The sequence below is a fragment of the Dromiciops gliroides genome, chromosome 6 (assembly GCF_019393635.1).
Source record: "Dromiciops gliroides isolate mDroGli1 chromosome 6, mDroGli1.pri, whole genome shotgun sequence".
Taxonomy (NCBI): Eukaryota; Metazoa; Chordata; class Mammalia; order Microbiotheria; family Microbiotheriidae; genus Dromiciops; species Dromiciops gliroides.
In genome coordinates this window covers 18,785,470-18,857,558 of record NC_057866.1, presented here as the reverse complement: position 1 = coordinate 18,857,558, position 72,089 = coordinate 18,785,470, and the positions used below count along the sequence as shown (strand labels likewise).

General features: G+C 34.8%; 6 protein-coding genes across 6 annotated transcripts in view; 5 read left to right on the top strand and 1 right to left on the bottom strand.

The window, feature by feature from the left end:
* Positions 1-161, top strand: part of LOC122731321 (olfactory receptor 8K3-like) — a 948-nt gene extending 787 nt beyond the window's left edge. The window contains exon 1 of the mRNA XM_043971351.1: positions 1-161. This exon is cut by the window's left edge and continues 787 nt beyond it. Coding sequence (XP_043827286.1) covers positions 1-161 — 161 coding nt within the window.
* Positions 162-15,113: 14,952 nt separating this feature from the next.
* Positions 15,114-16,055, top strand: LOC122731355 (olfactory receptor 8K1-like). Its single transcript, XM_043971391.1, has one exon. The coding sequence runs from the start codon at positions 15,114-15,116 to the stop codon at positions 16,053-16,055; it is 942 nt and encodes a 313-aa protein (XP_043827326.1).
* Positions 16,056-27,455: 11,400 nt separating this feature from the next.
* Positions 27,456-28,397, top strand: LOC122731356 (olfactory receptor 8K3-like). The gene has a single exon (XM_043971392.1). The coding sequence runs from the start codon at positions 27,462-27,464 to the stop codon at positions 28,395-28,397; it is 936 nt and encodes a 311-aa protein (XP_043827327.1). The 5' UTR covers positions 27,456-27,461.
* A 12,312-nt stretch (positions 28,398-40,709) lies between these two features.
* On the top strand, positions 40,710-41,657 carry LOC122731376 (olfactory receptor 8K1-like). The gene has a single exon (XM_043971429.1). It carries the CDS (start codon positions 40,710-40,712, stop codon positions 41,655-41,657), a length of 948 nt encoding a protein of 315 aa, XP_043827364.1.
* Positions 41,658-54,724: 13,067 nt separating this feature from the next.
* On the top strand, positions 54,725-55,684 carry LOC122731170 (olfactory receptor 8K1-like). Its single transcript, XM_043971095.1, has one exon. The coding sequence runs from the start codon at positions 54,725-54,727 to the stop codon at positions 55,682-55,684; it is 960 nt and encodes a 319-aa protein (XP_043827030.1).
* A 6,775-nt stretch (positions 55,685-62,459) lies between these two features.
* LOC122731868 (olfactory receptor 1102-like) lies at positions 62,460-71,614 on the bottom strand. Its single transcript, XM_043972125.1, has 3 exons — positions 71,597-71,614; positions 64,589-64,604; positions 62,460-63,409 (listed from the first exon to the last, which is right to left on the bottom strand). The coding sequence occupies exons 1-3, from the start codon at positions 71,612-71,614 to the stop codon at positions 62,460-62,462; spliced, it is 984 nt and encodes a 327-aa protein (XP_043828060.1).
* Between the last annotated feature and the right edge of the window lie 475 nt (positions 71,615-72,089).

Genomic DNA, 72,089 nt, shown 5'->3' with positions numbered 1-72,089 from the left:
TCATGTACCTGCAGCCCCATTCTAGTCATTCTTTTGATACAGACAAGATGGCCTCTGTGTTTTATACCCTAGTCATCCCCATGCTCAACCCACTGATTTATAGTTTGAGGAACAAAGAGGTGAAAGGTTCACTGAAAAGAGTCTTTCAAAAATTGATGTAATCTTTCTCTTTGAAGTCCACGGGAGAGTTTAATTCCACTGTATTATTAAAAAACAAGAAATGTCTGCTTAATTTCTTATTCAACTTCTTCCTAATTCTCCTCTCTTTTTTGAATAAAAATATATCTCCTAATATTCAATAAAAGGATGGATTTGTTTGTTTTAATTGTCAGCCTTCAGGGAATCATAGTTTTGTGCATCTATGGATTGAAAGGAGCTAAGAGAGGAGTTAGTAAATACTACCTCTGTAAAATACTATATATTTTTTGTGTTCTGGTCTCTTTGGGTTTTTTGTTTTGTTTTGTTTTTGAGAGGCAATGAGGGTTAAGTGACTTGCCAAGGGTCACACAGCTATTAAGTGCCAAGTGCCTGAAGCTGGATTTGGACTCAGGTCCTGCTAAATCCAGGGCCAATGTTTTGTTCACTACACCACCTAGCTGCCCCCAAAATACTATATGTATTTTACTCCAAAAATGAGCATCCTACCTTTGGTTGAGATTTTCTTGTGTCATAGAATAAATCAATTTACAAGCAGTTAGAAAATTCTTGTGTCATTTCCTTTGATATGCATTGGCCAGACTCAGATTAACTAAAAAATACTTCTTGCTATCAAGGTACTGACATTTTACTGAGGGAAACAATATATTCTAGGTAGAATCTCTCTACCTGCCCCAATTACCATTATACTCACAAATATCTAAAATTCTTAAGAAGTTTATCCTTACCATGACTTCATTTTCCCCTTGCTCATTTCCATCCCTTGTTTCTGGTCTCCTTTGTAACCAAGAAGATTGAGTCTATTCCCTCTTCTTTTTGGCAGTCATTCCAATATATTAGGAAAGCTTCCATCACTTCTCCTACCTCCAGACCCAATTCTTCCATTTTTTTGCTAGAATGGAAAGAACGATGGGTTATAAAGAGTGTCCCAAAAGTTTCAGTGAAGTTATAAGTTTCTAAAAGTTAAAATTTTTGGTGCACTCTCTACTGTGAAGGAACCTTAATTGAAATACCAGGTCTGGTACCAGGTTAGATCCTATGATATTCTGGCCAATAAGTTTATCCTCTCTGATTCTTGCTTATCTATAAAATATTAAGCTTTAATGAGATTAAATTTCCATGAACCTATTCTTTGTGGTAACAAAAGTGTCTTAAAGCATTCCTCGCAAGTTAATTGCTTTTATTTCTTCATTATTGAAGCTACATCTGTCTTTTCCTCCCTGCAGCTTAACAATTTCCATCCCAAAGTCTTGAAAGCTGACCACAATGTTCCACATGTTTTCTGGACACGGCAAAATGCAATCAGACTGCTAAATGCTATGCTTGGATACCATTATTTTCTTAATGGAGTTCACATTTGCTTTCTTAGTTGATATAGAGTATGATTGACTCATATTAGAATTTTTGTTGTTCATTATTTTCAATCATATCTGACGATTCATGACTCCATTTGGGATTTTCTTGACACAGATATTGGATTAATTTGTCATTTCCTTCTCCAGCTCATTCTGCATATAAGAAAAATCAGGCCAACAAGATAATCTTACCCATGGTCACACAGCTTGTAAGTGTGTGAGAACAGATTTGAACTCAGGAAAATGAGTCTTTCTGACTCCATATGTGGCCCTCTATCTATTTCAAAATCTAGCCGCTCTATCTTAGATTATTTTAGAGATCATTTAAGTCTAATACCTTCAACTGAAAGTAGAATCCACTAAAAATTCCAGATATTTTTCAGAGTAAGGATTTCTTGCTTGCGTGAACAGACTCCACAATATGAAATAGTTTTAGAAAAAATATACATATTATTGGAGGAGGGTCAGAGGAAAGTTTGCCCTTTTCCTATCTATATAGATTTAGACAAGTTTGACTTCCCATGAACTACTCTTAAGGGAATTCAAAAGACAAACTTGGGTAGACCCTGGGTATTGTAGCAAAAAACAAGAATACTTTCAGTGCATCTAGGTCTGTAGGGATTCAAAGTGTCTTAAGGCCAACTCCAGCATTTCTAGAGAGTTACTGAGGTTAGGTGACATTCTTGGTATGGACAACCTCTAATCACATAAGGTTAAATTAGAAACAGTATGGGGGCAACTAGGTGGCACAATGGATAGAGCACCAGCCCTGGATTCAGGAGGACCTGAGTTCAAATCCACCCTCAGACACTTTACACTTACTAGCTATGTGATGCTAGGCAAGCCAACCCCAATTGCCTCATCAAAAAAAAATTAGAAACAGTATGATGATTTTTTCCGTGAATAATGTAATAATTTTTGTACTGAGTAAAAGCCCACATTTTTCCTAGTGTTCATTTAAAGGGCTTTATTTGTTTATTTGTTGCTTTTTTAACCACTTGGTCCAAATTGAATTTCTTTATGGTGTTAATTTCATTTTAATGTATCCTAAACTTGAGACCCGCTAAGAGAAAGTTCTTGGCTTCTTTAGAGAAAGGGACCCAGAGGCATAACCTCCCCAGGGTTCTTACTGGCTGAATAAGTAAGAAAATACCTGGTTGATAGCTCCTGGAATTTTCTTTTCCTTCTTCCAACCTCACCCCAAAGAAGTTGCTCCATCTTAGTCATCATCATAGTAGCCACTACAGTTGTCCTCAATGAGAAAGGAATTGAGGAATAATTTTGGGTTTCATTGAGAAATAACTGTACATACCAACTTAAATGAGAGTATATGAATCCACTACGTATGAAAACATGTAATTTCCCATTGACTTGGCGTTAAATGTGTTAAAAATAAAGTACTGACAATTGTCTTTTTCTAAACTTGTCCTTTTGTGCAGGATGAGTGCTGCACCCAAATCTTCCAAAAGATGATTCCCCATGGTTTGATTGGAAAACAGAATTACATAATTAATAAGTATTCATGACTACAGTATTTGAAAACATGAATACAGTCCAGCAACACATCCCTTACATTTTCACCAGGACTTTCACAAATACCTTAAGAATGATATAACAGTGAATCTGATATCTCTGTGCATATACCACAATGTTCATCCCAGAGAAGGAATGTAGCAGTAATTGTAAGGGAAATGTTCTATAAAATCCTCAATTATTTTCCAGTTTTATTTTCATATCTATTTTTTAAAAATAGCTCACACACTTCCTTCATAGTAATCTGTTTCAGTTGCTTTCAGGACCTAGGAGTGAAAATAGCTGCAGAGAATACCCTCTCCCAGTGGTATCCTTACAGTGGTAAAGTGGTCTAAAGGGAAGTTTTGTTTTGTTTATCTTAATTTGCTTTGTCTCAGTTCTCTAATGTTTCTTCTTACATAGGCTATTTCGGTACAGTGATCAAAATGTACTCTCATACTATAAGGAAGCTGCTAATGAATAAATTTTATTTCTGGGTCAGTAGTTGTGACTACAAAACATACAGAAGTTAATTCCTGGTCACATCTCTGTGGGAGATGCTACTTGGGATGATGGCAACAAGGGATGGTCTAGAAAAATGACTGGGTCCTAGAGACCACTGCCACTGCCAGGGTTCTTCTGTTTTTATAAACATTGTTGAAAAATGGTTATCTATGGGTGCTCATTGTGACAAGGTGTGTTGGTCCATTGTCAACCATGTTTGACCCACTCAGTCATGGCTTTAGGTATTAGGCCTGAGGTAGAACTATTTCTTTATATACCAGAACAGAAAATTCAATTATACAAAAATAAACACACATGTATGCATATGAATATATACACATATATGAACATTCACATAAACACACATATACACATGTAGACATATGCATGTGTATTTATGTGAATATATATGTATAATACATATACACACATATACACATACATACACACAAAAAATCTTATGGGAGCCATATTCCTAACCAACAGTCAGTCTAGATCTTCCTGTCTAGTATGGGAGTGAATGTGTTTTCTGAACTTCTGACACAGACTTGCCATTGAAGTTGTGACTTTAGGCAAAAGACCTCAAACTGACTTGTTCACATTGTATTAACAGAAAAACTCTACTTTTCCCAGGGGAGGTATGCTAGAGGCAGTCCTGCTATACTCACGATTTGGGAATCTTATAGAATTAATCTTCCATACCTATCCCAATGTTGTAGGTATGGTTAAGTTCAGAGGTGTACTTTCAGATTAAAATAACTCCATAATATCAAACACCAGGAAAATGTGAGGTGCATATAGATTGAGGATGTATTCTGAATTTATTGTTATATAATAACTTCATAATGAGAAAGGTGACTTCAAAACTACTGCTAGTTTAATTGAATAATAATCATATCTAGGGATTCAATTTCTCCCTAGAAGTATAATAATCCCCCTTTTTGTGGGGAATACCCAGTCTCTTCATATTGGATATAGCATCTGGTCAAAATGGCACTGATAACCAATGAACATGAACAAGAGGGAGTTTAAAAATAATGGTTAATATGAGTACATGTTCTATTTTGATAAGAGACCCAAGTTGTTATTTAAAATATTGGTACTAAATCATAGGAAAGGAATAATTATCCTGATGTAAGAGATATAGCAGACAAGATACTGTGCCAGGAAGCCCTTCTTACTGTGGGTTTTTTTCAAGATCATTGTTATGATGGAGGGTTAAGTAGAAAAATATGAACGGTGAAGTAATGAAATCTGAGATTTACCTGAGATCCTAGGCAGAAAAAAGCTAGAGATAGAGAGAGAGAGATTTAGGGAGATTAAGTGACTTGCCCTGGGTCAAACTGAAAGCAAGGGTCTGAGGTCAAATTTGAACCTAAGTTTCTTGACTCCAAACCCAGGTTTAGCTGCACTCTAGAAATGAGGTACATAATACAAATTCCATTTGAGTCTAACAAAAATCCTGGTGTATAGGTACTATTATCAGTCCTATTTTAAAAGAAAATAAAAGAAGCAGAAAGAGGTTGCTACTTGCAATGGGTCTCACAGCTTCCTTATATGGATAGACTTGAAAACAGTCCTTCCTGATAGAATTCTAACTGCTCTTTTCTCTGCAACACTTAATTCCTTCTAATAGATCTTGGTCATATTCTAAGGGCATCTAAGTGGTGCAGAAGAAAGAATGGCACACCTGAAATCAGGAAGACATCTTCCTGAGTGCAAAATTGGCCTCAGACACGTATTATCTGAGTGACCCCAAGGAAGTCATTTCATACAGTTTCCCTGTTTCTCATCTGTAAAATGAGCTAGAGAAGAAAATGATAAAACACTTCAGCATCTCTACTGAGAAAATCTGATAGAAACCACTGAACAAAATATTCTAAAGGCAATCGAGCCTATTTACAATCTCCTGATTATGTTTGTGCCTAACAATGAGGCTAATAGTACCATCTTTCCCAGATGTTTCCAAAATTTCAGGCTTTTCATATTGCCCATTCATCTTTAAATTTTCTTCTAAGCACTAGATGTTCTTCAATTTCCTGACCTTTATCAATGACTGGATAAAATAAACTTTTCTGATTCATTACAGAATTTTCATAATAGCCTCTGCAATATCCTTAAGCTTGATACAACCAGGTGAATATCAACCACAATCAGGAGTCTGACAATAATCGGTATCTATTAAATATTTCACAGAATTTGTTAAACTTTTACATATTTTTACACATGGTAGACATGAAATATCAGCAATTTCTTTGAGATGCAGTTTGAAATTCATGAGACTTCTCCAGTACTTCAGGGACATGGCCTCATTAGAACTGAGAAGCCAATAAAGTCTCCCTCCAATAACCGACAGTAGTTAAAACATGAGTAAGCCTCAGAAGATTTTTTTTTTTTTGGTGAGGCAATTGGGGTCAAGTGACTTGCCCAGGGTCACAGAGCTAGTAAGTGTTAAGTGTCTGAGGCTGGATTTGAACTCAGGTACTCCTGAATCCAGGGCCTTGCTCCATCCACTGTGCCACCTAGCTGCCCCTAAGCCTCAGAAGATTAAACCTTGCAGGTAAGCAGGTAACATGGGCAGCTAGGTGGCACAGTGGATGGAGCAAGGCCCTGGATTCAGGAGGACCTGAGTTCAAATCCAGCCTCAGACACTTAACACTTAATAGCTGTGTGACCCTGGGCAAGTCACTTGACCCCAATTGCCTCACCAAAAAAAAAAAAAAAAGTAATTCCAACTTGATTTATTCTTTTAGAGCACCGGCCCTGGAGTCAGGAGGACCTGAGTTCAAATCCAGCCTCAGACATTTAATACTAGCTGCGTGACTCTGGGAAAGTCACTTAACCCCAATTGCCTCACCAAAAAAAAAAAAAAGAAAAGAAAAGAAAAGAAAAGAAAAAAAGCAAGTAACACTACTTTTTGTTTGTGATATCAGTACAGCAAATATCAAAAAATTTGATGGGGTCCAAACAGTTCCTTCCCCAAATTCAATCAGTATGCCCACTTCAATGGTTATTGGAGAAATTTAGGGGCCATGTTGTAAATGCATTTAAATTAAAAGTGCCTGAAATGATTATAAAAAAAAGTCACCACATAACATGGTATAGTTCTGAACAATGGCAAAGTGGATTTTCTGCAATGAGAGAAATAAAATAGATTTTGTCAAGGAACACTGATCGCCAATAGTAAGAATTGTGTGCAACTGGACATCACCTAAAGAATGATTTTAATATTCATTCAAATTTGTAAAAATATGCCTGAGAATTAGAGACTTTAAAACTGGAATTGCAGGCCTAGATCATCTTCATAATCCAGGGAGCAATGTAGTCTATCTCCAGTAATATGTCAGAGTGGGGATGCCATAGAGAATTTGAATAGCCATGTTGTTTATAGGTTAAAGGAAGAGATATTGGACAGTTAATGACAATACTTAAGGCCCCTCTCGTGAAGAAAATTCTATTTCTAAACACTGGACATCAATTATTTGGCAACCTGTAAATGTAAAGTGTAGCATAGGGGCAGCTAGGTGGTGCAGTGGATAAGGCACTAGCCTTGGACTTAGGAGGACCTGAGTTCAAACCCAGCCTCAGACACTTACTAGCTGTGTGACACTGGGCAAGTCACTTAACCCCCATTGCCCTGCAAAAAACAAAAAACAAAAAAACAAACAAACAAAAAAAACCCCAAAATTAAAAGAGTAGCATATACTGCCATGATTTTATAAAACTAGAACAGGGCTACTCATAAATGTGCTGGATATGATTCCTAAGTCATGGTCTTCTTGGTTTCAAGGCCAACTCAATCCCTGTTACACAGCAGTATTTTGATTAGGGATTTGGGGTTTTCTTCACAAAGATACTAACACAGTTTGCCATCCCCTTCTCCAGCTCATTCTATAGATGACAAAACTGAGGCAAATAGGAATATCTTGCCCAAGGTCACAAAGCTTTTACGTAAGTGATACAAGATTTGAATTCAGGAGGTTACTCTTCCAGACTCTAAACGAGTCACTCTGTTCAATGTACCACCTGCCTGCCCCATCTTAGATGACCTTAGAGTTCTCCTATACTGATGCCCATATTGGAAGTTAGAATCCACTAAGAATGTCCAGGTGTTTTTCAGAATAATTCCTTATTTTTAGTGTGAGTAGACTCCAAAATCTTAAATTGACATAGAAAGAAATGTACTTTGTATCATTTGGTAGAGGAGAGTCAGTAGTACAGTGTGACCCTCTCCTATCTAGGCTCTGGAAGGTTTATATTATATAACATTTCAATAAGTTTGGCTTCCCATGAACCACACATGCCATAATACAAAGGAATCCAAAACACAGGTTTGAATAGACCCATTAAAAGTAATAGGTGTTGAAGGTAGCTAGGTGGTGCAGTGGATAAAACACTAGCCCTGGATTCATGAGGACCTGAGTTCAAATCCGGCCTCAGACATTTGACACTTACTAGCCGTGTGACCCTGGGCAAGTCACTTAACCCTTATTACCCTGAAAAAAAGTAGTAGGTGTTATAACAAAAAAAAATCAGTAATATTTTCTGTGGATCTAAGGACTAGGGGAATCCAAAAGACCTTGTAGATAACTCCAGTATTTCTAGAGAGTTACTAGGTGAGGTGACATTCTTGGTTTGGACAACCTCTAATAGCATAGTTAAATTTAAACTTAATATAATAAATATTTTTCCTACATTTGAAAAGCCCACATATTCCCTAGTGTTCAGTTTTTTTTTCTTTTAACCAATTAAAATACAATCTTTAAATGGGTCACAATCGAATTCCTTTATGTTATTAAGCTCATTTTAATGTACCACAGTGTTAAGACCTGCCAGGATAAAGTTCATGACTTGCATAGGAAAAGGATTTAGAGACAGGTCCTCCCCAGAAGCTTTACTGCCTGGGTAGGTAAGAAAATACCTGGTTATATAGAGAGCTTCTTCTGGAATTCCCTTTTCCTTCTTCCAGCCTACACCCAAGGAAGAAGACACACTGCTTCCTGTTTGTCATCAACCCAGTCTCTCCTGCAGTTGTACTCAATGAGAACAGACTTGAGGAAGAATTTTAATGAAGTCCACTGGGGTAGGAATTGTACATACTAACCTAAATATGACTATGTGGAGTCATAAGGTGGGAAGGCACTAATTAATTTCCTGGTCATTTGGTACAGTGTGTGAAAAAAATAAATTACTGGCAATTGTCTCTGTCTAAACCCTTTCCTTTTGTTCAGGATGAGTGTTGCACTCAAATCATGCCAAACATGATTTTTCTTGGTTTGATCAGAAAACAGAATCCGATCACTAAAAAGAGTTTCATTGGGAATATGGACTTTCTACAAAAACTGAATGATTTTCCAGCTGACAAAATTTGTTCCTTAATGTAACCTATCTCACTTGTCCTCAGACTCTATGAGTTAAAAGAAGTGAAGGGAATACCCTCTCCCAATGGTATCCTTAGAGTGGTAATGTCGTCCAAAGGGAAGTTCTGCTTGTTTTCTTAATTTGCTTTGTCTGAATTCTCTAAAGTTTTCTCTTAAATTGGTTATTTGAGTGTAGTGAGAAAACTGTGATTTCATTTTACACAAATTTGGGACTGTAGAAGAATTTCAATGAGAAAAATTATGTGGATAATTGCTGACATTCAAATAGAGTCCATAAACATGACCTCATTGAAACTTCACAGCAACCCCTTGAAATAAGTAGAATATATGGTTTAACACTATTTTATGGATCAGGAAATTGAAACTCAGAGAATTTAAGTACTTTTCTGAGATTATCTAGGCCATAAGTGTTGGATATAAGATTGGGACCAAGTCTTCCTGATTATAAATCCAACACTGTATTTTAATCCACTCTCCAGAACTACTTCTCTCATAAAGTCATTAACTTCTATTTGCTCAATCCTATTTTTTTTTTTTGCAGGGCAATGGGGGTTAAGTGATTTGCCCAGGATCACACAGCTAGTAAGTGTCAAGTGTCTGAGGCCGGATTTGAACTCAGGTCCTCCTGCATCCAGGGCTAGTGCTTTATCCACTGTACCACCTAGCTGCCCCCGCTCCATCCTAATTTTTAAGCAATGATTTTCTTCAAAGAGCTTTTGTACCTCCTTTTCCATTTGGCCAATTTGACTTTTCAAGGCAGTGACTTTTTTTCCTGACCCTCCTGCATCTCTCCCATTTCTCTTTCCATGTTTTCCTCTACCTTTTTTACTTTATCTGCAAAGTCCTTTTTGAGTGCCTCTGTGGCCTGAGGTCAATTCTTCTTTTTCTTGGAAGCTTTGGAGCTAGGAGTCCTGATGTTGCCATCCTCTTCTGAGGGTGCACCTCAATCTTCCTTGTCTCTAAAGAAACTTTCTATGGTCCAATCTTTCTCTGGCTGCTCATCTTGCCCATCATTTTCTTGACTTTTGACTTCTTCTTAAAGTGGGGTACTGCTTGCAGGCTGCACTGTCTCAAGGTTCAGGGGGTCCCAGATGGTACAATTTAAGGAGGGGCAGGTTCTTCACTAGCCTGACCTGTTCTCTGGTCCATAGAAAACACCAGGTCAAATTGCTAATTAACGAGGCAGCAAAACTGTGTGCAGTAGTTGTTATTTCCCAATGAGTCTGTGCCTCTCTCCCACCTTGGCCAATGCCACTCAAGCCTGCTTCCTCATTCCCAGCAGGGGTGAAACACCTAAGTTCTGACTTAGCTCCAGCAAAGACCCATATAATCTACCCCAGGCCAATTGCTCAGCCCTCTCACCAGACTGGGGAAACAAATAGAAGTGGAAGACAATTGAAGAATATATGTAGGGAGTATTTGGCCCATACCTAGTCTCTGCAAAATATTTTCCAGTTTTTTCAACAAATTTTACCAAATGCTGCATTATCCCAATATCTTAAGTCTACACTTCTCAAATAAAATATTATTATGTATTTTTTGCTGTAAATTTTGTTTCTATTAAATTCCATTGATCTACTTTTTTGTTTCTTAGCCAGTGACAGTTTTGATAATAACTACTTTATAATATGGTTTAAGGGGCAGCTAGGTGGCACAATGGATAAAGCACTGGACCTGGATTGAGGAGGACCTGAGTTCAAATCCGGTCTCAGACACTTGACACTTACTAGCTGCGCGAACCTGAGGAATTCACTTAAACCTCATTGCCCCAACAACAACAAAAAATAATAAGAATAACAAGAACAACAACAACAATACGGTTTAAGATCTGATATTGCTAAACCTCCTTCCATCACAATTTTCCCCATTATTTCTGTTATATTCTTGACTTTTTGATTTTCCAAATAAATTTTGTCATTATTTTTTCCAATTCAGATATGCATGTGTACATAGATAGATGGTTAGATATGTATATATAGATATGTTTATATGTGTATATATGCATATATACAAGCATATATATTCACATACACATTTGTGTGTATATATATGTATATCTGTGTATATACATATATGTATATGTAAGTGTGTTTTGTGCATAAACACACGTATTTCTGTGGGGGGTTGCTTCTTGGGATGATGTAAACAAGGAGTTGTCTAAAAACGACTGGGGATTAGGGATTACTGGTGCTGCTAGGGTTCTTCTGGTTTCATAAAAAATGTCAGACACTGGTTATCTATGGGTGCTCATAGTGATGAGAAGTGTTGGCCCATTCCTGAGAATGATTAATCCCCTCAATGATGGTATCAAGGATTAGACATGAAGTAGAGATGGTTGTCTGTGTACCAGATCAGAAAATAAGGTTATATACAATATGTATTATATATACACATGTACACATACATATATATATATATATATACACACAAATACATAGTTTGATTTTTTGATCAGTGTATAAATACACACACACATAAATGCATGCACACACATACATGCTGACCCAAACTATCTTCCCAATTATCAGCTAGCCTGGACCTGTCCGTGCAGTACCGGGCTTAATGTGTTTCCTGACATTTTGACTCAGTCTTGCCTTTAAAGTTGTGAGCTCATACATAAGGCTTCTAACCGAGTTGATGGCATGGTATTAATAGAAAAACTCTAGCATGTCCAGGGCATGTATATTATGAGACTTCTACTATTTCATTTTCTATGCCTAAACCAAGCTATATACTGGAAGCATTCCTACTATATTCATTATTTGGCAATTGCATATAATACATTTTTCCTACCTATGCAAGACTAATAGTTGATAAGGCTTTTACCATATGTATGGTTGCCAATGAAGCAATCAATAAATATTCATGAAACAAAGACTCTGGGACAAACACTATGATGAGTACTAGGCATAGAAAGATAAGAATAGACAAATTAATTAATGCACAAATGAATGAATGAAGTTAATATATGCCTGAACCAGGACTTGAGTTTAGATTTCCATGACTCTAAAGCCATCTTTTATTCCATGATGCAGGACTCATTACATATCATCTTTTATTCCCACTCACGGGTGACAAAGAGAGAGAGGATGCATTTTCTCCAAGGATAATAGAAAGTACTAAGATAGGGATTTAACAACAATAGATACACTCAACATACCCCATAAATGTGTGAGGATGATGCTAATGATGATATTACTAGACTGAATATCTATAAATTCAAAATATTTGCACTAGATATTAATACATCTCTTTCATGTGTACAATGAAAATACTTTGCTGACTCACCCTCAAAAAGCATTGAGAACTCTCTTGAATGGAGAAGACTGCCTCTTGAATCATGAGTCCCATGTTTCAAAACCGTGCAATAGCACTTATAGAAGGGTGATTCTTTTGCAAAATGGCTGTTTTAGAAAAAGCTTCTAGTCATTAGGAAGGAAAAGAAACAAGGATTCTTATCCTCTGTTCTAACAACATTACATACAATATTTAATTTGAACTTCAAAATAAGCCTACCCAGAATATTATTATTATCTCAATTTAAAAGTTTAAAAAGTTGAGGCAGTGGGGGCCACTAGATGGTGCACTGGATAGAGCACCGGCCCCGGAGTCAGGAGTACCTGAGTTCAAGTCTGGCCTCAGACACTTAACACTTACTAGCTGTGTGACCCTGGGCAAGTCACTTAACCCCAATTGCCTCACTAAACACACACACACACACACACACACACACACACACATGTTGAGGTAGAGAGATATAAATGACTTGTCCATGGTTCCACTGATATTAAGTGTCTGATGACCTATTTCAACATAGGTTTCCTGACTCTAGATGCAGGGATAGATCTGCTCTTCTACTTAGGTGCCTGATAAAAATTCCATTTGATTCTCATGAAAATCCTGGCAAGTAGTTGGTATTGTTAGTCCTATTTTAAAAAAGAAAGAAAAAGAGGAAGAAAGACATTGTTTCTTGCAATGGGTCACATAGCTATTCCATGTAGGTAGATTTGCAAACAGTCTGACTATCCTGACTATATGCATAGTTGTCTATCCACTGTGCCACTTAGCTCTTCGTAAAAGATCTCTGTGATATTCTAAGGGCAGCAATATATGAGTCACCTTGAGTAGAATGACATGGAATCAGGAAGATTCATTAAAGTGACCCCAGGCAAGTCACTTAACCTTGTTTCCCTCAGTTGCTAATCTATAAAAAAAGTGGGAGAAAGAAATGGCAAACCATTTGTTTCTTTGCCAAGAAAACCCCAAATGGAGTCACAAAATTTTTTCACAGAAACAACTGAACAAAATACTCTAAAGGCAATGTTACCTGCTCACATCCTCCTGATTATTTCTCAGACCCACTGAGGTTAATGTACCATTTTTCCCAGATAGGCTTCCAAAATGACAGGCTCTTCATCTTGACCAGTCAACTTATATATTCATTTTTACAGGCATTTGATGTTTGAATGGATAAAATATTTTTTTCTTTTTTATAACAATTGCAAACTTTAATATTCAAGAAAAAATAAAGTCCATCATACACAATTAAAGATAGGAAAGGTAATGCACACATGAAGCTTCCAATTCAGCAATTTTAGCTCCAAACACCCATGTATTTTTTCCTCAGACATTTGGCTTTCGAATGAAGATTACATATCAATACGGGACATTTTATAGTTGCCAAATAACTACATTTGAAGTTTTATGCTGTGATAAGATAAATTTTCCTGACTGGTTACAGACCTCTCCTAGAAGAGAGAATATCCTTAAGTGTAATACAAGCAGAACAATATCAACCATAATCAGGAGCTTGACAATAATTGGCATTTAAAAATATTACATGGAATTGGGTAAAATTGTATATATTGTTACACATTGCAGACAGGAAGTATCAGATATTTCTTTGAGATGATAATTATGAAATTAATTACATTTCTCCTGTACTTGAGGGACATGGTCTCATTGGGACTGGGAAATACATAAATTCTCCCCCAAGCAGCTGGCAGTAGTAAAAATATGAGCAAGCCACAGAAAAGTCTACCTTTCAGGTGAGCAGGTAAAATTATTCTTTGTGTGAGACCTAAGTATGGGAAGTATCAAGAGATCTGATAGGGTCCAAGAAGTTTACTTCCAAAATTCTGTCAATATGGTCACTGTCAGGGAGAATAATGAAGTTTTGGGGTCATATTGTATATTCACTCAAATTAAAACTATGTGAATGATACTAGGAAAGCCACCAAATGACAAGGCATAGTTCTGAGCAATACCACATTTCCTTTTCTGCAACCAGAGAAATCAAATAAATTTTGGCAAATAACATTAATCATAATAATATATGAGAGTCTAATTTGCCTTGAGGACTATGCTGTGCAACTGAAAATCATCAGAATTACTTTAATTAAAAAAAAAACATTGAAAATTTTAAGGGTCTGATTTCTCAGAAGGAAGGCATTAAAACATCAAAAATCCAGATCAAGATCACCTTCAAAACGTAGGCAGCAAAACCTTCTATCTCAATTAAGGCAACTGAGCGTTGAAGCCATAGACAGTTTGGGTATCCTTGTTGTTTTCCTTTAGGTCATTCTGTTAATGTCTAGGGGAGATGGCGATAGGAAGAGATATGGAACTTTTAAACTCAAAGATTTAGATCACACTTATGAAGGAAATTCCATTTCTTAGCAATGGACATGATTTTTTCTGTAACATATAATTGCAAAGAATAGACTAGACTACCACAAAATTACAAGACTAGCACAGGGTCACAGATAATTGGGCTGAATATGGTTCTTAAACCAAGGTCTTATTGGGTCTTGAAGCTTAGAAACCTTAATCCCTGTTATAACACAATGCTTTCATTAGGGATTCTCATATATTCTATACACCTATGATATCCTATTGTGTCCCTTCTACATGCTGACTATATAAAATACTTTAAAAGTTATTATTAATATTATATTGTCTCATATCTTTACTTTATAGAACTTAATAATTAACTTAATTTGTGTAATAAAACTATAATAACTTTCCTCTTAGGGACAGAATGTTGATAAGATATAATATGATATAATGATATGAATGTCCTGTAATTTGTGGGAAAGTTCTTACTCCTCTTACCTAAGTGATATCTACCCACTGATTGCCTAATCTATTGAAAACAGTACTCAAAAAAGGCCCCTTCCCTTTCTTCTCAGATTATATTCTTTGGATGGAAGAAATGATGAAGTTGAATGAAACCACAGGGAGCCAGGTGACTGAATTCATTCTCATGGGCATCACAAACTGTCCTGAGCTGCAGGGACCCCTCTTTGTTCTGTTTTTCCTCAACTACATGGGTACAGTTATGGGGAACTTGGGCCTGATCTTCCTAACCATTATTGATTTTCACCTCCATACACCCATGTATTTTTTCCTCAGGCATTTGGCATTTGTAGATCTTGGTTATTCTACAGACATTGGTCCCAAAATGTTGCTCAGTTTCATTGTTGAGAAAAGCACTATTTCATTCCATGGATGTGCGACACAGCTAGGTTTCTTTGGGATATTTATCAACAGTGAATTTTTTATCCTATCTGCCATGGCCTATGACCGCTATGTGGCTATCTGTAAGCCCCTCCTCTACATGGTTATCATGTCAGACAAGGTATGCTGGATCTTAGTGGCTTTCTCATACCTCTATAGCATCATCATATGCCTACTGGTCACAATTAAGATTTTTAATTTGTCTTTCTGTAAATCAAATAGAATAACACATTTCTACTGTGACTCTCTCCCTTTATTGTCAATTATATGTTCAGACACTAGTGAGATTGAATTAATTATTATGACCCTTTCTGCATTTAATTTGGTATCTTCCCTCTTGATTATTCTTGTCTCCTACATGTTCATTGTTGTGACCATTCTCAGGATGAATTCTTCAGAGGGCAGACACAAAGCCTTCTCCACCTGTGGCTCTCACCTCACAGGGGTGGTTATATTCTATGGGACATTTCTCTTCATGTACCTGCAGCCACATTCTAGCCACTCCTTCGATACAGACAAGATGGCCTCTGTGTTTTATACCCTGGTCATTCCTATGCTCAACCCATTGATCTATAGTTTAAGGAACAAAGAAGTGAAAGGTGTATTGAAAAGAGTCTTTAAAAAATGATGTAAGCTTTCTCTGTAATGTGCAAGGAAGTATTTTATTTCATTTTATTGTTAGAGGCTAGTAAAATTCTGCTCAATTTCTTTTTCAGCTTCTTCTAGATTTCTTTTTTTAAATAAAATCTCTCCAAATATTCAATTAGAGAATGATTTTGGGGGAATTTCCAGTGAATCATAGCCTTGTCCATCTGTGTATTTAAGGGATATGAGAGGACTTAGAAAATACTACCTCTATAAAAATATTTTATTTCTTCCCAAGATGTGCATCACACAGTTGATTGGAGTTTTCTTGTGGGTGTAAGGAATTAATTGTGATTTGGAGTTTCTATGACCACATCTTTGCTTCATTATGGTCAGACTGAAAAGATGTAATCTTGAAAAGCCAAATGGTTTTGGTGTCAGGAAGTGATGTTTGTTCATGGGACTTGTCAATCAAAGTGGCCAGCCAATGAACTTGGGGCTGTGTGTGGATGGCCCTGTTTTCCAGTTTCATGGGAGGCTTCAGGAGGAAGTCCAGGAGGAGAGCACATACTCTGGCACATGGGAGAGAGAGGGCAAAACACTGGTGTGGGACCCTTGGACCGAGCCAGGGGAGACTGCACAGTTGATTCTCCTTAGAATTGCAGATTCTGGGTGGTGGTGAGTTTGTGTTATTGAAGCAAGGCTAGCTCTTTGGGGCTAGTTGAGCTGGAGGCAAGTTTAAGGTATGAATCAGTTTTTGTTTGAACTGGTCTTGTTTTGGGTGCCTGGGGCCTTTTTACCCTAGCGATTTAGATTCTAAATATCTGGGAAGGGGGGGTCATATCTTTCCCTTCACCTATTCTCTTTCTCATTGTCCCTGATTCTATTAACCGCACCTGTGTTGTAGATTTGTTCACATTAATAAAACCTGTTTTGTTTGTTGAAAAGAGGCTGCTAATCTCCTTTCTTACCCCAATATTACAGCAAGCCACTCAATTAACTCTCCCCATACTAAATTTGTCCCTTACTTGAGAGAGTATAAATATATTAAAAAGCATTTGGAAAATTTTGTTTCCAGGTACTCTGCTAGGCATTGGGCAGATGGACCTATGATAATTTGGGCAATAAGTTTATCTTCTTTGGCTCTAACTTATCTGTAAAATTTTCAGATTTGACGAGATAAAATTTAAGGTCTAATTCATTTCAAAATCTATGATGTCATAACCTTTTTCTTTGTTAGTAACAAAACACTGTCTTTCATCACCCTTCACAAGTCATGGGCTTCTGCCTCTTCAATACTGAAGCTATCTCCCACTGTTCTTCTTGTAGTTTGTCAATGTCCATCCTGAACACTATGATCCAAGATTTAACACAATGTTCCATATGTAGTCTGGACAATGCATAATGCAAAGAGACCAATATTTTATGGTTGGATGTCATGACTTTCTTACTGGAGTTCACATTCATTTCTCTAGGTGATATATAATATAGTAGACTCATCTTGGAATTTTTATTATTGTTGTTCAAATTTTGTTTTTGTTTTACATTTGTGTCCCACTTTCCATGAACCCTTTTGTGATTTCCTTGGCAAAGATCCTGGTGTGATTTTCCATTTCATTCTCTAGCTCATTCTACAGAGGAGGAAACTGAGGCAAACAGGGTTAAGTGACTTGCCAAGTGTCATGTAGCTCTCAAGTCTCTGAGACCAGATTTTAATTCAGGAAAATTAATCTTCCTGACTCTTGGTCTGGCACACTGGTAGTACAGTGGCACTACCTAACTGTCCCAGATCAGATGACCATAAAAGTGATCTAATTCCAATGCTTTAATTTGAAGTTAGAATCCACTAACAACTGTTTTTTTTGTTTTTGTTTTTTGTTTGTTTGTTTGTTTTAAGGAATCCCTTTTTTTTACAAGGCATTGAGGGTTAAATGACTTGCCCAGGGTCACACAGCTAGTAAGTATCAAGTATCTAGGGTCGGATTTGAACTCAGATCCTTCTGAATCCAGGGCCAGTGCTCTATCCACTGTGCCACCTAGATGCTGCAAGGAATGCCTATTTGTTTGCAAAAAAAGACCCTAAAATCTGAAATTGTTTCACAAATAAACTTGTTTGGTCCTTTGATGGAAGAAACTCAGCAGGAAAGGATTGTGGTTCACTCTTCTCTAGGTTCTAGAAAGTTTAGATGACATAACATTTAGACAAGAGTTCCTGTGTGTTAACCACATTTAAATCATGATGCAATGAAAGCCAAAACATTAAACTTGAGTTGCCAATCCAAACAAGATATAAGAATGCTTTGGGTGGATCTAGGACTAGGGGAACCCAAAATGTCATAAAGAGGACTCCAGCATTTCTAGAGAGTGACTGGGTCAAATGACATTCTTGATTTGGATGACTTTTAATTACAGAAGGATGGATTTTAAAAGAATGATCATTTTATTTTTCTGAAAAATATAATAAATCATTTCCCCACAACCACATTTTCTTGGTATTCACTAGTTAATTTTTGTTGTTTGTTATTTTCATTTTCATGCATAATATGCATAAAAACTGCTTGGAGATTATGCTTGGCTTGTATGGGAAAAAAAAGACATAGAGTTCTTGAATGTTTAATTGCCTGATTATGTGAAAAATTAAAAGGACCTGGAATTTTCTCTTCATTCTTCTTCTAACCTCCACTCAAGGAAAAATACATGTTGCTCACTCTTTGTCATCATCACAGCCTCTTTCACAGTTTTCTTCAATGAGAAAGATGGGGAATACTTTAAAACAGGTTCTCTGTGGAATGAAGTTCACCTACTGTGAAGCACATCAAGTTGAGAGGTGGTAAGGCACTGTGTAATTTCCCAGTGATTTGGTGTGAAATGTGTTAAATAATAAATTGCTGAAAATTATCTATGTTTAAGCCTTGTGATTTTGTGCAGGATAAGTGCTGCCCTCAGATCTTACAACATATGATTTGCTCTTTTCTAAGTAGAAAACAGAATTCAATCATTAATTAATTTAATTTACTATATTTAATTACTATAATATTTGAAGACATATGTTGTATAAAAACCTCAATGATTTTCCAGCTTTCTTTTCATATCTGTTTTTAAAAATTTACTGACGAACTTGTTCCTCAATAATAACTTATCTCAGTTGTCCACAGGCCCTAAGGTAAAAACAGCTGGAGACAATACCCTCTTTGCAGTGGTAAAGTGGTTTAAGGGGAAGTTCTGTTTTATTTATATTAATTTGCTTTGATCTCAATTCTCTAATGTTTCCTCTTAAATAAATTGTCATTACACATTTTGAGACAATTAGAAGAATTTCAATGAGAAAAATTTTGTTGATAATTGCTGACATTCAGATAAAATTCAAAATTCATCTCATTGAAGCCTCACGGCAAACCTCTAAGATATATTTTATATATATTTATATTCATATTCATATTCATATTCATATTCATATTTATTAGTGTGTGTATATATAGTGTGTATATATGTAGTGTATATAGTGTGTGTATATATATAGTATGTTTATATATAGTGTGTATATAGTGTGTATATATATATATAGTGTGTATATACACACACAATATACATATATATCCATGTATATACATATGTATGTGTATATGGCCCTATATGTATACACATATGTACACATATAGAAATATCGACATATATTTCTATGTGTGTAACTATAGATATCTAGATATAGCTATTGATCTATATATCTACTATTTTACACATCAGGAAACCTAGGCACTAAGAGATTAAGTAATTTTCGGAGATTATTTAATCCATAAGTGATGGATAGAAGATTGGAACCAAGTCTTCCTCATGACAACCCCAGCCCTTTATAGTTTATACCCTGTACTAGATTATTTTTCAACTCAGGAAAATTCATTTAATTGATATCATCAATGTCATTATCCCTATGTGCATTATCAGTAAAAATCCTCATTATCTTCACCGTCATTCTCATCAGCAAATACACATTTCCCTAACAATTACTACTATGTTCACCACCTAGAAAAAGCACTGTGGTACATGCACAGACATAACAGACTCCGCATGATATCATTTTAAATGTAATTGTCAAAATCATAGTGAAAATGTAAGGGAAGTACACATGCTGCACCTGAGCAGTATTGCAAGTTAGAATCAGCAAAGACAAATAAAAGGTGAACATTTATTTTAATTTTATAAAAATACTCTCTGATGAAGTCCTCATTTCTCAAATATTTAGAAAACTGAAACATGTTTATAGAAATGCAAATAATTCCCCATTAGATAAATGGGCAAATGATATGAGCAGGCAGTTTTCAGACAAAGATATCAAAGCTATCTATAGTCATATGAAAAAATGCTCTAAATTACTATTGATCAGATAAATGGAAATTACACCAACTCTGAGATACAAGCTCACACTTATCAGAATGGCTAATATAAGAATAAAGGAAAATATTGAATTTGAAGGGGATGTTGGAAAATTGGAACACTAATTCACTATTTGTGGAGTTGTGACCTAATCCAACAATTGTGAACAATAGAACTATGCCCAAAGGGCTATGAAACTGTGTATACACTTTGATCTGGTAATAGCTCTCCTATGTTTATCTTACAAAGACATACAAAAAAAGGGAAAAACACCTATTTGTACAAAAATATTTATAGTAGCTTTTGGTGGTGGCTAAGAACTGGAAATCACAGAAATGTCCAACAATTAGGAATGGCTAAACAAGTGGTGGTATATGATTGTAATGGAATATTACTGTGTTTAAAAAATGACAAGCAGGGTGATTTCAGAAAAACCTAGAAAGACTTACATGAACTGATAAATAGTGAAGTGAACTGAATGAAATATTCTCAACAATACAATGATCCAAGATAATCCAACAGGACTAATGATGAAGCATACTATCCACATCCAGAGAAATAAATTATATTGATTGAATACAGACTGAAGTATAATATTTTTCACTTTCTTTCTTTCTTTTTTCCTTTTATTCATCTTCTTATACAAATTGAAAACTACAGAAATATTTTATATAATTGAATATGCATAACCTATATCTGATTGCTCATCACCTCAGAAAGGGGGAAGGAAGGAAGGGAGAGAGAATTTGAAATTCAAAATTTTAAATAAAGATGTTTAAAAATTATATTAACATATATGTATCCATACACACATGTACCTACATATACATATACATATACATATACATATACATATACATATACATATACACATACACATACACATACACATACACATACACATACACATACACATACACATACACATACACATACACATACACATACACATACATATACATATCTGCATGCATATGGTTGATCAGGGACTAAAATGCTGGATATGAATCATAGGAAAAAAGCAATTATGCTAGCTGTACGAGTGCAGTACACAAGGTACATACTGTGCAGTGTGCCCTTCTTGGAGTGGGTTTGCTAAAGATCATTGTGATGTTATGCCAATGTGTGATAACTAGAAAAATATGAATGGGGGAATAATGTCATATGAGATTCACCTGAGATCCTAGATAGAAAAAGGCCAGAGACACAGAAAATTTCACTGAGAACATGAGAAGTCAGTATCTATCATGGGATGAGGTACATCACAGATATGGTAATGAGTCACCTCTGCCCAGAGTATAACTTGACCAAGATTGCATGTTATATAGAGCCCACACATAGGTCTGTCACAGAACCCAGTGTTAGACACATCAAGGAAAGAATTATATCTGTGTGTTTGAAGAGAACTCACCCCATCTAAAATAAAAGTTCAATTGGAAATGCATAATTGAAAATTAAGACATTTACAATACCCTTTTAAATAATAAAATGGACAAAAGTGCATACACAGCAATTAATCAAACCTTAATCAACTAATAGATGTTTAGATAGGAAAGAAAGAAAGAAAGAAAGAAAGAAAGAAAGAAAGAAAGAAAGAAAGAAAGAAAGAAAGAAAGAAAGAAAGAAAGAAAGAAAGAAAGAAAGAAAGAAACAAAGAAAGAAAGGAAGGAAGGAAGGAAGAAAGAAAGAAAGGAAGAAAGAAAGAAACAAAGAAACAAAGAAACAAAGAAACAAAGAAACAAAGAAACAAAGAAAGAAAGAAAGAAAGGAATCTATCCAAGGGCACTCCAAGTTGGAAATCAGTGGTGTACTGAGGTCAGCTCTGCTTTAGAAGAGAATAGCATATTTGAGGAATTAAGTTTTCTTAGATTAGTCACAGTTGGAATCTTGGACTTACTCCATTGTCTGACTTGATTATCTCCTCTACTGACTGTATCTGTATATGGTGTTGGGTAACAAAGTGAAATATAGGCAGGAGTATAAGTAGGAGGAAAAGGAGGTAGCACATTGTTGATCACTAAATGTTCTAGAGTGTTTAAAGCATCATAATTCTTATTAAAGATTACAAAAGTAGGGGGCAGCTAGGTGGCACAGTGGATAAATCACTGGCACTGGATTCAGGAGGACCTGAATTCAAATCTGACCACAAACACTTGACACTTAGTAGCTGTTTGACCCTGGGCAAGTCACTTAATCCTCATTGCCCTTCCAAAAAAAAAAAGTAGAAAAGTATGTCACTAGGAAATTCAACATAGGAAACAATCATTAAATATTGAATTTGATAGTTCAGTGTTCAATAAAACTAATGATATAATTTTTTTGGTGACTAACTTTTTTAACAAAAAAACACATGTTGGAACCACAGAAAAGTTGTTTGGCAAAAATTAGAGATAAACAAATGTATTATAGAGGGCAGTTTTGTGCCACAGTATATAGAAAACCTTCCCTAGAATCAAGGAGACCTGAATTAAAACCAAGCCTTAGATATCTACTCTGTTACCCTGAAAAAGTCATTTAATCTTTTAAAAAATTCCTTATGTGTAGAATGGTGATAATTATAATGCTTGCCTCCAAGTAGTGTTATGAAAATCAAAAGAGATCATATTGTAAACCACATAGAAGATGCCAGGAACACAGTGAGCTCTATTTAAATGTTATTTATTATTGTTGTTATTATTACAATTATTACTATTATTTTATTACACAACAAATAAAAATTAATGGCAAAAATATTAAAGGGAAGATCATCAAATAATAGAAGAGAATAAGATTAGAGTTTTACCATAGGAATGTTTGACAACAAAACCATCAACGGAGGAAAGTGTTTTCCTTATAAAGGAAAGACTCTGTGATCTATACTGGGATAGGCATTGGCCATACAAAACCAATAATGAACAAATTAATAAATAAAATTCATATCTGCCTTAGCCAGGACAAGAGTTTAGATTTTCATGATTCTAAGGCTTACCTGTAACCCATGTATACTCACTGTGTGTGTATGTATGTATGTATGTGTATGTATGAAGAGAGGATATATATATATGCATGTATGTATATACATATTATATCTGTATGAAGAGAGGATACTTTTTTCAAGGATACTACAAGGTCCACAAGAATGGATACATTGGACATACCCAGTAAATATGTGTGGATGATAATTATATTACTAGACTGATTATTAATTTTTAAAAGTTGCCATTAGCCATTAAAATATCTCTTTCATGGGCAGCTAGGTGGCACAGTGGATGGAGCATGGGCCCTTGATTCAGGAGGACCTGACTTCAAATCATGCCTCAGATAGCTGTGTGACCCTGGACAAGTCACTTAACCCCAATTTCCTCACAAAAAAAAAAAAGATCTCTTTCATGTACATAATGCAAACATTTACTGACTCACCAAGAAAAAAATAGAGCATCTCCAAATGGAGTGTCCTGTCTTTACAGTTATGCATTCAGTTCTTTTTATGCTATTGTGTTCTGTGTTTCAAGCCCATGCAAAAGGACTTATAGCCCATGTAAAAGGGACTTTTTTAAAACTTGTTTTGTTGTTGTTGTTTTGGTGGGGCAATTGGGATTAAGTGACTTGCCTAGGGTCACACAGTTAGTGTTAAGTGTCTGAGGCTGGATTTGAACTCAAGTCCTCATGAGTTCAGGGCCAGTGCTCTATCCACTATGTCACCTAGCTGCCCTGTAAGAGGGACTTTTTAAAATAAACATTTTTATTTAAAGTTTTGAATTCTAATTCTATCCCTCTTTCTCTCCCTCACCTTCCTCCTCCTCGAGGTGGTAAGCATTCAGATATAGGTTATATATATGCAATTTCTGTAAAACATTAGCATATCCATCATTTTATATAAGACAACTTGAATATAAGAAAACATGAATAAATTAAGTTAAAATAGCATACTTAAGTTTGTGTGTAATCAATATAAATTCTTTCTTTGGAGGTAGATTTTGTGCTTCAACATCAGTCCTTTGGGATGGTCCTGGATCATTGTATTACTGAGGATAATTGTCATTTACAATTCTTCATCAAACAATATTGTTGTCATTGTGTTAAAAATCCTCCTGGTTCTGCACACTTTACTATGTATGTATCAGTTCATTTAAGCCTTCCCAGTCCTGCTTGTCTTTTCTTATTGCACAATAACATTCCATTAAAATCACATACCACAGCTTTTTTAGCCATTCCCCAAATGATGGGCATTCCTTTGATTTCCAAATCTCCACTACCACAAAACAAGTTGCTATAAATATTTTTTGAACAAATAGGCCTTTTTCTCTTTTAAAGGAAGTAAAAGGGCCTTCTTTGAAAAAAAAAAACAACACTTTGGAGTCATTAAGAAGGGAAAGAAAAGAAAAACAAACAAACAAAAAAAGGCAGCTAGATGGCACAGTGGTAAAGCACTGGCCCTGGATTCAGGAGTACCTGAGTTCAAATCCTGCCTCAGACACTTGACACTTACTAGCTGTGTGACCCTGGGCAAGTCACTTAACTCTCATTGCCCTGCAAAAAAAAAATATCCATTAAATGCCTGTTGTATGCTAGTCTCTGTTGTAACCACACACATATATTTAATTTGAGCTTTGTAATAATCCTAACAGAAAATATTATTATGATCTCCATTTTAAAATTTAAGATGTTGAGGTAGGGAAAAATTAAGTAACTTCCCAAGGGTCACATTGATAGTAAGTGTCTGATGCCACATTTGAAGCCAGGTTTTCTGACTCTAACCCTAGGTTTAAATCCAGTCTTCCACTTAAATGCCTGAAAAAAATTCCATTTGGTTTTCACAAAGATCCTGCCATATTGATACTATTATTAATCCTGTTTTAAAAGAAAGAAAAAGAGGCATAAAGAGCTTACTTGCAATGAGTGATATAGCTAGTCTATAAGGATAGAATTGAAGACAGTTCTTTCTGACTGCATACTTAGCACTCTATCCTCTGTACTACTTAGCTCCTTCTAAAAGATCTCTGGAATATTCTAAGGGCAAATAGGTGCTATAGGGAATAGAATTCCAAACTTGAAATAGGAAAATATTTTCCTGAGTGCAAATCTGGCCCCAAATCTTACCATTAATGTTATGCTGCACAAGTCACTTAAATCTATTTTCCTAATTTTTTTTAACTGAAAATGTGCTGGAAACAGAAATGACAAATCATTTCAGTATTTCTACCAAGAAAATGCCAAATGAAGAAACAAAGAGAATAAGATGATAGAAACCACCAAAATACTCTAAAGAAAATCTAGCCTCTTCACAAACTCCTGATTATTTATGGGCCCAACACTGAGACTAATGTAACGTTTTCTCAAATATGCTTTACAAAAAGACAGGCTCTTCATCTTGCCCATTCAACTTTAAGTTATCTTCTAGGCACTAGATTTTCTTCATGTTCCTGAATTTGATGTATTACTGGGTAAAATAAATTGTTCTAATTGGATATAGACTTTTTTTTTTTTTTTACAGGGCAATGGGGTTAAGTGACTTGCCCAGGGTCACACAGCTAGTAAGTGTCAAGGTTCTGAGGCCAGATTTGAACTCAGGAACTCCTGAATCCAGGGCCAGTGCTTTATCCACTGCGCCACCTAGCCACCCCTGGATATAGACTTTTGCTAAAAGCTTGTGCAATGTTTTTAAGGTTGATACAAAAGAGCAGCATCAAATACTATCAGGAACCTGGCAATAGTTGGTATTTAATAGTTGTTTCATGGAATTAGGTAAAATTATATATAGTGTTACAGGTCAAAGACACCAAATATCATCAATTTCTTTGACATGGTACCATAAAATTCATTAATATTTTCTGGTACTTCAGGGACATGGCCTCTTTGGGATGGAGAAATCCATAAAGTTTCCCACCAGCAGCTGGCAGTAGTGAAAACATGAGCAAGCAGGAGAAGAGTCTCCCTTCCAGGTGAGTAGAAAACATCATTTGTTTTTAGGATCTAAGTGCAGCAATGTTATGGACTGCAATCAGTTTAGTTCCAAAATTCAAATAGTATGCCCATTATGAGGGCAAATAGAGAAATTTGGGGGCTTTGGTGTAAATAAACTCAAATTAAAACTACATGAAATGATTCTGAGAAAGACAGCAGAGCACAAGGTAGGGTTCTGAACAATGACCCATTTGCTTTTTTGAAACCACAAAAATTAAAAAGATTTTGTCAAAGAACAATGATAACTAATAATATATAAGAGCCCAATTGTCCTTGAGAACTCCACTGCACAACTGAACATCATCTAAGGACAACTTTAACAACAACAACAACAACAACAAAATTTAAGAATCTGATTTCTCAGAAGGGCGTCATTAAAATATCAAAAATCCAAACCTAGATCACCTTCATAATCCAGGCAGCAAAAACTTCTATCTTGTTTAAAGCAACAGAGAGGTTTTGCCATAGGGAGTGTGGTTGGGCATGTTGTCTTCCTATAGGTCCTACTCTTAATGTTACAGGAGATGGAGAAAGGAAGAAATATTGGATCTTTAACTTCAAAGATATTGACCAATCTCATGAAGGAAATTCCATTTCTGAACACAGGACATGAATTTTTGGCAACATGGAACCACGGAAAGTATCCTGGACTACCATGATGTTATGAGAGAAGCACAGGGTCACACATAAGTTTGTTGGATATCATTCTTAAACAAAGATCTTCTTGGCTTCAAGGTGAACTCAATCCCTGTTATGCCACAGTGATTAGGATATGTGACAGGACAATATTATCAATAGCTCTTAAAATATTTCATATTCCTTCTACAGGCTGAATAGTTAAAATATTTTAAGAGCTATTGATAATATTGTCCTGTCACATATCCTAGCATTTAATAACTTCACAATTAACCACAATTTCATATAATAAAATTGCAGTCACTTTATTCTTGGTGACAGGATTTTGTTAAGATATTGTGAGAGATGATAATATAAATACATTATAATTTGGTGTAAAAGTTGTTACTCATCTTCTCTAAGATCTTTCTGCCCACTAACTTTCTAAATGATTATGCAAATAATTCTGAAATAATTATTTCCTTCATTCTCAGATTATGTTTCTTGGGTGGAAGAAATAATGAAGATGAATGAATCCAAAGGGAGCCAGGTGACTGAATTCATTCTCATGGGCATCACAAACCGTCCTGAGCTGCAGGAACCCCTCTTCGTTGTGTTTCTCTTCAACTACATGGGCACAACTATGGGGAATTTGGGCCTGATCATCCTAACTATTATTGATTCCCACCTGCAAACCCCTATGTATTTTTTCCTCAGGCATCTAGCATTTGTTGATCTTGGTTATTCTACAGCTGTTGGCCCCAAAATGCTGATGAGTTTCATAGTTGAGAAAAATGTCATTTCCTTCAATGGATGTGCAACACAACTATTTTTCTTTGGGATATTTATTGCCTGTGAACTTTTTATCCTTTCTGCCATGGCCTATGACCGCTATGTGGCTATCTGTAAACCCCTCCTCTACACGGTTATCATGTCAGACACAGTATGTTGGATCTTGGTGGCTCTTCCCTACCTCTGTAGCATCATTGTTTCCCTATTGGTCACAATAAAGCTTTTTAAATCATCCTTCTGTAAATCACATACACTAAGACATTTCTACTGTGATAGTCTCCCTCTAATGTCCATTATATGTTCCGACACAAGTGAGGTTGAATTAATTATTATGACCTTTGCTGCTTTTAGCTTGGTTTCTTCCCTTTTGATTATCCTTATCTCCTACATCTTCATTCTTGTGGCCATTCTCAGGATGAACTCTGTAGAAGGTAGATATAAAGCCTTCTCTACCTGTGGCTCTCACCTCACAGGGGTGGTTGTATTCTATGGGACACTTCTCTTCATGTACTTGCAGCCCCATTCTAGCCACTCCTTTGATACAGACAAAATGGCCTCAGTGTTTTATACACTGGTCATCCCCATGCTCAACCCTTTGATCTATAGCCTGAGGAACCAAGAGGTGAAAGGTGCATTGAAAAGAGTCTTTCAAAAAGTGATATAAGCATTCTCTTTAATGTTCAAGGTAGTGTTTGATTCTGCTGTATTATTAGAAACTAGTAAAATGTCTTCTTGATTTCTTAGTCAACTTCTTTCCAATTCTTTTTATATAAAAATCTCTCTCCAATATGCAATCAGAGAAAGATTTGTTTGCTGGATTGTTTTTAACTGTCAACTTCAAATAAATCATAGCTTTGTGCATTTATGAGTTGAATGGAGCTAATAAAGAACTTAGCAAATATTACATCTCAAAAATATTTTATTTACCCCCCAAATTAGCATTATACCTTTGGTTTTATTTTTCTTTTGTGAAATCCTCAATCAATCTACATGCATTTAGAAAATGCAGGAACCATGACCTATGCTAGGCATTAGGCAGACTCAGATGAATAAAAAATATAGTTCTTGCCATCCAGGTACTTGCATTTAATTAACATGGACAACTTTTCTGTGAGTCTCACTACCTAACATATTTGCCATTATACTTTCAAATATCTCTAATTTTTGAAAAGTTTATCCTTAACATAATTTCAGTTTAGTATTACTAATTTCCACTTGTTGATTTAGTCTCCTTTGTAAAGAAGAACAAGTCTATTCCCTATTCTTTGTGGCAATTGTTCCAATACATGAGGGAATTTTCCATCCTTTCTCAGACCTCCAGACCCAATTCTTCCATTCTCATGCTGGAATGGAAAAAACAATGGTTTATAGAGAGTATTTCAAAAGTTTCAGTGAAGTTTTAAGTGCCTAAAGATTAAAGTGAACTAAAACTTTTGGGACAAGCTCTACTGTGAGAGAACCTAGTTTCAAATATTATGTCTGTTACCAGTATCCTGTAATATTATGAGCAATAAATTTATCATCTCTGCCTGTGGAGATTTGATACGATAAATTTTAAAACCATTTAATTTCAAAATCTATGATTCCATGAATTTATTCTTTGTGGTAATAAAATAGTGTCTTAAAGTATTCCTCACAAGTCATGCTTCTGTTTTGTCAGTAGTGAGGCTGCCTCCTACTGTTCTCCCTAATATTTTATCAATGACCATTCTGACCTCTATCACTGAAAATTGAACACAATGACCATGTGTTGTCTGGACAAGGCAAAATAAAACCAGACTATCATTTCCTATGCTTAGATGCCCTATCTTTTAAAATGGAATTCACATGAGTTTTCTTATTTGATACTTAACATGTGTTACTTATACTGGAATTTTTGTTGTTGTTAAGTATTTTTTTCAGTTGTGTCTGATTCTTTTTGACCCCATTTGGGGTTTTCTTGGCAAAGATATTGGAACACTTTGCCATTTCCTTCTCCAGCTCATTCTATAGATGAGGAAACTGAGGCAAACAGGACTGTCTTGCCCAGTGTCATTTAGTTTGTAAATGTGTGAGACCAGAATTGAACTCAGGAAGATGTCTCCCTGATTCCAGATTTGACACACTATCCATTTCATCACCCATCTCTTCTAGCTTAAATAATCTTAGAGGTCTCCTAAACCCAATATATTCATTTGAAGTTGAAATCCACTAAAAACTCCAGGTATTTTTCAGAGTAATGCCTAGGGTTTGTTTTTGTTTGTTTGTGTTTGTTTGTTTGTTTGTGTTTGTTTGTTTGCTTTGTTTTGTTTTGGTTTTTTATGAATAGTCTCTGAAATCTGATGTAAGATTAAAAAGAAATTTTATTTCCTCCTTTTCTACAGAAGAGTGTTGAGGAAAGACTGGTCCCCTCCTATCTAAGCTCTAGAAGGTATATATTATATAAGATTTAGACAAATTTGGCTTCTCATAAACTCTGCCTATGCCATAATATGAGGGAATTCAAAATATAAACTTAGGTAGATCAGTTAAAAACCCTTTATTTTGCAACAAAAAACAAAAAAATTAGGCTCAAAGAGTTTAAGTACTTTCCTGAGATTATCCAGCCCCAAAATATTCAATACAAGATTGGAAACAAGTCCCCCAATTACAAATATGGCATTCTGTATTTTATCTCCTAGAGAAGACTACTTCTCAACTCAGGAAAATTCAGTTATTTGATATCAGCATCATCATGGTATCTAATTCTTAATCTCATCATCAAATACACTTTTCCCTTACAAGTATTCCTATGTTATTCTGCTGGAAAGAAATATCAGACTCACAGTGGATAAAGTACCAGCTCTGGATTCAGGAGGACCTGAGTTCAAATCCAGCCTCAGACACTTGCCAATTACTAGCTGTGTGACCCTGGACAAGTCACTTAACTCTCATTGTCCCACAAAAAAAAAATCAGACTCTATGCCATACCATTTTCAAGGTCATAGTGAACTTGTAAGAGAAGTACTTACACAGCTGCTGGGCAGTATAAGCCAAGAGAAACCAAAGATGTACATTTACTTGGAATACTACAATAAGGTGACAAAAGATCAATAAATATTGATCAAGTACTTATTATGTTCCAGATACTCTGCTAAATATAGGGACTGAAAAAAGGCAATTCAGAATCTCTGTCCTAAGAGATTTTATAATTTCCTGATGGAGGCAACATGCAAGCAAATATATTCAATGCAAGTTATATCCAGAATAAATAGGAAATGATTAGTATAGGGAAGACACTGCAATGAGGGGGTTTACAAGGTTTCCTGTGTAAGATAGAAATTTAATTAGGACTAAAAAGAAGGCAGGGAGGTTAATAGGAAAAGCAGAGAAGGGAGAATGGTCCAGGCATGAAGAAATATCCAGAGAATACCCAGAGCTGATAGATGGACTGTCTTGTTTGTGGATCAGCCATCAGTTCAGTGTCTTTGGATTAAAGAGTAAAGATAGAGAGTATGGTTAAAACAGAGTAGAAAGTTAGCAAGGAAATAATTAATGCAGGGCTTCAGAGCTACTATATCCAAAATGTTCTAAAAAGGGAAAAGGGAAAACCAGAACTTAAGTAGATATTGGACTCTCAGTAATCTATTTAAAATGGGGCAACTAGGTGGCTCAGTGGATAGAGCACCAACCCTGGAGTCAGGAGGACCTGAGTTCAAATCTGCCCTCAGACACTTAATACTTACTAGCTGTGTGACCCTGGTCAAGTCACTTAACCCCAATTGCCTCTCCCCCAAAAAAAATCTATTTAAATGAATGAAAACATAACTTTTTAAATGTTTAGTCTATATAAGTCACTGGTCTAAGCAATTGGGACATAAATAGAAGTGGAAGTCAATCTATACATGCAAGGGACTCATTTATTCATAAGCAGAGGCAATATATGAAGAATATCTCAGGTATAAATCAAATTAAAAGAGCTTGTGGTCCTTAAGGTAGAACATCATAAGATAAAGTTTCTTCTTCAATGTCATTTTCATATTTCTTTCTTATGTTTAACCATACTGAAAAAAGGTTGGTAGTGGATAAATGTCATATCTGCATCAGTAGTTGTGAGTACAAAATATCAAGAAGTTAATTTATCTTTACATATTCATGGAAGATGCTTCTTGGGATGATGGTAACAAGGAATGGTGCAAAAACATGACCGAATCTTAGAGATTACTGTCACTTGTCAAGGATATTTGAAGAAAGGACTCACCATCTAAAATTATTTTTCAATAGGAAGTGCATACTTTAAAATTAATACCTTCACAATACCTTTGAAATAGCAAAATGGACAAAAAGTTTATATACAACATGTAATCAAACCTTAATCCATTATAAAATCCAATAGAGGATTTGGTAGCAAAAAGATACTTAGTCAAGGGTATTCTTTATTTGCCAAGTTGAACATCAGTGGTGTCATGAGCAAAATGGCATATTTGAATAATGATGGCTCCCTAAAAAAGTCACAGTTAAAATCTAGGATTCCATTGTTTAAATAGATTAACTACTCCACTGATTGTGATATATATATATATATATATGATTTTGAGGAAAGAAGCAGAATATAGGAGACTTTAATTAGGAAGAATGAGCAGCTCGTTAAATTTCAAGTGTCTAAAGTCAGATTTGAACTCAGGTCCTCCTGAATCCAGGACTGTTGCTTTAACCACTGAACCACCTAGCTGCCCCAAAGTTTTGTTTTGTTTTGTTTTTAAAAAATTCAAATATAAGCCTTTATCTATCCCAATTGAATTCCTTTGTGTTGTTAATCTCATTTTCATGCATAATAGGCTTAAGAACTGCTAGGAGAAAATGTGGGGCTTTTATGGGGAAAGAGACATAGAGACTTGGGATGTTTTATTGGATCATTAGACAAGAAAGTGCCTAATTGATAGATATTCTTTTCTGAAATTTTCTTTTTTTTCTTCTTCCAACCCCAACCCAAAGAAGAAGACATGTTCTTGCATCTCAGTCATCATCACAGCCCCTCTTGCAGTTTTTTTTAATGACAAAGTACTTAGGGAAGAATTTTAATTAGGTTCTCTGGGGGAAGTAAATACACTTCCTACCTAAAAAAGGAGTATATGAAGGCATGAGATGGGAAGCCACTATGTAATTCCCTAATGACTTGGTGTGAAATGTGTTAAAAATAAATTGCTGACAACTATGTTTTTTAACCTCTATGCTTTTGTTTAGGATAAATGCTGTACTCCCATCTTGCAATGTGTGATTTCCTCTGGTCTGATTGGAAAACAGAACTCCATCATTAATAAATGCTTCATTATTACAGTATTTAGAAATAGGGACTTTCTATAAAAAAAACTAAATGATTTTCCATCTTTGTTTTCATCTTTATTTAAAAAAAAACATAGCTGACAAACCTGTTCCTCAACAATAATTCATTCCAGCTGCCCTCGGGCCCAGTGAGGTACAGAGAATACTCTCTCCCAACGGTATCCTTACACTGGTAGATTGGTCTTACGGGAGGTTTTTTTTGGTTTGGTTTTAATTTTCTGTTTCCTCTTAAATAGATTATTTCAGAATAGTGAGAAAAATGTAAGTGTGTTAATTATACATATTTTAAGACTAGTATAAGAATTTCAATAAGTTCAATTATGTGGATGATTGCTGACATTCAGATAGAGTTCATAAACATGACCTCATTGAAGCTTCAAAGCATCTCTGTGAGATAGATAGAATATGTTTGTATGCATGCATGCATGTATAATGTATATATACTGTATACATAGCTAGAATATATACATATATACATGTGTGTAGACACACATATACACTATTTTACAGATAAGGAAATATAGGCTTAAAGAGATTAAATATTTCTTCTGAGATCATCTAGCCTATAAATGTTAGAGACAGAATTGGATTGAAGTCCTCCTGATTGCAAGTCCAACACCCTATATGTATGTCCCTACATGTATAAACACATGCATATGTTTCCGTGTATATGTATATGTACATGTATGTATATGCACACCGATATATAATTATACATATACATACACACACACACACAAAAAAAAAAACCAAATAGCTGGCTTGATCAATCTTCCCAAACAGTACAGTCTGAATCTGGCATTGTAATGCTGAATGCATTTTCTGATCTTCTGGCTCAACCATATCATTGAAATTGTTACCCCAGACATGAGACCTCTAACTGATTTCATCACATGATATTAATAGAAAAATTCCACTATGTCAGGGGCATGTATATTGTGAGCCTCCTATCACACTTTCCATGCCTAAATGAATTAGTCTCTGCTATGTAATGGAGGCAAGCCAACTATATTAATGATTTGAGAATCTTATATCTTTTTCCTGACTATCCATGAGTAGTATATGTGGTCAAGGACATAGGTGTTGTAATTCAAGATTTAAATTAATTTGTCATATGAAAGACCAGGGGAATTTGATGTGTATATGGATTAAGGGTAGTATTCTGTCTCAATTGTGCATAGAACATCTGAATAATGATAAAGGTGTCTTCAAACCTACTGACAGTTTCTTTGAATAGCAATCATTGAACTAAGAGCTCAATGACTTCCTAGAAGTGTAACAATTTTTGCCCACTTTGTAGAGGCTACATGGAAATTTCATAGTGCATGTCATATCTTCTCAAAAAACCCTAGAAAGCCATTTCTTCTGGGAGCTCTGCTGTGTGGAGTAAGAATGAACAACTTAGAGCTTAAAAATGATTGTTCATATAGGAGGACATGTTCAGGGCTGATGATGGACCCAATCATTATTTAAAGTGTTGGAAGTATATCAAAGGAGGGGACCAATTATGCTGGATGTAGATGATACAGGAACCATCCTACTGGGCCAGCAAGCCCTTCTTGCTGTGTTTGTTCAAGATCATTTTGATGATTTTCCTTTGTTTTTCTTTGTTATTTTTGTTATTATTATACCATATTCCCCAAATGGAAAAATATTCATGAAATCTGAGATTCACCTGAAATCCTAAGCAGAAAAAAGCCAAAGACACAGAAAATGTATTTCAGAACCTGAGGCCAATTTCTGTGATTGCATGAGGCACATCACAGAGATGGTAGTGAGGCATCTCTACCCAGTTGTGTAATTTAAAATTCTAAATGTGGGTTCTAACCTGCTCCCCCCCAGTTTTGGGGGGAAAATGACTAAAATCACTGATAAATGAGTTTAGGTTTTTTAAGGGTTTATTGAAAGATAGGAAAAGAAAGAGAAAGATTGAGAACAGATTTCTTATAGCCTGAAATCCTTACCTTCCTAAACTCCCCTGTGTAGTTCTCTGCCACTACACTGATGTCTGGCAACCAAAAGAGGCTGAGCTCTCTTGACAGCATCCACTTCCTCCTTCCTATTCTCCTCCCAGAAATGTGAGGTTCTTCAAACTGATTGGCTAGTGTCATTCAAATTCATTGGTTCACTGGGCCCGAAGGTGGTCAAAGTTCAAAGCTGTTAGCTTCTGAGAACAATTACTTTCTTAAGTACCCCCTAAGTACCAGCCAGATGTGCTTAACTAGAAGTCAGCCAGTAATTCATACAGTAATCAGTCACCTTATCCAATTCAATCAGTTTAAATCAGTCTCCAGGTGGGTCCCTGAGTATCTGCTAAATCTCATCTATCACATTCCATTATCTTAACAGGCAGGGTTTAACTATACCAAGATAGCATCCTATACATAATTCACACACAAGTGTGTAACAAAACCCCTTGTTTTTAAAGAGGTCAAGGACAGAATTATAGCTGTGATTTAAAGTGAAGAACTTAGTCAAAGTTCAGTGGGGATTCATATTTGAAAAAATAACACCTTCAAAATATTATTGAAATAGTAAAATGGGCAAAGGTAAACACAACAATTAAATAAATCTTAACCAAATATAATGCCTAGTAAAGGTTTAGGTAGCAAAGAAGATTTCTAGCCAAGGGTCCTCTTTATTTCCCAAGACACACATCCATGGTGTCCTGAGGTCAAGTTGGTTTAAGAGGAGCATGCTATTTTAGGAAGTAACCTTGGTTAAGTAGTCACAGCTATCATCTAGGGCCCACTGCATTTTTAAGCATTTTATCTCTTTCACTGTTTGTGTCTGTAGGTTGGACTCAGTGGTAGAGGTGGGAGATAAGAAGGTCTTCCTAGAATGTTGGCAATGGTGTAATGGGAAGAGAAGAGCAAGAAACCTATAACAGATACCTGATTTTTTTTTTCTTGGGAGTCAAAAGCATTATGATCATTTATTACTGATTAAAGCATATAAAAAATTATCACTGAAAAAATCCACATAGGAAAAGATCATGATGAATTGAGCTTGATGTTCTAGTGTTCAATAAAGCTAACAATATTAATTGTTTGGTAAAGTATTCTTTTGTTAACAAAACTCTTGTGAGAACTACTAAATTGTTAGGAAGAAATTAGGTGTAGATTAAAAAATTATAGAGTTGTCAAGATGGCACAGTAATAGATCACCAGGACCAGAGTTAGGAAGACATGTGAGTTTAAATCCAACCTCAGACATTTAGTAGATGTCTTAATTTTCGCAAGTCATTTGAACTCTGACCCAGTTTACTTATATATAAATTGAAGATAATTAGTGAACTTATCTCCCAGGATTTTTTGGAGGATCAAATCACATACTCTTTATGTGCGTAAAACAGCAGCTAGTATGTGATTAATTCCACTTAAATGTTAGTTTCAATTAATATTATTATTATACCATATTCCATAGTAATACAAAATGGATTGATGACCTAAATATAAATGGGAACATCATGAAACAGAAATAAAAAGAAAATTATATTATGCACTTCCCCTAGCTATGCTTGTCAATCAAGCAATGGACAAGGATTTATGAAGCAAATTCTCCGTAAGACATGTTGTGGTAGGCATTGGACACACACAAGAATAAACAAATGAATGAAAGCGCAAATCAAGAAATGAAGTTAATGTAGTTCCCATGTTCCAGTGTCACAAATGTCAAGATTTTAAGGTCAGCCTTCCACACACTATACAACACTCATTATATTTTCTTTCTTTCCCAACCACTGGTGCCAAACATCTGGCAAATAGAGAGGATACTGTTCTTCTAAGGACACTGCAAATTTTAGGGATAGAGATTCAAAATAAAGGGGCACACAAGGCATGCCCAGTAAATGTGTGTAGAGGGTGACAATATTACTGGATTTATCATTTATATTTCAAAAAGTAAGCATTATAAAATAAAACACCCCTTTCATATGCACAATGCAAATAATTTGAAATATATTGTAGTTAGTATTCAAGTAAATTATTTTCAACATGGAAAAATAAGTTGCCTTCCTTAATATTGGAAGGACAAAAATGAGTTCCATTTTGTTTGTTGTTCATATAGGGCAGTGATGGGCATTTGTGTATTGTTGAGTGTTATACAATTGTAAAGAGCTACAATGAGGGAGCATGCCATCAAATATATTTCTAGGAAGAATTGTATACAGTGCAAGGCAGCCATTAATATCATCATCAAAATTCATTACTTTCTAATGCCATAAATCAGAGAATAGAATTACTGTTGCTATTATGCATTTTCTAATCAGGCCCTGGGATATGATGCTTCATTACATACAGATGCATATTGACAGGCAATGAGCATTATATTCAGAATACAATATGACATATCAAATATTGATTTTAAAAATAGTTTTATTTTAATTATTAATTAGAATAAGAATGAAACAAGGAAAAGTGATTGATTTTATTTTATAATTATTGTCTTGGGGAGGGAGAATGTCAATACACAAAATGAAAGTAATATCTTGTTGGTCAAATCTATTTCTTCTGTTCATTTCTCTCCCATATTTTTCTTATGTAGTCTAGATAGTAAATGTTCTCTTTATAATCTTTCCAGGTTTGAAATTATTTAATAGACATTTATTAAGTTCATTCTATATGCTAATTTCCAGGCTATGTGCAAGGGCAAAATCAAAACAGACTATGTCCTGAAAAAAGCTTGTGTTTTGCTCTGAGGAATCAACACATTCACAATGATAGGAAGGAGATCTATTCTTCAGAAGCAAAAAGCAAGTTTTGATCTCAAACCAGGCATATATTAATCAAAAATATTGATGGGGTGAGGAATACAGACTAAGTCAGTATTATTGTTTCTTCATTGTTCCTAAATCCAAGGATTTCAGATAATTGGGAAAATTATTGAGAGAATATTGTTTCCTTTTGATCAATGGAGACTGGGAGAAAAAACTTGTGCCACATTAGAAGAATTTATTGAGTTCAGAATCTTCCCCCAATAAATCAAAATGTATGACTACTGAAACTAGTACCTACCCATCCTACTTACATATGTTAGTGTAATGCTAGACTGGATTTAATTTATCTATTTCTCACTCAACTAAGCCAGGGTTCTACCCACTAAGCCATTTTGAAATACTAAAAATTAGGAATGCCCTAAAATGTAGTGCACTGCCTCTAGAGTTATGAGTTCATTTCTTTTGACACTATTGTGTTCGATATAATAGTGAATAGTAGAAATAGTTGATTTTTTTAAAGTTCCTTTTTCAAAAAAAGCATTGGATTCATCAAGATAGTAAAGAAACAGGTATTTATCAAATACTATATTCCAGGCACTGTTGTGACCACATTACAAATAACACTTAATGGGTAGCTAGGTGGCGCAGTGGATAGAGCGCTGGCCCTGGATTCAGGAGGACCTGGGTTCAAATCCAGACTCAGACACTTGACACTTACTAGCTGTGTGACCCTGGGCACGTCACTTAACCCCAATTGTCTCACCAGAAAAAAAAAAAAACTAAAACAAATACAAATAACACTTATTTGTTCTTCATAAAAATCCTACCAGGAAGTGTTATTATGACCTCCATTTTAAAGTTCAAGAAACTGAAGCAGAGAAGATTGACACCACCAGCATCACACTGATAGTGAGGTCACATTTGAAACCAGATTCTCTGACTGCCAATTCAGTGACATATCAACTCTGGCAATTAAGTACCTGAACATAATTTCATTTGAATCTCACAAAAATCCTATCATATAGGTTCTATTATTTGCCCTATTTTATAAGAAGGAAAAAGAGGCAGAAATAGGTTATTCAGTCACATGGATAGTGTATGAGGATAGATTTGTGCCAGTTCTTGATGTCAGGATCAATGCTCTATCCACTGCACCACCTAGGACTCTCTGAAAAATCTTTGTAATTCTCTAAAAATAGTCCTTCCTGTTAGATCCTCCTGGTTATTTCCATCACTGAGTCTATTTGTACCCTCTGTCCCAGATATGCAAACAAAAAGGTAAGCTCTGCATCCTTACCACCCAATATCATATAATCATCTGGGCAATATAAATTCATCTACTTTGCTTTTAGAGTTTAGTTTAAAAAAAAAAAGTTCTGATTGGCAACAAACCTCTCCCAGAATCTTCTGCAATGTAACTAGCAAAATATCACCCACAATCGGGAGTTTAATAATAGTTGATGTTTAATTGATATTTCTTGGTATTAGTTAAAATTCTAGACATTGTTGCACAGTACAAACGCCATGTCATAGCAATTTCCATGAAATGATAATATGAAATTTATTCCAGTTCCCCAGTACTTCAGGGAAACACCCTCATGGGAATTATAAAACCCATAAAGTCTACCTCCAGCAGCTGGCAGTAGGGATAACGTGAAGGAGCTACAAAAGATTCTATCTTCCAGGTGAGTAGGTGATAGTATTCTCTGTGATCTTCTCACTAAAGTTGATATGAAGAAAAAATAGAATTGAAAATCAATCTCAGTTTAAAAAGCCAAGCACAATTCCCCACTTCAGGGAAGTGAATGGAGTAGTTTATAGATTATATTTTGAATTCATTCAAATTTAAACTTCATGAATGTGTTTTAGAAATGTCACCAGTTGAAATGCTTTAGCTCTGACCAATGTCACAGATGTTTTTCTGCAACCAGAAAAATCAAATATGTTTATGGAGATGTACTAATCAAAAATAATAGGTAAGGGCTTAGGGATCTTTGAGCTCAATGCCATATCAAATGGATTTCATAAAAATATCTATCTAGCATCTATCTATATTTCCATATATATGCATATATGAATATATATATATATATATATATATATATATATATATATATATATATATATATATATATATATATATATATACACATATTTCTCCCCCATCATGTGTCTACAAATGCTAGGCATTGAAAACATCAACATCGTAACACTGTATGTCTTCATAATCCTCAGAGCAAAATAGTCTATCTCTGTAAAGGAAAAAAAGAAGTAGTGAGGCTCTAGAGAGGATGAATAGCCATGTTGTCTTCCAAGAAATAATACATTTTATATTTGATGGACATAAAGAAAGGAGTATTCACTAGATCTTTGACTCCAATGGTTTGGACAGTCTTAGGAAGGGAATTATCTGTAACAATAGTGGCCATCTCTTTTTTGCAAGCTATGCTTGTAGACGGTAGTCCAGACTCTCAGGATGTTATGTGACACACACTGAGTCATCCAGAAATATCTTGGATATCGTTCTAAAAACCAGATCTTCTTGGCCTCAAGGCCAGCCTGATGCCTAATTCACCACAATGCCTCCATTAGGTGTTATCACATACTGTACCCTCCTTCACTATCTCATTATGATGTAATAATCTACACACTAATTAGTTAAAATATTTTAAAATTCCCTAAGAGTATCATCCTATCCTGTCCCCTTAAGTTAAATATTTTGACAAGTCACTCATAAATTTGTGAAATTAAGCAACAGTCACTTTCCTTTTGGTAACATGATGATGATATGATGTGATTTAATGTATAATATGATACAATGACATGATAGTAATATTTTAATTTTGTGGGAAAATTCCTGCTCAACTCATCTAAGATATTTCTACTCATTGACTTCCTAATTAGGCAGATGGTACTCAAAAAAGCCTTCTTGTTTTATCCTCAGATTGTCTTCTTTGGATGGAAGAAATGACCAAGTTGAATAAAACTACAGGGAGTCAGGTGACTGAATTCATTCTCATGGGCCTCACAAACCGTCCTGAGCTTCAGGGTCCCTTGTTTGTTTTATTTTTATTCAACTACATGACCACTGCTCTGGGAAACCTGGGTTTGATCTTCCTAACTAGTGTTGATCCCCATCTACAAACCCCCATGTACTTCTTTCTCAGACATCTGGCATATGCTGATCTTGGTTATGCCACAGTCATTGGTCCAAAAATGCTAGCCAGTTTCATAGTGGAGAAAAACACAATTTCCTACAATGAATGTGCAACACAGCTAGTTTTCTTTGGGATATTTATCACCAGTGAACTATTTATCCTTTCAGCCATGGCCTATGACCGCTATGTGGCTATCTGTAAGCCCCTCCTCTATATGGTCATTATGTCAAACAGGGTATGTTGGGTCTTGGTGTCTGTCTCGTACCTCTACAGCATCATGGTATCCCTATTGGTCACAGTTAAGATTTTTAATTCATCCTTCTGTGAATCAAATGTAATAAGACATTTCTATTGTGATAGTATCCCTCCTTTGTACATTATCTGCTCAGATATAAGTGAGATTAAATTAATCATTATGATCTTTTCTGCAATTAATTTAGTTTCGTCACTCTCAGTTGTCCTTGTCTCTTACATGCTCATTCTTGTCGCTATCCTCAGGATGAATTCTGCTGAGGGTAGGCACAAAGCCTTCTCAACATGTGGCTCTCATCTCACAGTGGTGATTGTGTTCTATGGGACACTTCTCTTCATGTACCTGCAGCCTCAGTCTAGCCATTCCTTTGATACAAACAAGATTTCCTCTGTGTTTTATACCCTTGTCATCCCAATGCTCAACCCTTTGATCTATAGTTTAAGGAACAAAGAGGTAAAGGGTGCCTTGAAAAGGGTCCTTAAGAAACTGATATAAGCATTCTTTTTAATATCCAATGTATTGCATAGATTGGTTGCATTATTAGAAGCAATTAAACTTTCATTACTTTTCTTATATTACTTTGCCTCAATTCTCCTTTCTTGAAGAAAAACATCTCTTCTAACATATATCATAGAATGATTTTTGTTTGGCTGGTTTTAAAATTTTCACTTTGAAGAAATCTTATTTTAGAGAATCTTTGTGATGGAAGGGCCATAGAAAAGTATTTAATTCAAATTTTTCCTATAAAAAGTATCCTCTATTACTTACCCCAAAGTGAGCATCCCACCTTTGGTTGAAGATGTTCTGTGTTTGGGAATCAGTCAGTTAACAAGAATAAAAAAAGTGCTGGTACTGTGCCAGGCCCTGGCATACATACACAAATAAACAAAAATGATTCTTCTCATCAAAGAATTTATATTTTACTAAGTGAAAATGTGTACATGAAGAACACCATACATGCCATGGCAGTTAGTCCACTTTGGAATAACTCTTGATTTTTAGAGAAATTTTCCTTAATGTAACCTCAGTTCCCTCTCTACAACTTCCATCCATTACTCCTGGTCTTTTCTTTTGTGGCCATGCCAAAAAAGGTCTATTCCCTCTTCTTCATGGCAATCATTTAAATAGTTGAAAAAAGCTCCTCTTCTCCAGGACCAAATCTTGCATTCTTGTGTTGGAATGGAAAGAGCTATGCAGATTTTAAAGCTTAAAATTTTCCTAGGATATTTAGGGAACCCTATAGAGTTAGAGGATCTGTGTCCAAATGCTATATCTGTTATTTGTGACCTGTGATATTCTAAACATTGTTTAACCTCTCTGGTTTTCATTCCTTTATAAATTATATGGATTTTATAAGATAATGTTTAAGATCTATTTCAGTTCACAATCCATCATGTCAAGACTTTCTTTGCAATAACGTTATTTGTTCTTAATCTAATCTTCATGTCATGCTTTTATGTCTCATCAATATTCTAACTGACTTCTTCTGTTCACTCTGGAACTTGTCAATGTCAGTCTTGAAATGTGTAACCTAAAACTGAACACAATTCCCCCAAAGTGTTATGAGCAGGGCAGAATGCAACTGGTCTATCATGACCTATTCCTGGATACCATGCCTTTCTTAATAGAGATCACTTTAACTTCTTTAGATATCATATATTATTGTAGTCACACATTAAAGTTGGTATGAACTCAAATTTCAAGGCCTTCATAAGAATCTATGCATAGTCATTTCTGCCCTGTTGTTCACTTTTTTTGACATCTGAATAGAATTTTCTTTTCCAAAATATATGTAAAAACAAAATGTTAACATCAATTTTTTTTAAAACTTTGTGTTCCAACTTCTCTTCCCCCCTCCATTCCCACCTCCCACCCACAAGAACTCAAGCAATTCAAAATAAATTATACATGAGTAGTCATGGAAAAATTTGCATATTAGCTAGTAGTGAGAGAAAACAGTGTAAAAAAACAAAACTTCAGATTAAGGAATTGTCAAATAGGAAAAGAAAAAAAAATTAAATTTGTTTCCATCTCTTTTCAGATACTATCAGTTCTTTCTCTGCAGATGGGCTGCAATCTTCATAAGTCTTTCAGATTTATATTGGGTCATTGCCTTGCTGAAAATAACCACATGCTTCCCAGCAGATCACCCCCCACTATTGCTGTTATTTTGTATATGGTACATTTCACTCTGCTTCAGTTCATGTAGGTCTTTCCAGGTTTTTCTGATAGTATCCAGTTCATCATAACCTGTACATAGTACCTTAAGCTTGATGCAGAATTTTCTTCATAAAAGCCAAGGAAAAGACGTTTTGACATTATAATCAATCATCATAACTATTTCCCTCCACCCAACTCCTTTCCCATGACATTTACTTTATATTCTTTTTACCTATTCCTCCTCAAAAGTGTTTTACATCTGACTATCCTCTCTGCTCTGCAGTCCCTTTTTTCACCCTTCTTTCCTTATCCTCTTCTTCTCCTACTTTCCTGCAGGGTTAAATAGATTACTCCTCCCAATTGGGTATGAAAGCTATTCCCCCCCGCAAAAAAAAAAAAAGAAAAGAAAAGAAAAAAGAAAGGGGGCAGCTAGGTGGTGAAGTGGATAAAGTACTGGCTCTGGATTCAGGAGTACCTGAGTTCGAATATGGCCTCAGACACTTGACACTTACTAGCTGTGTGACACTGGGCAAGTTACTTAACCCCCATTGCCCTGAAAAAAAAAAAGAAAGAAAGAAAGAAAGAAAGAAAGAAAGAAAGAAAGAAAGAAAGAAAGAAAGAAAGAAAAGAAAAGAAAAGAAAAGAAAAGAAAAGAAAAGAAAAGAAAAGAAAAGAAAAGAAAAGAAAAGAAAAGAAAAGAAAAGAAAAGAAAAGAAAAGAAAAGAAAAGAAAAGAAAAAGAAAAGAAAAGAAAGCTATTCCGTCCATGAGGCCACTCCAATGACATCAAGGTCCCTGAGCTAATTCTGTGTTCTAAATTTTTCTTCCCCCCTCCCTCCTCAACCCTCCCTATGAGATCAAGCAATTTATTATGTCATACTTGTGCAGTAATGCAAAACAACTTAATCTTTCTTGAAAGTGTTTTGCTTTTTAAATTGTTTTTATTCCAAATTAAAAAAAAATTTAAAAAATACTTACATGACTGTCATTTATCCATATTGAATTTCTTCATGTTCTTTCTTTCATCTTAGTGCTTTCTATGTTTAGGAAATGCTAGGAAGAAGTTGTTGGCATATAATGGGGAACTGGGTCTAGACTTATCACCTCCTTGTGTATTTCAGTGGCTGACTAGGTAAGAAAGTGCCTGGTTGATGGATCTCAAAGTCTTGAAATTTCTCTTCTGTCCTCTTTCAACCTCTATTCTGGGAAGGTAGCATGGTCTATGTTAGTATGAAGATTGTAATTCTTCATTAATCAACATCACAACCTCCCCTAATATTTTCTTCAATGAGAAGCACCATAATCAAATCCTTTTAATAAGGACCTGGAAATTCTAACCTTAATAGTAATATACAAAATCAAAATGCTTGAAAAGGGAAAATATTGTGGAAGCAAGACTGTGGAAGGAATAATGTGATTGCCTATGAACTATGTTAAAAATAAAAAAAAAAAACCTGAAAATTATCTTTCTGTGCTGTTTTTCAAGAGAAATTATGTATTAACAATTTACAACACATGATTTCCCCTGGCCTGATTAGAAAATGGAAATAAGAAAAAATTAATTATTAACAGTTGTATTACTACAATATTTGAAAACATGAATTTTTCATAATTATTTTGGTAATTCCAAAATTTACCTTTTTTCTGTGGGAAAAAAAACCCAAAACCTGATGACTCTCTCCCTCAACAGTAATACATTCCCATCTCTCCTTGTATCTATGAAGATTAGCTTGAGATTACCTTCCTCCAATGTATCATTACAATAGTAAAGTGGTCCTTGGGCAAGGTTTTATTTTGTTTTTCTTGAATTCTTGAATGTTTCCTATTAATTAAACTGTTTCAGAATAATGAGAATAATGCCATAGTGCTTTCATTACTTGAATTTTAAGACAAGTACATGAAATTTAAGAAGAAAACGTGAATCATAACTGATGTGAATATATTAAGTTTAGATACATTATCTCATTTAAGTTTTACAATCACCCTAAGAGGTAGGTTTAAAAAAGATTAACAACTTATTACAGATGAATAAGCTAAAAGATTAAGTAACTTACTGAAGAAAGTTAGATTATAATTGTTGGAGGTCATTTGAACCAAGTCTTCATTATTATTAGTCCAGCATTCTATACTTTATACTTGACACTCTCCACTTAATGTGCTCTCATCTTCTTACTTCAGGCAAGCCAACGAAATTGTGTGCTCAGACATGATGTATCTACATAACTTGATACTATAACATCAACAGAATTTTACCAAATCTGTGGCATGTGTATTGTTAACCTCCTCCTATTTAATTTCCTATGTTTAACCCTTTATAATCAGCTATCTACTTTAGGTATTTCCATTACATCCATGTTCTGAGGATCCTATGTACAACATTCCTACCTATCTGTATTTAGTACTTTTGATGAAAATGGGAATATTGTAATTCCAGGTGAAATTCATCTTGTCAAAGATCAGGGAAAGGTGAGAGTGTGTGGGGGTGTGAGGGATGGCATCCTGATTTGGCAGAGCTTAACATCTGCTCAATGAAGACAATGCCTTACAAATGTATTGCCAGTTTCCTTGTATTTCTGATGATAGGAAAGCTATAGAGTAACAATAATGGCAGAGAGTTCAGTGATTTGCTAGATATGTTAATAGAGCTTGGACCACTGTTTTGAGGCCATTAAGGTTCCTCATAAAGCATACTTTAATTCCAGAAACTTGCATAGAGAACAGAAAATTTACGGGGGGGGTGGGGGGATAGAAGAGGTAAAGTAAAAATGGAAGAAATTATAGAGTATTGAGCATACACTGCCAGATGTTTTCATTCCAGTACATTTACTTCCCAGATTTGACATGATATGGCATAATGTGAGAACTCTAGACTTGAAAAATATGAATGATACAGTCCCCAAATATGATATACACTGGGCCTCACATGCAGAAGGGATATGTTTAAAAAATGCCATGAGCATAGATAATTACATTAAAAAACAGAGATCAATATTAGTCATGGGTTGAGGTACAACACAGGAAAAGAAATGAGTCATTTCTGTCCAGTATCTATCACTCCAATAAGGCATCATACACAGGAGTAGCACATGCCTGTAATAAGACAAAAACATTACACACTGGCCCTGGATTAGGAAGGACCTGAGTTAAAATCCAGCCTCAGACACTTGACACTTACTAGCTGTGTGACCCTGAGCAAGTCACTTAACCCTCATTGCTCCACCCAAAAAACAAAGCAAAACAAAACAAAAAACACAAAGCAAAACATTACACATGAAGTTATCAGTGATAAAATTGTAGCTATGTATTTGGAAAGTTAAATTGTCATTCTAAAGCCAAAACTTAACAGGAAGAACACATTTTGTTTTTGTTTTTTTGTTTTTTGTTTTTTTGTTTTTGTTTTTGTTTTTTTTTAGTGAGGCAATTGGGGTTAAGTAATTTGCCCAGGGTCACACAGCTAGTAAGTGTTAAGTGTCTGAGGCCCGGTTTGAACTCAGGTACTCCTTAATCCAGGGCCAGTGCTCTATCCACTGTGCCACCTAGCTGTCCCAGAACACATTTTTTTTCTTTTTTGGAAATTAATGCCCTCAAAATACCACTGCAAAAGGACAAAAGTTTATAAACAAAAATACATCAATATTAACCAAAAAGAGGGTTCAGTTAAGATCTGAATATCAGAGCATATTTCTAGGCCCTGGTTTTCTTTCATTCTAAATAAAGGTATCAGTTAAATCCTGAGACTGAACTGGTTTTAGAGGGTTTAGAGGAAGGTGGTATATTTCAGTTGTTAACCCTTGTCTGTTCACTCCAGAGAAGATCTAGGACCAATTCCAATGTTGAATTGACTTTCTCCCCCTGTGTTGCTATGGGTAGGAGATAGAGCGAGAGGGCAGGGAACAGGAGGGTTTTTTTTGTTCCTGGAATGGTGGACCCAGTGCAATAGGAGATAAAGCAGAGGAAGCACTTCTGATCCCTGTTTCTTCTGGAAAGAAAAAATCATCAAAACCTTTTATTACTGGTTAAAGCTTAGGTCTGGCAAAATGAGTAGCAATGCAAGAATCATAAAAAATTGAAGGGTAGAGGAAGAATTTAGGACCAAAGAAGATATAGAGAGTTAAAAAATAGATGATTTTGAGTATATAAAATTAAAAAAAAAAACTTTTGCACAAACAAAACTAATGTAACCAGGATTACAAGGGGACCAGAAAACTGGGAAATAATTTGTGAAACAAATGTCTCTGATAAAGATCTCATTTCTCAAATACATAGAGAACTGAGTCAAATTTATAAAAAATACAAGTCATTCTCCAATTGATAAATGGTCAAAGGATATGAGCAACTGCTTTTCAGACAAAGAAATCAAAATTACCTATAATCATATAAACAATGTTCTAGATCACTATTGATCAGAGAAGTGCAAATTAAAACAACTCTGAGGTATCACCTCATGCCCATGAGAGTGGCAAATATAGTAAAAATGGAAAATATTGCATTTGGAAAGGATATAGTAAAGCAGGGGCTCTAAGCCACTGTTGGTGGAGTTGTGAAAAGATGCAACCATTCTGGATATAAATTTGGAACTATGCCCAAAGGGCTATAGAACTGTTCATACCCTTTGATCCAGCAACAGCACTACTAGGTTTATATCCTAAAGACATCCGCAAAAAGAGAAAAAGACCTATCTGTACAAAAAATATTTACTGCAGTTCTTTTGGTGGTGGCTAAGAATTGGAAAACAAAGGCATTCCCATCAATTGGGGAATGGCTAAACAAGCTGTGGAATATGATGGTGATGGAATTCTATTCAGCTTCTATTAATTTCTCTTCATTTGGGTTATTAATATTGTTTCTGAAGTGTGGTAACCCAAATGGGAAAGAAATGGAATAAGCATTTATATCATACCTGCACTGTGCTAAGAGATTTTTTCCCCTTTATGTAAATATTTCATTTGATCTTCACAATAACCTTATGAGGTAGGTGTTATTGCTATCCCCAGTCTGTGAGTAAAGAAATTGAGGAAAGGAAGTTGGAAAAATAGAGATAGAGTTGTTAATTGGTTTGCTCTGAGTCACACTGCTTGTAATAGTAAGGATCAGAGGCCACATCTTTCCTCAAAGTCTTTCTTAGATCAGAGCCATTTCTCAATCACTGTGCTATGTAGCATCCTAATGATAAAGTTAATTTCTTGCTCAACATTCTGGGAGATAGGCACTATTATAACTCCTATTTTATATGGAGGAAACAGAAGCAGATAAGCGTTAATTTACTTGCCAAGGATCACACAATTGGTGTTTGAGGCCAGAAGTGAACTCGTATTTTTTCCTGACTGTAGGCGCAGGGCTAGCCATTTCAATATCTAGCTCTCTCTAGAGAACCTTTAGAATTCTTCAAAGGCAAATCCAACCTGTTCACCTTTTCCTTGTTATTTCCTTGTCTAGCATCAGCTACAAGGCATCATATGCATGAGTAGTACATGCCTGTCATAAGACAAAAATATTAGGCACAAAGTTTTCAGTTATAGAATTGTAGCTGTTTATTTGGCAAATTAAATTGACCTTCTAAAGTCAAAGCTCAATGTAAAGAACACATTTTTAGAAATCAACACTTTCATAATACCAATAGAAGTCAGAAATTTATATAAAAAAAATCCATACACTATTTATCAAATATAGGGTGACTATCAGAGCATTCTACACACTGTTTTGTTTTGGTTTTATTTATTTATCAAGGAATGGTAAGTACAGTGCTAAGACTGAGTTCATTTTAAAGTGTAAGGCATATTTGAGTTATTAACCCTTAGTCTGGCCACCCCAGAGATGATCTAAGACTCATTCCAAAGTTTAATAGATTTTGTACCCCAGTCTTTGTATTTCTGTGGGATGGTGCATGAGGACAGTGAACAGGAGGGCCTTTATTCCTGGAACAGTGGCACCAGTACAAGGAGATGATGAGGAAGGACCCCAAGTTTAATGCCTGATTCTTCTGGAGAGGAAAAATAATCAAAAGCATTTATTACTGGTTAAAACATACAAAATTAGGTGAGCCAAAAAAAAAAAGTAGCTATGCAAGAATCAGAAGAAACTGAATTATATAGGTAACTGTTCAATAAAGCTGATAACTTTATATTTAGGGAAAGATTCTTTATTTGACAGACACTTCTGGGATTATCACAAAGCATTTTGGGAAAAAGTAGGTATAGACTAGCATTTTGAGGCATATAGTGTAATGAATGCAAAATGAGTCCATATCCTGACTATAAAATGGTGGTGCCATTAAGAAAAGCAGAAAAGAACTGGATCAAGTGTTTTACAGGCATGACTACCAACATAACAATAGACGAAGATTTTTATGAAACATACATTATGAGGTATATGCCATGGTAATAGCACAGGAATACAAAAAAGAAAGAAAGAAAAAGAATGAACAAGTGAATGAATGAAATTTATAGAATTTATATCTAGTTTTTGTGATTCTGAAGTCAGAGTTTCATCAACTCTGATACACTCACCAAATATTTTTCCCACACACAGAGGTACCAAATAACTGGCATAGATCATTGATACTGGTTCTGTTTCCCCAAGAAAATGCAAGTTTCTTGAATAAGGACTTAGTAGGGATGAGTGTGTTAACATTTCTAGTAAATATGTGATGATGATTGTGACATTGCTAGACTGATTACTTATTTCATTGATTTGAGATATTAAAGTAACTCCTGCACACAATGCATATAAGTATAAACAAACTGTGTCTATTGTTGAATTAAATAATTTATAAAATAGAAAGCAAATAATGTCCTTAATGATTTGAAGGGCCAGCATGGTGTGAGAGTCAAAATTAGATATATAGAGCATTAATCTCCCCCTTTTATACTTTCCCTTATATCTCCCAGGGCAATAAGAAAAGTAGCCTCTGAGCTTTATTTCATAAAGGATCAGGTTTTTTTGCTTGGGAATTAATTAGAACACAAAGGTGAAACCAATTAAGGAAATAAGGAAATAGAAATGTAGATAGATAGTCTTAACACTAAACTTAGGGTTTTCCATCATTAACTCACCAGCCCAGCAATCTGCAGTAACTCAGCAGTCACTCAAAACACAGTATAAAACACGTTCTCTGCCAGGTCCCTGGACACAACCAGCCTGAACTCCCCTCGCGAGCCATGGCTAAATCCATAGACAGAGAGAGCGAACTTCAATTCCCGCCTTCACTTTTGAGTTGGCGTCCCGGAAGTTCCTCATGTTTTCCTCCCCAAAAGGGGAGATACTTCAAAAGCCACTTCAGTAGCATGCATAATCTCTCAAATGATTCAGCTAAAACTTCCGATATTAATCTTTACCACAAATAATTTTTACCGCAATGATATCCATATTTATGGGTTCGTAAAGTCAGTTAATGGGTAGCCATGTGTTGATGACTGTTAACTCACTAGTAAAATGGAAGTTGAGATAAATTGTTGTCAAATGTAGTAATCTCAGGAGTTTAGACATTGCTAAATTTCATTCTTGAGAAATCCTCAAATTATAGCTTAAGAATAGCCACATTTCCCTCCCCATACCTCATGTAAGTGAAAAAATTTCCACCTAGAGTACATATTTTCAGAGTTATAGGTGAATTTCATTTTTTCTATCATCAGAAAAAACCTGACACTAAGGACTCACTGGTTCCAATGAATAAATTTGGAACTCAAATAGTCCATTAGACATCTCACAAAATGCAAGTGACTTTTCGGGGAACGAAGCAATGAGAAATGAAATGATGCTTCCATCTTGGACCTACAATGTATGAAAAATTCACTGGCCTTGCTCTCTTTATTGAGTAGGTCGTTCATTGAGGAATTACGAGATGACAAATAATAATTTGACAATGACGGGTTGAAATTTTCTACACTACAGCAACAATGTACATAGAAAAAAAAATCAGACATATTGAAATATTGCAGATAAATTCAAACTATTATATTCTGTCAAACATTTAACTACATTTAAAAATATATCTAAATAAATACATTTATAAATTTTCAAATGGCTGATTATTTTTGAGACAATCATACTGTAGGTAGACATTCCCTAGCATTTAATTTCACTTTAGTATCACAATATTCTAGTACCTATAGAATTGTTAGCAAAAACAAAACCAAAAAACCACTTTTAGACCTTCTTTAATCGAGGGATTCAAGAGGAGACCAAAATATGTTCTTTATTTGTAAATACAGAAAATATTTAAGAAAGTGATCAAAAGAGCTGATATTCTATTACTCTGATAATTCCACAAATCTCAAGGGAAGAATACAACAAAGAATGAATAATTTTTTTAAAATTACCTTCTTAATTTTTATCTAAATAAATATTTAATTGATATATGTATTTTACAGGGTATTTATATACTTACATACTTTGGAGAAATAACATTCATTAGATATCTGGATTCTGAATCAGAAGAGGACCTTATATCATGCCTCTGATATAAACAAACCAAATCACATTTGGTACATCATTTGACTTCTTAATGTCTCTGGCCATGTATTAGAACTATTTTATTGTTTAGTAACATTGGGGAAATTTTCTAAATTCCTACCATATTGATTTCCTATACTAATAAAATCAAAGGTATGAATCACTGCAACCCTCAGATAAACATGTGGGCCTCTGCACACATATGCACACGCATACCCACAACCACACATGCTTATTTACTCTATAAGAGTAATATAAGAAATGAGTAAACAGAACCAAATCCAGTCCTACATTACCTAGAGCTAGAAAGGGAATAGAGGGGGGATGCAAGGCTGCTTCCTACAGTGTCCCAGACCAAGAGAATGTTATCCCTTTGTGGACCAGACAAGAGGAGGCCCTTACACACTGTGCAAAGCTAATTGGCTAGCATCATTTGATTCTACTGGTTGACCAGACCTGAGGGTTGTCCATACTAAAATGAGCTTTACCTTGCTGACCTTGGGGTTGAGTGAAAGACAAACCCTCTGAGCACAAAGGCTTTCAGGTAGGTGTGGTTTCTATTGTCTACTGAGTTAATCTGATCTCTAATATAACTTTGGAGCTGGCTCTGAGAAGCCAGCCAGAGTTCCTGAGTGGAGATAGGGTCACTGGGTCTTCCCAAAGACCCATTAATAATTATTTTCTCACAATATCTCTATTTTATACTCATATAGTTCAATAATCATGTTGCCCCAAATGTGTCCATAGGAAAGAAAATGTAAATTCAGGAAAGAATTCATCTGACTTAAAGCTTTTCTGGAACTTGAATAACTAGGTGAACAGAAAAGTAATAAAGAACCAAGAATGCCTAATTAAAGGATACTTAAGGTATGTGTAGTAGCAATATTTGGATAGATAACAAGAAATCTTATCTTCTAGAAAAATGAAATTCAGGATATAATAATGTGTTAATACAATTATATGATATGCTTGTGGAAATGATTATAATCAAGGTGGTATAATAGTTTTCAATAATAATAGTATAGCTAAAAGTGTTGACGTTGACTCTGATTGTACATACTGACTCCAGAAACATTCCCTGAGGAGATGACAAGAAATGTTGATTCTTTTGAAGTTCTTTAGGGATTATGTCTCATGGGCAACAAGAAAGCCATAATTTCATCTCACTGCAGACAGTATCTGGGAAAACAGAAGTGAGATAAAGTTCCCTACAGGTGAAACCATAATTTTCCCCTTTGTAAATTCACTAATGTTTAGCTCTAAAAGATGATCATATTTAGGAATCTCTGATTTCAGATTTAGGCCTCTCCAACAGGTTCCAGTGACTACAACAGAAATCCAGGCAACTTTAACACAGATGTTAGAGGTAAGGCTTCTGAGGGTTCAACTAATATTACTATCTAAAATTAAGTATGTTTTTATTTCCTGTCCCCTAAAAATGATAAGCAGATCAGATAAATTAATTTTATGATATCTCTAACAATTTGCTTCCATGCCTATCTTCCTATGAATAAAACAGATCAGAGGACACATCTCCTACAGGAAAAACCAGATCAGAGACAGACAGGAAAAAACATAATACCAATATATTTTGTCCCAAGAAGAAGTAAGCATGATTATGCTGGAGACTCCTTCCTAAGTAGAAGCTCAAAGACTCCCTCTTTTTAAGGTTATTTAATGTTTCTTTGCTCATAGGGTAACTTCTTTAGCATGAGACAAATCATCCCAAATAAAATACTATAAATGTAAACCAGTTAAACAATAAAATCAGCATCACAGCTCAACTTAAAGCAGATGCTATGGTTAGATTATGTGGAAACAGGAAGGGTTTTATCAAAGACAAGGATGCCTAGATAAGTTGATCAGAAGAACAAAAAGATCTATTTCCTTTCTTGGTGAAAGAATATAGTGAATGGGAATTTCAAAAGGACATTTAAATTTGTTTATTCTCTTGGAGAAAGTGAATAGGGACTGTTTGGCTTCAGTTTGAAATCTTTGCCAAAAGGCATCTTGCTCCTATTAATTCGGGGTCTCATCGAATCCACTTAGTTAATAGGGCAGCTCCATCAAATTCAGGTGATCCATACATTCATATTAATATAACCATTTCAGAATTACCAAGCTATCATTCAGGCATTCCAATTAACAAGAGAGAGAAATACTTACTGATGAGAATTTACAGGTCCAATTAGATGCAACATAGTGCCATTTCTCCATGTGGAATTTAAATAGATAAACTTCCCACTAAGACATGCTGATTGATGATCAAATTAATGACATTTTTGGAAGCCTCAGCTCAGAGCCAAAATATTCTTGTCAGTTATTTAGTAAACATGAAGGCTTAGCAATATTTATATCAATGCTAATTTAGTTCATTTGATGTGATTATGGTTGGAGGCAACCAGGATATGACAAATTGGAAAAGCTAGATGGCATAGTGAATAGATTTATTAATTGAAATTTTTAGAAACATTGTAATTAGGGAAGGAGAGCCGATTATAAAATAGTTCATCAAGAATACAATGAAATCCCTTGCAAGAGGTATGAAAATAGAAATGAAATTTCACTGAGGTATTCTACTAAACTGGGCTTTTTTCTGATGGACAAACTGAGACATAACAAGTTTTATAAAAAGAACATCAGAAGTAATGTCCAGATCATTTTATTTGCATTAGAAGCATATGTCAATGGTAGTCATCTCTCTTTGTCATTCCTCTAAGTTAGAGGGTTGTTGTTGTTTGAACTTCATTCTCAAAGAGGCCCAGGACATGAAGGTGATTTCATTTTTAGTGAATTTTGCATCTTCATGGAGGCAAGGGCTCCTTCATTTCCATATTCTGAGTTGTGAGGGAAGAGTTCATTTCACCTTAACAATATAACAAAGTTTTGATGGATGAATTAGGCTCAGAACACTTAGGATTCTTTATTTCCTTTCCAGATTAAGTTGCCTTGATGGAAGCCATGGACAATCAGAATGGAACTTCAGCCAACTTAGTGACTGAATTCATTCTTCTGGGAGTCACAGACCACCCAGAACTACAGGCCCCACTCTTTGGTGTGTTCCTCCTCATCTACATGGTCACAGTGGTGGGGAATTTGGGCATGATCATCCTAACAAAGATTGATTCTCACTTACAAACCCCTATGTACTTTTTCCTCAGGCACCTTGCATTTACTGATCTTGGTTATTCCACTGTCATTGGCCCCAAAATGCTTGGTAATTTTGTAGCAGAGAAAAATACTATTTCCTATAATTGGTGTGCAACCCAGCTAGCTTTCTTTGAGATCTTCATTATAAGTGAACTTTTCATCCTGTCAGCCATGGCTTATGATCGCTATGTGGCTATTTGTAAACCCCTTCTCTACACAGTCATCATGTCAGACAGGATATGTTTGGTCCTGGTGGCCATCCCTTACCTCTATAGCATACTGGTGGCATTGCTGGTTACAGTTGAGATTTTTCTTTTATCCTTTTGCAAATCCAATGTCATCAGGCACTTCTATTGTGATAGTCTTCCCTTGTTGTCCATTGTATGTTCTGATACAAGTGAAATAGAAGTCATCATTCTGATCTTTTCTGCTTTAAATTTGATTTCCTCCCTCCTAATTGTCCTTGTTTCCTATATTCTCATTCTTGTGGCTATCCTCAGGATGAACTCTGCTGAGGGCAGACACAAAGCTTTCTCCACCTGTGGCTCTCATCTTACTGTGGTCATTGTGTTCTATGGGACCCTTCTGTTCATGTACTTACAGCCCAACTCTAGCCACTCCTTTGAGACAGACAAGATGGCCTCTGTGTTTTACACCTTGGTCATTCCCATGCTTAACCCTTTGATCTACAGTTTGAGGAACAAGGAGGTAAAAGGTGCCCTAAAAAGAGCCCTAGAAAATCAATGTAAACTTCAAATTTAATGTTCAATTGTTCCAATAAATTACCAAAGGTCAATAATTTTTATTTCTCCTCTGTCCATTTTGTTCTAATTTCTCTCCTCTTTCTGGAAAAACCTGTCCACTCTTTCTTGCTTCAAGAAAAAAACAACAACACACCATTCCTTGTTGTTAGCAGTAAACAGTATATGTCTTGGTGAGTTCAGCAAAATTATTGGCAATCTTCTAGAAAACTTGATTGAAAGAAGAGAATGGAAAACTGGGAATCAAGGGTTTATAAGAAGAAAAAATCTTGACCAATTAGGTGAAAAATTCCAAAGTAGATACTGTTTTTCTTAATTTTATTTTTTAGTTTATCATGTAGCCTCATACCCACAGAAGAACCTCAACCTTTGAAGCAGCCAACTTTACAGACTAGACTAAATCTCTCCATAGATCAGTATAGTACAATGTGAAGAGAAGAAGCAGTAACTATACAGTTAGGGTACCTATTTGTTTCAATTTTTATTCTCATCACTGTTGGTAAGTAATGAAATGTGTCTGGTCCTCAGTGTTATGAGCAATGAAGTGGTTGGTGTACATACTCTTTAAGATATATTTCAACCTTATATTTATAGTCATGTGATGTAATCCAGAATATCTCCCACATGAAAAGAGAAATAGAAATGTATTCAGAAGGCAAGGAAGTGAATGAAATCTAGTCCCTATGAGAAGATTTGCACAGTGGAACTTTATAATTTAATTTTTTGTGCATTCCTGGAAATTTAGCATAGATTCTAATTTAAATATTTTTATAGTTATATTTTCCAGAGTGAAAAAAGAAATCATTCCTGCATCAATTTTCTATTTTATCTAATTAACACAATTTTTCTAGAAATTCTGATGATATGGACTAGTTGTATTTTTAACTGTCTCTATAATGAATCCTTGCAATGCACCTCAGTGGGTAACCAAGTCTTCTCCTGTCATTATTTTAAAACAGTGTACTTTATACTGTGAACAATCACTTTTTTTGTGCTTTTTTTTTTGTTTTGGTGAGGCAATTGGGGTTAAGTGACTTGCCCAAGGTCACACAGCTAGTATGTATCAAGTGTCTGAGGCTGGATTTGAACTCAGGTCCTCCTGACTCCAGGGCTGGTGCTCTATTCACTGTGCCACCAAGCTGCCCCTATGAACAATCACTTTTATCGTTTTAATGAGCAGTAGCAGAATCATTTCCCTTTTCCTCAATGTATCGTATACAGTGTAAGGGACTAAAATTCTAGCTAGTCTGTCTAAAATATCTAATGAGTGATCAGCAATAAATTATAGGCTTTAGCAAGAGTATTTAAGTGTTTAAGTCTTTATTAAAGAGCATTAGGATCAGAGAGAAAGGTAAAAATCTAACTATTTCTAAGAGACCTCATCATCTGCCCTGCAGTGGTGAGGTCTGGAATAAAAAGGCCCTAATGCCTCCTGTGAAACTGGGTATATCCCCTCCACACGCACACACACACACACACAAACACACAGCTCCAAGCTAATTGGCTGGTAGCTTTGATAGACAGTACCCATGATCAAACATCACTTCCTGTCTCCAAGGACCTGACCGCATGGCTTGCCCTCAAATACCTTCTCCTCATGGCAGAGCTTTCCTACAGTAACTCTCCAGCAGGTGGCATCATTCCAATCATTACAACAGAGTTCCCTATTTAAAAGTTGTGATCCTGCTACTGAGGATAACTGTATTGCTACTGTTATTTTTAGGATTGCTAAGTGCTTTACACTAATCAAGAACTTATTAAATATTTTTTGGATTAGAATCATATAGACAGAATGAGTTGAAGTGTATATGGAGCCAATCATACTCACCTTCCTCTACTTGGCTTTATTCTTGGTTTCTTGGTTCAATTAACTTTTTTTTTTATTTCTTTTTAATTTCTTTTGCAAGGCAGTTGGGGTTAAGTGACTTGCCCAGGGTCACACAGCTAGTAGGTGTCAAGTGTCTGAGGCCAGATTTGAACTCAGATACTCCTGATTCCAGGGCCGGTGCTCTACCTACTGCACCACCTAGCTGCCCCTCAATTCACTTTCAAGGATAAATGTGGGGTGAAAACATTTTGTTTTCTTTCAAGATAAATATTATTTGTACTCTTGAAAAGTTATAGATTTGAAAAGAGCAAGATGGCTTTTGTCTACTTTGTAATCTGTTAAATTGGATGTGATGTGCCCTTCTTCAGGAAGAGATATCTTTCTACATAACTTCTCAAATTGTTAAGCTATGCATTTCCCAAAGAAGCCTTTTTTCATCAGATAGGGCATATCCTAAACCTGATGTTTCTTCTCAAGGTTATTTCTCAGAAAGCTGTTTTTCTGCCACAGAGAGGGAAAGATTTCACTGCTTTCTCTTTGTTGATTACTATTCCTGAATTACCCTTTGTATCAAATCAGTTAGGAGGGATTTCAAAGTCATCACATGGTCATTATTGGAAGACCTCAGGCTGGGCTGACTTTTGTATTTGCTAATATTCTTCATTTTTCTTTGGGATAAAATATTTCATAGTTGTCCTAAGCCTAAACCTGCCTCTTTTCAACTTTCTACCCATTACTCCTCATGGCATGAATTCAAAGCCCTTCACCAATCTTGTGGCAAAACAAATGGAAAGTATAAAGAATAATTATAAAGTACCTACTAAGTACTAAGCATTGTGCTAAGAGCTTTTCTACGCATTTTTTTTTACAAATATCTCATTTGATCCTCACAACCATATGAGATAGGTGTTATATCATCCCCAATTTACAGTTGATTAAAATGAGTCCAAGAGAATTTAAATTTCATGCCCAGGGTCACACAGCTAGTAAGTATCATGGCATGGATTTGACCTCAGGTTTTCTGAATTCTAGGACCACCATTTAATCTACTGCACCACCAGCTATGTTTAAATACAATTTATTTCAGTAGTTTTTGTCTTGCCAGATAAAAATATATTAAGAACTAGAGTACATTTGGTCAAAATCCCTGTGAGTCAATACCTTTCTACCTAGATTTGCTTGTAGGGTGTATTGGAGTAATTTAAGGCTCAATATTGGTCCTTCTCATTAAATACGTTCCTCATCAGTTTTGTCAGTGAGACTTAGTTTTCCCTTAATCTCAGGCTCTAAGATTGAGGCAGAGATGTGGGAAGTGACAGGGACCTCCTTCTAGAAGGAGACTTTCTTGGTTCCCTTACCACATGGGTGCGAGTAACTTCTTTTTGTTGACTGTGTAGAAGGAACTGAGTCTTTAAAAATACCATACTGAAACAGTTCTGTCATCCAAGGGTAAAGGTTTTGTTTACCCATAATAAGGGCAGCACTCACTAAGATGTGTGAAAGAAGGTCCACCTTCCTTTTGCCTTTAGGCCCTGTGGACCTAAGAAACAGGCTTGGGGTTTTGGTCTTGTTTTATTTGCCCTTTTTAGTTTTAGCATCAGTAATGGAAGCCATGGGTACTTTGGAGCCAGCAGTCAAAGTTAGATGTTACTTCAAATCCATCAATGAAGCCCTGAGCAATCAGAGCACAAGAATGTAAACCCAGAAATACTTGGAACTTGGTTCCAATGAAGGATTAATGTTACATAAGAAATAGGTTAAGCTGTGAACCTAATTATCTTTCCATCCCCAGAAACAGAGGTGGTATAGGGGATGTTATATCCCTCAAGTATTGGAGGATCGGTATGTACATGTTTGTTCTTGCTATACTTTAAAAGTAAATATTCATTTGCAAAAGTTAACATATGAAGTGGTTAAACAGATCTAGGGAACTGTGGACTCCTCATTATTTGTCAAACACAATAAGAGGGTTCTTTAATCAAGGTATAAATGATTGAACTGTCAACTAGCTAAGAGTACCATGGAGGAAATGTACTGAAGACATGCACATTTCCTGTGACACTTGGGAAGTGTATCCCCAAATACAGACACATCATTTCTTTGGCACTGATTAGAAAATATCTACATTAGCAAGAATAAATATTTGTTGGATTGGATTGGACCAGATTGGATTGGAAAAATGCTCACAACAACAACCAGAATGCTTCCACTTTTAGTTCTATAGAAAACTAGCTTATAATGCTCTCCAGTAGAACTTTGGTCAATGAAAATGAACACAGATATTTAGCAATCCCCCCAAAATAAAAATCTTTATCTAGATCATCCTGGCCCATTATAAGAAAACTCTAGAGTAAATATCATGTGCCATTGCTATTCACTATGTGGATTTGTTCAACACAAAGAACCTAACTCTGGATGTTTTGATAGTCACCTTGTTGGTTGAGGTGCCCTAATAGCATAAGTGGTGAAGAATATCCAAGTCCTGATAATTTTCAGATACCAGGTAAACTTATTCTCTCTAATTATGTCTCATTTACATTCCTAACTATGATGTGTGTGTTACTTCATATTTCCTCAGCCAGAATCAGCTCTCAAGGTCATGTCTCAGGCAATGTTTGTCTCAGCCATGGATTTTCAATGACAAACTGAACCCTACACATCTTATGTAGGAAAAAATAATTATACTTCCCACGTGAAAAAGACCCAACATATTTAGCTGGATAAAATGTTTATTAGACATAAAATAGATAAAAATAAAGAAAAATACTAGTTAATTTTTTGTATAACGTTTTAGTGTTGGCAAAGTGATTTACATAGATTATCTCATTTGATCCTTACAGAACCTTTGTAAAAGGGTTTCTATTATTATATATTTTTAAAATGATAAAACTGAGGCTGAAAAATGTTAAGTAACTTGCTCAGGGTTTCACATCTATTAATTGCCTGAGCCAGGATTTGAACTCAAGTGTTTGATATTCAAAGGTAATAATTATATCATACACTATACCACCTTGCTGCCCCTGAAAAAAAAAGGAATAATAAAATACTGTATTCTTTCAAGCCCACAACCTCTCCCAGGTGTAAACAAATTCCAGACACACAAGAATTATGGAAATGCACAGTTCAATCAATCAATGAAGAGACAATAATTTACGTGCTCATAATATCATGGTCACTGTTCCAAACTCTGAGAATACAAAAACAAGCACACCAAAAGGTAGAAACCCCAAACAACCCCTGCCCCTAAGAAGCATAAATACTAATAGGGGAAAAACACATAAATGAATAGGCTTAATTAACATTCATATACAATAGAAGGAAGACAACTTTCATTGTCTATAGTTGCTTCTTCTGTGATGGGCCAAAACAGCTTACAACAATATGATACTATTTCCAACTAATGTCCAACTCACATATCCAGAATAAGCAATCATTAAATAAAGAACTCAGATATTGGGATCTCTCCTAACATAGGGCATGGAATTTAAAATCTGACACAAGTTGGAATTCAATGAAAGCTTTGGAAATCTATCTACTACAATACCAAGTTGCCTCCAAGAAAAATATATCTTGACTTTTTCTGGGAGAAAAAAAAATATTTCATATATATATATAAACAAATGTGTCACACAATGGGAAATAAGTTATACTTTCCGGTTTTTATTCTATCAAAATGTAATGCCCTTGAGGAAGAATCATTTTAACCAGCATATAGAAAGCCATAAATGAATATGGTTAATATAAAATATGTACATAACTAACAACAGAGGTGGATTCACAGGTCTATACATTCAGAAAAGTAAAAGATTAATTAGTAATAATTTTTAAAATGAAAGCCCAGATACAGCCAATTCATCAGGCATTTCTTAATCACCTGCTATATATAAGGTATTGTGCTGGAAGTTGAGATTGAAAATACCAAAAAGAAAAAAAAAAATTCCTCCCCCTACAGATGCTCTTGATGGGAAACACCTTATCCACTTGTAAGTTTATGCATTACTATTTGAGGTGGGAACATGCTTTAAAAACATAATATCAAGAAAACTTTCAAAGGGAAGAACCACAAAACATGAAATTAGACAGAAGCAAGGGATTCTAAGAAGGTATGTTGAGGATTCAGGACATTTCAGGTATGGTGAACAAATTAGGGAAAGAAATAGCATGCTGGGTTCAGGAAATCACAAATAGGTTGTTTGGGGAGAACAAAGGTTTCATGAAGGTGTTCATGAAATGTTCATGGTTTTATGTGTTATGTTCTTTTTTCAGTTCCATATTACATGTGTATACACATGAAAATATAATATTTTATGTCAAACATAAAAAAATTAAAAATAAAAATAAAATAAGCCTGAAAAGGTAGACCGTAGTAACTTGGGAATGACTAAATAAATAGGTTTAAACTTTTTAATTTTGTCATAAAGACAATAGGGGAGTCAATGAAAGTTTTTGAGGTGAGGAATAACATCATAAGACTTCTGTAGGAACGCTATTTTGCCAACTTAATAGAGGATAGATTATAGAGAGGGGAAATTGAAAGACTGAAATTCAATTAAGAGAGTATTTCTATATTTAAGGGGTTAAGTAAATGAGGGCCTGAGATAGTGGGTATAGGGTAAATGGAGACACAAGGAAGAATGTGAAATATATGTTCATTATCCTACTAGCACTCCATTATATACGTTTTAAGGTTTGCAAAGTATTCTACAAATATCTCATTTGATTTTCATAATTCTTTGAGATAGGTGCTATAATCATTCTCACTCTCTATTTGAAAAAAATTGAGATAGGTGAAGCAATGCCCCCCACCCCCATCACACACACTTAGTAAATATCTGAAACTAAATTTGGGATTTTGATTTCCTAACTCCAAGTACAATATTCTATCACTTATCTGTGTAGGGGAAGTTTAATCCTCCTTATCTGTTTTACTCCTTTATAGCCTTTAGTTCTAACATGAAAAAGATATATTAAATGAATTTGTCTCCAAAAGTTTTTTTATTGCCTCCTTTACATCTTTGTTCCTCAGGCTATAGATGATGGGATTCAACATGGGAATCACAATGGTATAAAACACAGACACCACCATGTCGTGATTAAGAGAGTAGCTGGTAGTAGGCCTCAGATACATGAAGAGGATGGTGCCATGGTAGATGGCTACCCCTGTCAGGTGGGAACCACAAGTAGAAAAGACTTTTTTTCTCCCTTCAGTGGAGCGGATCTTCAGAATGGCAACCAAGATGAAACCATAAGAAACCAGGACAATCAGGATGGTGAAGATCTCAATTGAGCTCACAAAGGTGAAAAGCAGCAGTTCATTGACATGGGTGTCAGAACAGGAGATGGCCAGAAGTGGAGGGATATCACAGAAGATATGTCTGACTACATTAGATGCACAAAAGGATAATCTAAATGTAGCCACAGTGTGTAAAATGGCATGTGACACACCCCCTACATATGAGCCAATGATGAGAGGAACATACACTTGTGGAGACATGATGGCTGTGTAGAGCAGAGGGTTACAGATGGCAAGGTAGCGATCATATGCCATAGCAGCCAAAAGGAAGCATTCAGTAGTTCCAAAAGTAACAAAGAGAAGCATCTGGGCAATACAACCAGAAAAAGAAATGGCTTTATTCTCACCTAGGAAATTGACCAACATCTTAGGTGTGACAACTGAGGAATAGCAAGCATCCAAGAAAGATAAGACACTAAGAAAATGGTACATGGGGGTATGGAGTCGGGAATCAACTACAACTAACACAACTAATCCCAGATTTCCCACTAGGGTAAAGAGATAGATTGCAAGGAACAGCAAAAAGAGGATGACCTGCAGGTCTAGCCGGTCTGTGAAGCCAATTAGAACAAACATGGTGACCTCAGTGTTATTAGACATGTTTTCTTTTGTATTTATCCAATTCTGGGAACAAAAAGAGAGTTGCAACTATAAGTGAAATCCGTAACATTCTCTTATATTCTAGAAATCCTATACCTCATTGAATAAGTTGTGCTAACATTGAGATGGCTCCTTTGAAGCCCTTGCTTATAAGAGAAAGTGAATTTCCTAAACCCTTTATGAATATTCATTGAAAGATTATTTTCAAATGAAAAGATGAATCCAAAGTGACAGAGATTCATGTAAGTATACACTATAAGTATATTCTGCCAGTAAGAAATTAGTCCTTTAAGATACTTTAAGAACAACTATTCCTCCATAAAGAAAGTGACCCTGGATGGATAACCTTGGACTTTACTACCATTAGAAGCCACTTATACTCTATAAAAATATGTGCATTTGTTAAAATGTTCTGATGGCCATATTGCCTGTCATTACTAGTTCTGACCCTACATATTTTTAAGGTTTGCAAAGCATTCTACAAATATTATCTCATGTAGTCCTCATAATGCTTTGAGATAGGTGCTATAATTATCCCCACTCTATAGCTGAAAAAAACAACTGAGAGAGCAACAACAAGAGAATTGCAAGTATAAATGAAAACAGTCAGAGGCAGGTGATTGAATTTTGGTTCTGCCACCTGTATGACTATGTAGTCATTTTATTTTTCTTATTCTCATTTTATTTTTTGTTGCATCAAAAGAGTGTTGATTGCATACCTACTCTATGGTCTATTTCAACTCTACTGGTATGTTCCCAATTGATAGTTAATAGTTAAGTTTCAAGATTTATTATTTTCTGACACAAAACTTAAAGTCTAATCAATCTAGAAAAGAATCTTAGTACCTCATAGAACGAGAGACCTGGAAGTTGTCCTGGAACATTGAAGGGCATCAAATCCAACCCTTACTTAGACCTGAATCCATAAAACATAACCAACAAGCAATTATCCATATCCCATTTGAAGATGGTCAATAAAAAGGAGCCTACTTCCCTCAGAAGCAATAAATTTAATGTTTTTTTTTTCTGTTCTGAGTATTATTGACTTGTCTGTAAGTTTCATCATTGTCTTTAGTTCTAATCTCCAAATCATATAGGGGAAAAGAATTCCCATTTTCATATGACAGATACATTCAGAAGATTAGGTACGCTACCCTGCCCTCCCTAGTGATATTTTCCCAGACTATACATCTCTATTCCCTTTAAAAATCACCTCATAGTATGTTCTCCTATCTTCTCACCATTTTTGTTGCACTCCTTTGGATTTGGTGTGGATTGTCAAAGTCTTTAAAATATGACATCAAGAAGTAAACAAAATACTCCAGATTTGGTCTATGAAGGTATCAGACAATGGCAATGTCATTTTCTGTCTTGACAGTATGCCTTTTTGTAATGTAAAATCAGAGATCTGGAAGAAATATTAGAACATAATATCTTACATTTTTAGACATTCTGTAACACATCAGGTTTACAATTGTATAACTTTCCTTAAAGTAATCCTATGATGTATATGTTTCAAGTATTAGTCACGTTATGATTAATGAAAATGAGACACACATAGAATAAGTGACTATTATCAACATATGCAATTGAACAACATGAGACCCAGGATAATAACCCATTTCTTTACATTCTGGTACTTAGTCAACAATAAATGCTTGCTGATTGACTCCAGGTATAGCATGCTGCCCTGTGCCACTTAGTGACCTTAGAGAATACTTAGTGCACTTCTCATCTCTCAAGTTTTATTAACTATGTAATTTTAATTTTGAGATGAGGAGGTTAGACTTATAGTTAATGCTTCTATGGCTATGATTATATATATAAAGAAGTCTTCTGACTTGGTAGTAACTTCTAAAAATGGAAATGTATGTAGTTATTCAGGCATAAATCTGTAATCTTGAAATAGAAGGCAAAGACAGGGATCACATCTTCTTCTTTGCATCTTGCAAAGTACGTAATGAATATTCAGTGCCTGGCACTGAATAATTGTTGGCTGACTGACACCATTTCACTAAATATTTATTTAATGAATGAATATATGAAAGTAAACCAATCAAAATGAATTAATCCTATTTGGATAAATGTAGATGACATGATAATAATGGATGAAAGTGCATAATAAAAACAAAATAAGATTAAAGTTTTCATCCTTACTGTGTGCCAGACAAAAGAGAGAGTAGGTGACTTAATGACAAAGGATGTACTCAAATTCAAAATTAGAATCAGGTCAGGCATAATTTCAGAATTGTCCATCCTACCTGTAGAATAGAAGAACAGAGATCATAGGTTAAGTAAATTATAAGTGGCATGTATTTAAATCACTTACATGTAATTTCCCCTAGTTATGCAATGTCTCAGTGGAAAATCATCCTAAAGGGATACATCTCATTCATCTTCTGGGATGAAGAAGCACTTAAAGATTGTAAACAAATGAGTAAACGGATCTTTTAGGAGATTAGTGGATGTGTTAAAGATTACTTCCTGAAGTGTCCCTACTTCTCCTGGATTATGAAACAGAATAACTATTTAATAAAAATACATTATAGTGGAAGAACATTAGATAGGCAGTAAGAAAAAAATGGGTTCCAGTCATATCTTTGTCACTTTCTTTTTGTGAGATCATGAATACAGAACATATGTTTCTCTGCCCATCAATATATTCATCTAAATCAATATAATATATGCCATCTTTTCTTTAAATGACTCAGGGTGGTTTTTTAATGCACTGATCTTATAGAGTTCTATTTAATCTTTTCACTATTTTCTTATCATGGAATAGAAGAAGCCCTGGAGTCTCCAAGAATATGTCAGTGGGGCAAATGTTCCAAAGGCCATATTCTTCTTGAAAAGTTTGAAATTGGAGACTAGTTCCATATTTGATTTCACTGAGATCTCAACTTCATTTTAGCTTAACACATGAAAGCCTTTTAAACACTTCAGACTCTGGCTCCCACATGTTTCCAATATTATTACATGTGACATAATTTGGATAGTCTCCCTACTAGACAAAATTGCTGAGCAGCTGAAAAATGGGAAGGAAGCACTTGAGATAGAATATGATCTGCTGAAAAGCTATGAGAAATCTATTGATTGGCAAGTATTTGTTAACAAAAAAGGAAATAGACTACTTAAATAACCTGGTCTTAGACAAAAGAAATTGAAAAAGCCATCAATGAAAAAAATCACCAGAAGCAGATGAATTTAGAAGTAAATTACACCAAGTACTTAAAGAACAATTAATTCCAATACTATTGGAATATGGAATTCTAGCAAAGTCTTTTTTTGACAAAATATAGTGCTGATACCTAAACCATAAAGAGTGAAAACACAAAAAGGAAACTCTAGACCAATATTGATCTAAAAATTAATAAAAATAATTGCATGTGAATTATAGCAATATATCACAAAGATCATAGGTTATGAACAGGTAAGATTGATATCAGGAATGAAGGGCTAATTTAATTTTAAGAAAACTATTAGCATAATTGACCCTATAAATAACGAATACAACAAAAATCATATGATTATCTCAATAGATAACAGAAAAAGTTTTTGACACTCATTTTTATTAAAACACTAGAAAGCATAAGAGTAAATGGAGCTTTCCTTAAAATGATAAGTAGCATGTATCTCAACCATGAGCAAGTATTATTTGTAATAAGGATAAGCTAGAAGCCTTTCCAATAAGATCAGAGGTGATACAAGGTTGCCCATTGTCACCACTATCATTCAATACTGTTCTCTCATAGCAATAAGAAAAGAAAAAGAAATTGAAGGAATTACAAAGGCAACGAGAAAAAAAAAACAATGGCATACTTAGAAGATCTTATCAACTATATAACTTGTTGAAATAATTAACCACTTCAGCAAAATTGCAGGATATTATGGTTAGTAAAATGAAATTGAGGCAAACTGAGGCACTTTTGGTGGGGGGGACAAGATAACAGTTTATAAAGGTGACCTTAGTCTCCTCAGTTAGGTTAGTGACCCAGATGGTAAAGAAAAACTCATTTTTATTGAGGACATGAAAAGATTATGTGTGTGTGTGTGTGGGGGGGTGTCAGAGTAGTTGGAAACTCTTAATGATTGGTTGGTACTGGGGAAAGTGCATTGATCTTCAGATGTGGCTACTCACACCCATCTCTAAAAATTATAGAATTTTAATTTCTTTAAGGGTTCCAAATATGTCTTAGTAATCTTACCTAGAAAATCAGAACTTCCCTAATCGGGATCACCCTTGGTTATCAATCCACATTGGGGAGACCAAACAATGCCTAATTTTTACAAGAGAGACAAGGGCAATAGAATTGTACTTTGGAGAGGGGCACAGCATAAACTAGATTTTATTTCCAGGTAAACAAAAATTGGGGTAATAGTTAGCAAGAAAATGTCTAGGAGCTTCTAGGAATGATCACATTGTTCAAGTTGGCCTTTAGTTATAAATGAGAGAGATCAAAGTCTGAGCTACAATGAGGAATGGAGTTTTACAAAATAAGGAACAGGACACATTGCAGGGTAGAATTGGTTATTAAATGATACCACATAATTTTAGTTTTCCTAGACATAAAATAAACCCACATATGTTATCAGTGTTTTAATATATTACCAATAAATTCCAACAAGAAGAGATATAAAGAGAAATTACATTCAAAATAACTCCAGAAAATAGAAGATACTTGTAAATCTACTGCCAAGACAAACCCAGGGATTATAGTTACACAATTAAAAAATACTTCATGCAAATATAGTAAAAATTAAAGAAATGGAAAAATAGTAATTGCTCATGAGTAGGCTGTCAACATAATAAAATGATGATGGTACTTAAAATAATTTACTAATTTAGTGCCATATGAATGAAACTACCAGAGCCATTGTTTTGTAGAACGAGAATTGTTTTTAATCATCTGGAAGAACAAAAGGTCAATAATATCAAGCAAATCAAAAAATGTGAAGAAAAGGGACTTAGCAGTATCAGATCTCAAACTATAATACAAAATAGTAATAATGAAAACAATCTGCTACTGGCATTGTAATTTAGATACTTCTATACTTTAAAGTGTTTAAAATATAATTTATAATTTGTTAGCACTTAATCAGTAATAATAATAATAATAATAATAATAACAACAATAATAATAATAACAACAACAATGCATACTTATTGTGGATAATCTCATACTGCCTAAGAAATATAGTGGTGAATCATTGGAATAGATTAGGTACATAATACATACTATTAAATGATCATAGTATTCTTCTATTTGACAAACTCAACATATTCAAATTTTGTGGCAAGAAATCACTATTTTACAAAAATTGTTGGGGGAATTGGAAATTACTTTGCCAGAAACTAGCTATAGGTCAACATCTAACATTGTGTTCCAAGATAAGGTCAAAATGATTACTTTATGTGGATATAAAGCATTATATCATAAGCAAATTTGTGGAGCATAGAATATTTTAACTGTCAGATTTATGTGTATGAGAATTTAGGACTAAGCAAGAGATAAAAATTTTTACGAGTTTTAAGAAAAGTATAGTTTTAATTATACAAAATTAAAAAGGGGTTGCCCAAACTGAGTCAAGTCCATAAGAATGTAAATCATTCCTCAACTGATAAATAATCAAAGGATATGATCAGGTAATTTTCAGAAAACGAAATCAAAGTTATGTATAGTCATGTGGGAAAATGTACTGCTCAGTTCCCTATACATTTAGAAAATGACAACTTTATCAGAGAAACACTATAATTTCCCCCAGTTTGTTTTCTAATTGTGGCTGCATTAGTTATATTTATGCAAAAGATTTTAATTTCATGTAATCAAACTTATCCATTTTGGTTCTCATGATCCTCTTTATTTTTTGTTCAGTCATAAAATCTTCCCCTATCTCTAAAACTGACAGGTGCATTTTTTCCATATTCCCCTAATTTATTACTGATGTCACCATTTATGTCTAAATATATATATATACATATATATATATATACATATATATATATACATATATATATACACACATATATATATACATATATATATACATATATATATTGCCTTTTTTTGGTACATGGTGTGAAATTAATGGTATATTCTTAATTTCTGCCAAACTACTTTCTAATTTTCCCAGGAAATTTGTCAAATAGTAAGCATTGATGCCAAAAGCTTGACTCTTCAGGATTTTCAGAAAATGGATTGCTATGATAATTTAGTACTATGAATTGCAGAGCTAATTTATTCCCCTGATCAACTAATCTATTTCTTAGTAAATACAAGAATTTTTTATGATTTTTGATGAGTAATATTGTTTGAAATCTGGTATTATCAGGCTGCCAACTTTCACATTTAAAAAAAAATAAGAATTTCCTTGATGTTTGCTCTTCTTTCAGATGAATTTCATTAATATTTTTCTAGTTTGTTAAAGTAATTATTTTATAATTTGTTTTATCTATAAACAAATAAATTAACTTGGCCAAATTTGTTGTTTTAATTATATTCACTCGATCTACCCATGAGCAGTTAATATTTCTCTAATTGTTTAGTTCTGATTTTATTTGTGTGAGAAGTGTTTTGTAACTACTCATATAATCTATTATTTTTCTTGGTAGGTAGACCCTAAATATTTTGTATTACCTGTAGTTATTTTAAGTGGAATTCGTCTTTCTATATTTTCCTACTGGATTTTATTGGTAGGATATAGAAATGCACATAATTTTGTGGGTTTATTTAATATCTTGCAACTTTGCTAAAATTAATTGCTTCAAATAGTTTTGTTTTGTTTTGTTTTTGAGTTGATTCCCTGGGTTCTGTGAACATGTAATCCTGTCATCTGCAAAGAGTAGTTGTTTTGTTTCCTCACTGCCTATTCTTATTTCTTCAATTTATTTTTCTTATCTTATTGCTATAGCTAGCATTTCTGGTACAATGTTGAATAATAGTGGTGATAATGAGCATCCTTGCTTACCCCTCATTTAAATGGTAAGGCTTCAAGTTTATTCCAATTACAAATAATGTTTCTTCTTAGTTTTAAATAGACATTACTTACCATTCTTAGAATGGGTGGTGATTTTGTCAAAAAGTCTTCTCTGTTGATATAATCATATTATTTTTATTGGTTTTGTTATTGATATAGTCAATTATGCTTATAGTTTTTCTAACATTGAATCTGCCTGCATTCTTGGCATAAATTTCACCTGGTAATTGCATAGATCTTTGTTATGTTTTGTTGCAGTCTCTTTGGAACTATTTTGTTAAAAAATTTTGCAACAACATTAAGAAAATTGGTCTTTAGTTTTCTTGTTCTGTTTTTGTTCTCCCTGGTTTTGGGGTCAAAATCATTTTTGTGTCAAAACATGAGTTTTGTAGGACTCCTTTACTTATTTGTTTTCAAATAGTTTACATAGTATTGAGATTAAGTATTCCTTAAATGTTTCATGGAAAACACTTAAATCTGTTTGACTCTGGGTTTTATTTTGCTTGTTGTTATTGTTGTTTTTCATAGAGAGCTTATTGGTAGCTTGTTCAATTTCAATTTCTAAGATTGTGTAAAGTATTCCAATTCCTCTTTTGTTAATCTGGATAGTTTACATTTTTGAAACTTTTGATCCATTTTACTTACATTGTCAATTTCAGTAGCATATAATCAATTTCATGTTCTTTGATTGTTCATCCACACCACTAGTATTCAATATTGTACTAGAAATGTGAGCTATAAAAATAAAGGGAAAAAAGAAATTAAATGAATTACAATGGGAAACAAGTAATAAAAATTATAATTCTTTGCAAATTATATGTATGTGTATATGTATATGTATATATGTATGTATATTTAGTGATCCTTTCTATCCTGAAACTATGACCCATAAGTGGATATTGTATTGACAATAGATTTTCCAAATAGCATCTGGCCCTGTATCTAAGATTCCTTTTTTTTTTTTTTTTTGTGGGGCAATTAGGGTAAGTCACTTGCTCCCGGTCACAAAGCTAGTAAGTGTCAACTGACTGAGGCCAAATTTGAACTCAGGTCTTACTGAATCCAGGGCTGGTGCTTTATCCACTGTGTCTCCTAGCTGCCCCTGTATCCAAGACAATACTGTAATTCCTTTCTGACCAGTTGCCAAGACTTCTTACAATCTCTTGCTGAAAGCTCCTGAAGCTGCTGTTGCTCCTCCAACCACCACCCAGTCCCACCACTGACATTTTATCCATGTGGGCTCAAAAGTGGTGGTATCTCTACAATTTAGAAATAGTGCAAATAAAAGTCCACTTAAAAATGCAACTTGTGATTTCATTGGTACAGATGATTCCTAGTACAAAAATTCCCTCCACCAATGACCAATAAGTACTAACCAATTAAAGCAATTTTAGTATACCTAGAAGTTAATTGATTTCTGGTGGCACAGTGGATAAAGTAATAGACCTGTAGTCAGGAAGACCTGAGTTCAACTCCAGCCTCAAATAATTAGTAACTGTGAATTTGAAAAAAGTCATTTAATTTCAGTTTGCCTCAATTTTATTTTTTTAAATAGCATAATGATATGCATGTCCCAAGATGATTATGAGGATAAAACGAGGGTAATATTATGAGAATGAGATGAGATAATATTTCTAAATTACTTTGAAAATCATAAAGTCTATTTAAATGCTAGTTTATCATTATCATTAGATTGTAAGCTCCTTGATA

Coding starts and splice junctions, on each gene's coding strand:
- LOC122731355 (XM_043971391.1), top strand. CDS start 15,114: ATGGAAGAAATGATGAAGTTGAATGAAACCACAGGGAGCCAGGTGACT.
- LOC122731356 (XM_043971392.1), top strand. CDS start 27,462: ATGAAGATGAATGAATCCAAAGGGAGCCAGGTGACTGAATTCATTCTC.
- LOC122731376 (XM_043971429.1), top strand. CDS start 40,710: ATGGAAGAAATGACCAAGTTGAATAAAACTACAGGGAGTCAGGTGACT.
- LOC122731170 (XM_043971095.1), top strand. CDS start 54,725: ATGGAAGCCATGGACAATCAGAATGGAACTTCAGCCAACTTAGTGACT.